Below are 72,089 nucleotides of genomic sequence, written 5' to 3' on the forward strand. Positions count from 1 at the left end.
GCCGTACATTATACTATTTTCTTATTCAATTTGCTTTAGATTTACCTTCAACTATATAGTAAAAGTGTCTGCATTCAAATTGAAAGTGTTTTGGTTTGACCTCATATTATATGGTTTTGGTAAATCTAAAAGAAAATTGTGCAAGAACATTGTATAAGGTACAGCCAGCCTTGCAGACATAAGGTAATAAAGCAGTACATAGTCAATAAAGGTTTACCGCAGTTATTTCTTCCTGGTGCATGTGTTTTCAATGATAGTGTTTGATTCACCACCATTGAATGTTTGAAAGTTACATTCACAGCTTTATAAATATCTCTCTTAGTGTACCCAAGGGCTGCAATTGGGAGTTGTTTGGCAGCAAAGTCCATCACTAGTGTAGTGATGAGGGAACCAGTTTCAAGGCCAGTTTCCAAACTTTTGTTAGAAAAAAAGGCATGGGCAGCTAGGAACTGTCATAGGAAACGTGTATAAGTGCAAATAAAAAAAACACAAATATTTAAAAAATACTGTTCAGGACAGGATCTTTTAAGGTGACTTCAAGGGCAACATTAAAAAGACACAAATCCTAGAAATCGAATAAATCGAATGGATACCTTAGCCGTTTTATTCTCACTGATGTATGTCATATGTCAGTAGCAGTGGGGGATTTAACATTTTTGGGGGGGCTTTAGTGACACATCAGGGGTGTCAACAAGCCCATGATTTGAGACATACTGTATGCTTCAGTGATGAATGAACACATGAGCAATTGTACCGATATCGCACTGTGTTTATTCAGGAAGGGGCTGGTAAACATGACATGTTTACCAGATCCACAAGCAACACAATCAACACCCCACCCCCCCCCCCCCCCATCTTCAACCTGTAACCTATCTCCAGCCCCAGCAGTAGCTGCAGCTGGCAGGAGGGGGAGGATCTGAAGTCGCCAACAGAGTTACAGGGAGGGGGCAGTGATGGGGGAAACAGTACAGGGGTGGTCAGAGCAGCAACAGGGGTCTATTATTAGAGTTTAATCCCTTTGTGAAGTTCCTGTAGAACCCAAAGCCAGTGCAAGAGGAGAGAAGGAGAAGTCGGCAGCTGCAGGGGAGTCACTGGGGATCAGTGCTTTGGGGGTGGGGGCATAAGAGCAGAGGGGGCATTTTGAAGGACAGATGAAGTAGCCAAAGCTCCTCCATGTGCCTGTGTGTGTTAAAGCACAGTGGACGCCACCCCCCTCAGGGCCTATGTGCACTGCACAAATTGCACACATGGATGATACGCCACTGTCATAATCTTCCATGTTAAATTATTTGGGATTTGGGCTTCAACTCAACAAGTGGCTGAAACTTCTGGAAAATGATCATGTGTCTGGCCAGCATTACTGCCAGGTCCAAAAGATGTATACCTGGTTTTCAGATTTTTTTCTTGCTTCTTTGATCTCTATGCCTTTTGTACTAATCCACCTAACCTTTCCATGTCCTTCTGAACACAAATGCTACCTCAAAATGTAAAAATATGTGTCAAATCTTCATATGGCTATTTTTTGTGGTTACTTCTTTTACATTCGTTTTTTTTCTCCTAAATAAAGAATTAAAAAAACAAAACAAAACAAAGAGGCCTGGAGGGCATTTTCCAACCAAAGACCAAAGACTTCATGACTAGACAAGACAACCCCAAAAGACCCTCTAGTCTTTTTGGGTCAGTTGAATTTTCTCCATTGAAACACATCTCAAAGCCTTTTCTTGTAATTTTTCTCAGAAATATAGAATTTTAAAAACAGAGAAGCCTAGAAGGCATTTCCCCATCCACAGCCAAAGACATCATGAGCATTGCCTCAATAGTCTCTAGTCTAGTCTTGTTGGGTCAATTGCCATATTTTCTACACTGCCACAACTTATTTATACAGCAACACATTCCAAACTCTTTACTTGTAATTTTTCTCAGAAATAAAGAATTTAAAAAACAGAGAGGACTGGAATGCATTACCCCTCTACGGCCAAAGACATCATGAGCAGTGCTCCAAAAGAGCCTCTAGTCTTCTTGGGTCAATGGCCGTATTTTATCCACTGCAATTATCACAACTTATTTACTCAATAATACATCCCAAACTCTTTCCTTGTAATTCTTCTCATAAATAAAGTAAAGAAAACAAAACCGAGAGGCCTGGAGGGCATTTTCCCCTTCCCAGACCAAAGACCGTATGAGGACTGCCCCAGCAGGGCCTCTGGTCTTCTTGAGTCAATGGCCATATTTTCTTGATTGCCATTATCAGTTTGTTTTATACAGTAATACATACCAAATTCTTTCCTTGTTTAAATATATATTTATGTATTTAGTACACAGTCCTCGTTCCTCTCTGTCTGCAGGGAAAAATATGAGTTAAAGTGCTTTTTGGAAAGAGAGGATGTGTTGCAGATTTACGTTTTCATGTTCCTTTTCCCAACTTTCCTTGAGGACAGTAGAGAGGACAATTGTCAAATCAAGTTCTTAGAGAAAATTACAGCCTTAATTGGCTTGTTTTTCTTTTAATTGCTGAGTTCTTGGGATAATGAAAGCTCAGGCAAATCTACAGCTGTGTTTTTAGCGTTCCATTGCCAGGAGAACACTTCTGAAAATGAAATAGCTTATCTCACCCATATTTAAATGCAGCTGATATATGATTTCCATAAAGAGAGGAAGCCCAAACAGCCTGGACACTAAGACTAAAATCCTTTCTTTTCTCTCAGCCAGTCACAAAAATACTAATAGTATTGTTCTTGTTCTGGTTAAATGATTGAGAGTGTACAGTATACTTCCTAACATAAATATGAACTCTGGGCAGCTCATTAATATATCATTAAATTTATTAAATTTATTAAGTACCTGAATTTGACCTGGTATCAGCCTCTTGCAGTCCTTACACAGCATGTACGTGGGGTGCAGTGTGGTGGGGCAGCAATAGCACACAAGTACAAGTGGGATGAAAGAACGCAAAAAATCTATGAATGCCCAGTTTGGTAGCCATGATGGTGCCAAATCCCGATTAGTAGATAGAAAGAAGATTTATGGAAGGGACTTTTGGAAAGGCACCACTATGACAAATATATTTAAAAAATACAGATATAGTTTTATTAAATACAGTCTTAAGACAGTAATAAAATACATGCAACAGTGAATACAAATTTATCACAGAATAGGACTTTCTAAATAACAGGAAATAGCTCTAGATCCCCAAAATAATAGTGGGTATCCCTACGTGTTTCCAATCAAGCGTCTTCGCCTGGGGGTTCTCAAGAGCAACAGATTGGACAACTGTCTAAAAATATAAACAGTAATAAGTGTCAAAAACACACAAATGCACATAAGATATATATAGGAAAACATATCAAGTAAGGCAACTTACTACATATTAGACATGGGCATTTGTTATCGTCCAAATGCATTTCATCAAATTTCGGGGATTTCCGTGTTTGTTTTAAAGAGGAAGTAAACCCTGATGAGTTTACTTCCTCTTTCATTCCCTGCAAAGGTAAAGCATAATGGACTACTATGCATCGCATAGTACTCCATTATGTGTCACTTACCTGACACAGGAGCCAGCGAAGTCACCGCTGTCCCCTGTAGTCCGGCGCATCCATCTTCTCGGTGGGGTCTTGCAGCTCCACCGCTGTCATTCGGCGAAGCCGCAATGATGTCACTCCTGCGCATGCGCACGGGAGCCGAGACACGCGGCATCTTCGTCATCGCCGATGCCGCGCTCAGTGCGCAATATTATTCAACATAGAGAAAAAAAATTATAGAGACAATAGTAAAAGAGCTGTTAGTGGTTGCTGCTGGAATGGGTGGGGGAAGTAAAATGATGATGATGAATATTATTGGCTGATCAGAAATATATATAATACAGTTCAACATGAAGATTGGACGAAGCAGCTAAAAACATAGGATCGCCGCAAGCAGACATTTACGGTCAAATGCTCCGCCCACAAGCTATAGAAGAATTCTAATGTTGTTTGACTAGTAATAATAATTAATAATTATAATTATTACTAGTCAAACAACATTAGAATTCTACAATAGCTTGTGGGCCAAGCATTATGATCGGAAATGTACAGTTTAGCATCTTCTTAGAACATCCGACATACACCATAGGCCTTCAATTGACAGATTCGACATTAATTAATTCGGATTTTCATATAAATGCATTTTTTAACGAAACAAAATAAATAAAAAACGGAGTAACTAAATAAATGTATTTTTCGGATTAAACCGAAATTCCGAAATGAAATATTTCAGTGTGCACATGTCTACTACATATGGCACAGAACGCATGCATGCAAGAGCACCAGGACCCCTCCAAAACCTCCACAAATAGAAAACAATGCAAAAGACATAAACTTGAAGGAATAATAAGGGCTCAATGAACAAATAGCATTGTATAGACTGGAGGTACTGTGCATCCAATGCATATGAGCACAAACATAGCAAATCAAGCTGAAGGTACTTACTTAGATTTCAAATTAGTGTGTCTGTGGTCATGTGGATAATGTAATTTACCACCATTGTGCAGCATAGAGTAGTGAGACGAATCAACAGCACATGGCCACGGGAGAAACCCCTCACAACATCCCTGGTTGTTGATGCTTATCACAGATCTAGTATTGTATCAACTTGCGGAATAGCCAAAAATTACACTCTAGGGAACGTCTATAGTACCTGTATTAATAACCCAAAATAAGGGCAAATGAGTAGCAAAACCTATAAGCATAAATACATTGGAGTATCAAATAAAAAATGAATAAATGGCTTACTAAGAGTAGAAAACCAACAATCTCCTGGACTGCAAGCATGGCGAAGGGTTCAGAAATCTGTCTCTAACTGACCTGAACATTTTAAAGTGGAATTCCACCCAAAAATGGAACTTCTGCTGATTGGGTTCCTCCCTCCCTCCGGTGTCACACTTGGCACCTTTCAGGGGGGAGGGGGGAGCATATACTTGCATAATCTAGGTATTTGCTCCAACTTTCGAGCATAGATCACCGCAGGCTCCGGTGATCTATGCCATGTCCGTCCCCCCCCATGTTCCTCTGTTTTCTGGGAGACACACAGGTCCCAGAAGACAGCAGGGAGCAGTGAGGACGCACAGCGCGACTCACGCATGCGCAGTAGGGAACCAGGCTGTGAAGCCGCAAGGCTTCACTTCCTGATTCCCTTACCGAAGATGGCGGCGCCTCCACCCGAGAGCCAAGGGACAGATGGGCTTCAGGTGAGGACATCACGGGTGCCCTGGACAGGTAAGTGTCCATATTTGAAAAAATTATTATTTTTTTTTTAAAGTTAGCAGCTACAAATTATGCAGCTGCTGACTTTAAAAAAAAAAATTCTGCGGAATTCCATAAGGCATGGTGAAAAGGGCCGAGCGGTATCAGGCACCAATGAGAAGTCACCCACCCAATTGCATACTGCACAAACAAGGTGGTGAACAAACTAATTGGACTACTGCAGCACTCAAAGCAGGAACAGATCCTGCCAGTCTCGGCATGTTGCATATAATAAAGCTGCCATGGTGTCCCCCACCTCACGCTATGAAAATAACATAATTCCCAGTCAATGGTTACAATAGAGCCGTCAATACCAGTGGTGGCGAATCCACGGCGAGTGCATCAAAAGATGCGGAGGTGACAGCACATATTGCGCAGACTCAGAACCCAGGAGGTGCTTCACTGGAGGTCCCAGGCTGCACAACATCTCCGCGGCAATACCAAAAGCCAGGGTGGATAGTCTACCAGATGAAACGGCTAGAGGATAAGGAGAAAGCCTCCATTCCAGAGGAGTACAGGGTGAAAGAACTTGTATTGAAATAATGTAAAGACAGTTCACAATAAACCTGGTGGGAAGACAGCCCAACCAAGAACACTCACAGATCAAGCAGGTTTCAGCCAAATTGACAGCGCCTGTTAAGAGGGGCAGAGTGCGGTCTAGCCGTCTCGTGCCCAAATGGGTATATGTCCCTGGGCTTTCCTACACTTTCCTTGTCAGGAACTTTTCCCTGCCCCTAGTCCTGTCCTTCCTACTACTTTTGTCAGTAGGTGGCACTGTCGCCTTTGGCATTACTATGATGAGCTACCGTGAATTCAGGTTTTAAACATCCATACTTTTCTCAGCCAATCAACTCCCCCAATGGCAATTCTAAAAAGAGATAGTTAATTGGACTAAGACAGCCTTCACCTGGTTAGGGCGAATCAACATTGTAAAAATGAATATCTTCCAACCATACTGTTTTACTTGCAGATTATTTCCTGTGTCCTTGCCTAGAGGTATTTTAACCCAAACGTCCAGCATGCTATCGAGCTTTGTCTGGAATAATCGGAGGCTGAAAGTTGCGCTTAGAGTGCTGAGCCACCCAAGAGTAGCAGGAGGTCTAGGCCTACCAGACATCCAGAAGTATTATAGGGCTAGTGTCCTTCAGAGGATACTTGACTGGCACTAGACATGTGTGGTTAGTTTCGTAAGAATCGAAAATTCGTACCAATTTCCGAAAATTCGTACATTCAGAACTCTGATATACAAATTTCTATGCTTCCGAATTGTATACGAAATAGGAAATTTTGGATCCAAATTCCATTACAATGGAAATGTGACTGGTGTTTTGTTGACCAATCAGAGGTTTTCTTCTGCTGCTGAGTGAGGGTTGGGAAAATTACCTTTTTTAATATGGGAGTGGGAGACTGGTACTGGTAGTCGATGGGAGATTCAGAATCGGACAAAATAAGAATGTTCGTTAATATCGTTTTATTGTCATAATAATTACGATTATTCGTTATGATGAAGTTAAAAACCCAGGAAATCAGCACAGCACAGGAATGGTGGGAGTCCCCATAATGAGCACAGCACAGGGATGGTGGGGGCCCCTCATAATGAGCACAGCAGGGGTACACCCCATATTGAGAAAGGTATCTTTTGCTTTTTAAATTCATCATAACAAAAGTTCGTAATTGTTATGAAAAGTTAACGAACCTAACGAAAATTCGTATTTCATACGAATCCAAATTGAATTTCGGGCGCGAATTACGAAATACGAATTAACGGCTAATATGAAATGGAACGGAATGAAACAAAACAAATTTATTGATGGCACACATGTCTAACTGGCGCTTCCACACTCAATCCAAACTCTGGATCTCCCTAGTAAGTACATGGTGGGCAGAAATCTTAAATCTTACACCCCGTGGCTGGCTCAGGAATACAGGGGGTTGTCGGACTTTACACCCCCTTTGATGACCCAGGCTTTAGCAGCCTGGGATCGCCTCAACACTAAACTGGCCTTGGCACCCCATGTGTCCCCACTGGCCCCATTGGGGTGTTTCTGTCGTTCCCTCCTGGGGAACAGGTAGCATTTTTTCAGCCGTGGGGTGGATGATGCCAATGCCAGCTGTGGTAAACTTCTGCAGGGTGGTAAATTATTGCCCCTAGAGACCCTACGGGACCAGCACTGGAGTTTCCCATTGGACTTTTGGCGGTAAAGGCAACTTCACCATTTTTTTGAGACTCATAGACACTCCATACGAGATATCTCTACCCTTACGCTCCTTGAACACCTCTTTATAGCAGAAGAACCAATCCCACATATGGCTGCCGAACTCTACCGTCTGATTGGCTCTGCCGCTTCCACAGTTAAGCCCACATACATCAGGTCCTGGGAACGAGATTGGGAGCTAGTTTTTACCCCAACCCAATTGTCCTACCTTTACCAATTTACCCAGTCAAGCTCTATTGACTCCAAAACCCAGGAAACAAACTATAAGATTCTGTCCCGTCGGTACCGTGTACCAGCGGACTTAGCACAAATTTATCCATCCACTTCGGCTGCTCCCCATATACTGGAAATTAACACAAATCCCTGGCCGGGAGGAATGGAGGAGAAAAGTGAGTGAAATAAGGGAAGCAGAGGACTGGATCGCCACCTGCAGGGGTGCCTGTGACCGCTTTCTCCAGCACTTGGTCAGCTTGGATAACATATGTCTCCGACCCAGCACAGGTGACCTCTAGCTTGGAAGTGGCTATACTGGAACTGGCAGAGCCATCCCTTAAGCGAAGCCCTCAGACCCCACAATTGAGATAAGAGACCTAATCTAGCCGCCTGAGGTGGGGGAGAAATAATCTTTCTCTTTTAGTTACTCATCATATTTTACTGTGGCATCAGAGGCGTGAGAGGTTATCCTGTCTTGCTTTTCCTGCTCACTATACTTTTTCTACGTTTTACCTCTACTTACTCTGGTCCCTTGACCAATGGTTGCTTATTTGTTCATATATCTGATGGTAAGTGGTGCGTGGACATGCCAGCTGGACCGGCAAGCTGGAGAGCTTGTTACCACAGTCCAGCTCGCCCAGGGGTTGGCATCCTTTTACCACCATGGTAGCACCCTCTACCTCAGGGTGGCCCTGGTATGGGTGGTGTGAGGGCTGAGGTCAGTTGGAGGCCCATAGATGCTCCCCTCCCCTTGCGCTCCGCCCAGGAGACCCAGCCCTTAATCTTCTTAACAAAACACAAACTACTTGTTGTTTGGAAAGCTGACTTGTCCACTCCATCACTACAACTCCTCTTAAGGGGACATGTAAATGTAGAAAATGGGGCGGCTGGAGTTCCCCTCACTCCCTGTAAGGCAGGGTGCCCTGCTGCCACCCTGTTACATGATTGCTAAGCCTTTCAGACTTCTAGTGATACTACCTATTCTAATTATGTCGTTAATGTTTTACATGTTTTATACTTTGAAATATATGACTTGTGCAAAATTTGCTGCTCATGCCAATGGCACTGCTTACTGAGATGTAACGCCTTGTCTTTCACAAATAAAGATTTTACAAAAAAGAAGCATTACACTTTGGCGGAAACACATCTGCTGTATTGGAAAGTTCACAATTTAAAGACTTCCATAGCTGAAAGCTTGTGACTCCCTAGGCAAGTAAGGATCAGACATCTCTGCAGCCTACAGTCTACGTATGTCCCAATTGGAGAGATTTACGTTGACTTCGAGAGGAAGCGAGAGGAAATCTTATCACTGGGAACACAGACAGCAATTAAAAACAGTGGTCCTCTCTTCTATCCAAAACCTGTACACTTTATGTATGTTTCTTATTTCAGTATAGAAAATATAAAGGGTCCCTTACCATGAGATTAAGCTCATGGTCGTCTGAGACTCATTACAGTGCATCCGTAAAGTATTCACAGCGCTTCACTTTTTCCACATTTTATTATGTTACAGCCTTATTCCAAAATGGATTAAAATTCATTATTTTCCTTAAAATTCTACAAACAATACCCCATAATGACAACGTGAAAGAAGTTTGTTTGAAATCTTTGCAAATTTATAAAAAATTTTAATAAAAAATCACATGTGCATAAGTATTCACAGCTCTTTGCCATGACATTCAAAATTGAGCTCAGGTGCATCCTGTATCCACTGATCATCCTTGAGATGTTTCTACAACTTGATTGGAGTCCATCTGTGGTAAATTCAGTTGATTGAACATGATTTGGAAAGGCACACACCTGTCTCTATAACATCCCACAGTTAACAGAGCATATCAGATCACAAGTCCAAGGAATTGTCTGTAGACAGGATTGTATCAAGGCACAGATCTGGGGAAGAGTACAGAAAAAATTCTGCAGCATTGAAGGTCCTAATAAGCACAGTGGCCCCCATCACCTGTAAATGGAACAGGTTTTGAACCACCAGGACTCTTCCTAGAGCCGGCCACCTGGTCAAACTGAGCGGGAAGAATGGGCTTAGTCAGGGAGGTGACCAAGAACCCAATGGTAACTCTGACAGAACTCCAACGTTTCTCTGTGGAGAGAGGAGAAACTTCCAGAAGAAGAACAACCATCTCTGCAGCACTCCACCAATCAGGCCTGTATGGGAGCCACGCCTCAGAAAAAGGCACATGACAGCCCACCTGGAGTTTGCCAAAAGGCACCTGAAGGACTCTCGGACCTTGAGAAACAAAATTCTCTGGTCTGATGAAAGAAAGATTGAACTCTTTGGCCTGAATGGCAAGCGTCATGTCTGGTGGAAACCAGGCACCACTCATCATCTGCCCAATACCATTCCTACAGTGAAGCATGGTTGTGACAGCATCATGTTGTGGGGATGTTTTTCAGTGACAGGAACTCGTAGACTAGTCAGAATTGAGGGAAAAATGAATGCATGTACAGAGACATCCTTGATGAAAACCTTCTCCAGAGCGCTCAGGACATCAGACTGAGCGCCAGGACATCAGACTGAGCTCCAGACTGGGGCATCAGCCCCAGTCTGATGTCCTGAGCGCTCTGGAGAAGGTTTTCATCAAGGATGTCTCTGTACATGCATTCATTTTTCCCTCAATTCTGACTAGTCTACGAGTTCCTGTCACTGAAAAACATCCCCACAACATGATGCTGTCACAACCATGCTTCACTGTAGGAATGGTATTGGGCAGATGATGAGTGGTGCCTGGTTTCCACCAGACATGACGCTTGCCACCTGGTCAAACTGAGCGGGAAGAATGGGCCCCAGTCTGATGTCCTGAGCGCTCTGGAGAAGGTTTTCATCAAGGATGTCTCTGTACATGCATTCATTTTTCCCTCAATTCTGACTAGTCTACGAGTTCCTGTCACTGAAAAACATCCCCACAACATGATGCTGTCACAACCATGCTTCACTGTAGGAATGGTATTGGGCAGATGATGAGTGGTGCCTGGTTTCCACCAGACATGACGCTTGCCACCTGGTCAAACTGAGCGGGAAGAATGGGCTTAGTCAGGGAGGTGACCAAGAACCCAATGGTAACTCTGACAGAACTCCAACGTTTCTCTGTGGAGAGAGGAGAAACTTCCAGAAGAAGAACAACCATCTCTGCAGCACTCCACCAATCAGGCCTGTATGGGAGCCACGCCTCAGAAAAAGGCACATGACAGCCCACCTGGAGTTTGCCAAAAGGCACCTGAAGGACTCTCGGACCTTGAGAAACAAAATTCTCTGGTCTGATGAAAGAAAGATTGAACTCTTTGGCCTGAATGGCAAGCGTCATGTCTGGTGGAAACCAGGCACCACTCATCATCTGCCCAATACCATTCCTACAGTGAAGCATGGTTGTGACAGCATCATGTTGTGGGGATGTTTTTCAGTGACAGGAACTCGTAGACTAGTCAGGATTGAGGGAAAAATGAATGCATGTACAGAGACATCCTTGATGAAAACCTTCTCCAGAGCGCTCAGGACATCAGACTGGGGCGAAAGTTCATCTTCCAGCAGGACAATGACCCTAAGCACACAGCCAAGCGAAAAAATAGTTGTGTCATAAGTCATTGCTTTATGGTTTCTTCTCAGCTCTCCTCACTGAGTTCCACAGAGTGCAACTTCAGCATCCCGTCTCCTGCTTTCTGAAATCTCAGACAACCTTTATAAATTATGATTTTTGAATGGGTGTACAGAAGAGAAGACTGCAGATAAAACCTTGGATTGCGAGTAACTTGGTCTGCGAGTGTTTTACAAGACAAGTAAAATGTGTTAAATAAACTTGATGAACAAGCGATGTCTTGCCATACAAGTAGCAAATAAGTAGAAGCCTGCGGTCACAACAGGTATGAGTTAAAATAGTGTGATGTAAAGCCCGACTTCAACCACTACTTCAGAGCTATTTTTGTGAGATTTGTAATGATTTGCTATGACTTCAGTGCTACTTCAGTGAGAGGGGATGTTCATGTCACAGGGAGAAATAGTGATGTTATGAACAAAAGTTTAACTAGCAAAGGGTTAATATTTAACTTCTTTCAGGCTTAAAGCAAAGTTCCAGCCTGTATTAAAACAAATGTAAAGTTAGCAGTTACAAATACTGTAGCTGCTGAATTTTTAATGTAAGAACACTTACCACCCGTGCAGGGAGCCCGCAATGTCGGCACCCAAAGCCAACCCATCCATCGGCTGCAGGCACAGGTCGTGCTGTACTTTCTGAATGGTCCTGCTGTCTTCTGGGACCTGTATGCATCTCCCAGAAGGCAGCCCGGGGACGTAGGTCGCTGCGGCGCCCTTTCACGGAAGTGAGAGCGAGTACCTGTTTTTGACAGGTAACCGCCCCCCCCCCCCCCGAAAGGTGCAAAATGTGTCACCGAAGGGGGGAGGAAGTAGATAAACCGAGCTTCCATTTTTTGGGTGGAACTCCGCTTTAAGTAAGAGAGGCACCTCTAAGTGTAGCAATATGGTTACATTTATTAAAGGCACAACATTTAGCAACTCATGTGGTTCATGATTAAAAGAGGCACATCTAAGTATGCAGGCATTCGGGGTAAAACTGTCCACATAGATCGTCCTCCGCACTTCCGGCTCTCACCGCTGTCACTCTGCAATCATGACCTGGAAGACTGCCTCGCAATAGAGAGATCTGAAAGCGAGGCTTGAAGCGCTTGTGGGGCGCAGCATGGAAGGGATGACGTCAATGGTGATGGCGGTGCGGAGGACAGTCTATGTGGACAGCTTTACCCTGGATACCTGCATACATAGATGTGCCTCTTTTAATCATCAACCATGTGAGTTGCTAAATGTTATACCTTCATTAAATGTAACCATATTGCTACACTTAGAGGGGCCTGCTGGATTCTGCTTTATGCATTCCCTAGTGTCACTTTTTTTTTCTGTGGTTGTGGAACGAATCATCTGAGTTTTAATTTTCTTTTGGATTACAAGTACGTTACTGGGAACGAATTATGCTCGCAATCCAAGGTTTTTCTGTACATTGTGAAATGATTAACCCTCTAATGGCTCCTTGAGGTTGGTGGCACCTGCTGAAAAGTGATGCACGGTGGATTGCTTTCATAGAGGGTGGCCCAGCAGTGGCTGTCAGATGTTAAGGAGACGATCCTGCCGCCTCCTGTTTTTTTTTAATCCCAAGGGGGATTTTATATTAAAATACTGCATTGCAACTGTGAGCCTGCTCTGATATAAGTTGTGAACTTTGAGAGCTTGTTAACACCAGCAGTCGCATTATACTGAAGCTGGTGGTGTGTGCTGTGAAGGGAGCAGTGCTGACGTGTTGTAAGTGACGTATCACACTGTTTACCATTTTTTTTTTCAATCATTATATATACTGTATATAGACCCTAATTGTTTCAACTTCTATTTTAAAGTACTTGAAAAGCCAGATGGTGTCTTTTCTTATGCTGCGCCCTGACGTGCTTTCTCAGCCCATTGCTGCTTGGCCTCTTGAGACAAATCATCAATCCTGTTACAAACGGGGAATTAAGAACCGGGGTTGAGGGAGTGACCTGCGTGCTTCTTGTTATAGTTTCCACATCCCTGCAGCATCTTGCGATCAATAACCTCTTTCTTTACAAGAGGATAACAACTTCCAGTGAACACACAGCGGCCCACTGCCAATTATCTTGGGGCAACCCTTGTGATGGCGAATGATTAACCCTGAACCACAGAAAGCTTTGTAAACAGGACTTTAATAGACTCCAACGATAAGCTACTTTTCCCACTTATTTGTATGTAAATAGCAGTATTTAAAGGCGCACCCCAGACTTGACAATTTGCTATTTATATACACTCAGGGGACCCTACCTAAGTGGGTCTGATATTCATCATAGCATCCATCTTCTTCAGACAGCTTGTTAAATACCTGTGCTTGTCAATATCCTCCTTATTTTCTGATTTGCCTTCAGCATGCAGAAATGGAGTGTCTTACTTGCTTCTCAACACTGCTCTCTATAGTTTTGGTGTAAGTTAAGAATCATATGACAAGAGGATTAAGCTTCACCCTGGAGCACAATGAAAAACCTGCTGAATTTGGATGCCAATGATTATATAAAACTCGAATGCCCCGTACACACGATTGGAAATTCTGCCAGCAAAAGTCCGATGTGAGCTTTTGGTCGGAAATTCCGACCGTGTGTATGCTCCATCTGACTTTTGCTGGTTCACAATTTTTCGGTCGGAAAAATTTCCGATCGGAAATTCCAATCGTCCGTACCAATTCCGACGTGCAAAATTCCTACGCATGCGCAGAAACAATTTGACGCATGCTCTGAAGCATTGAACTTCATTTTCTCAGCTCGTTGTAGTGTTGTACGTCACAGCGTTCTTGACGGTCGAAAGTTCAGACGACTTTTGTGTGACCTTGTGTATGCAAGCCAAGCTTGAGCGGAATCCCGTTGGAAAAACCATCCAAGATTTTTCCAACGGAAATTCCACTCGTGTGTACGGGGCATAAGGTTGGATTCACACATGTGCGGTGCGAATTCCAGCGCTGTTTTCTCTGCAAAGAGAAAAAGCAGCTGTTCAGTGATTCCTCTCTGTTTTACCTGCAGGTCAGCTGAGCAGGGAGAAGAGGGGGAGAGAATTCTTGTTCACAACAGAATGCATCTGCGGATCAGATGCGTTCCCATCGAAGATTATGTGCCTGCAATTCACCCCGCAATGCCCAGAAAACACACACGGTTTTTGGGCAATGCGGAGTGCGAAGCCAACGCAATCAGCCTCGTTCAAATGAACAGATTTTAAAATGTCCTGCGAATTGGATGTGGTTAATTTGCATAGGTGTGAACTCAGCCTTATACAAAGAGGGAAATGTATTGTCCTACTTGATTTCCTGCATATTAGTCAAACAGAAACAAGTTGACTCACATATTCTTTCATCTTTGAACCATATATTTCTGTCCTTTTAGAGTTGTCATCAAGGCTCCTAGCAAAATTCACTCTTGGTTAGCCCACCCTATCATCCAAACTGGAGGGCGATATGGTACAACAGTATACCCATAGCAGAATCCCTTTCAGCGAGCATTATTGTGAAAGCTTGCTCATAATTGGCTGGCCTTGGTTGCATGGGATAAATAGAGCCAAAAGGCCTGTTTTGTAACACATTTTGTGTGCTTCCAGTTCTCTTATTGACTGATCCCATTCTTTATTATTTTGCTCTGACAGATGTTTTACTCCTTTCTATAAATAAAGAATTTGAAAAAAAGAAGTGGATATGTAGGTATTATTTTTGGAAAATAGGAAAAGTGTTAAAGCGAAGGTTCGCCCACTGCTGCAAAAATTAAAAGCCAGCAGCTGCATATACTACAGCTGCTGCCTTTTAATAATCAGACACTTACCTGTCCTGGAGTCCAGCAATGTCGGCACCGCAGCTTATGTTTCCATCAGCTGTCGGGTGCTGCCACCTCCATTGCGAGTAAGGGAACCCGGCAGTGTAGCCTTACGTCTTCACAACGGGAAACCTACTGCGCATGCACGAGGCTCTACTGCTCTCTCCTACTTGCCCAGCGGCCAGGGAAGGAGCCCAAGAAGTGATGCAAATATCCGCAACTGAGGCTCCCGGTAGTGGGGGAAAGACAGTTATCCTGTCCCCCCTCCCCCCGAAAGGTGCCAAACATGGCACCGGAGGAGTACAATGAGTAGAAGTATCACTTTTGGGTGGAACTCTGCTTTAAGTTTCACTTTGGATGTCATATTAATGAAAACAGAGAAATCATTGCTTGTGACACACTCATTGAAAAAGTTATGATTATCAGAATGTTAAAGTACAGTCTATGAGTTTATAGCTGCCTAGCGTTCTTTGTTGCTAGGATACAGGCAGTTACCCCTGCCTACTATCCTTCATTGCTAGGATGCAGGCAGTTACTGACAACTAGCTGACTTTGTTGCTGGGATCTAGAGGGCTATTGCTGCCTAGTGTTCTCTGTTGCTAGGACGCAGGCACCTCTTTTACTCCAGTGGAGTATATTAGCACTGTATGCATGTGAACATTAGCACAGACACACATACAAAATAAAATACAGTCTATATGCAGGACCATGTTGCTTTTTTTATTTTTTTTGCTGATCTTTACATACCTGTGTGCATGAGCCCATAGAAAACAATACATCTACATTCAGATTCATACAAAAAAAGTTTATTGATAAAAACACGGGCTTGCCGGTCAGATCCACCTATCAGTTTTTCAGATGGACCTGATCGGAAACAAGGATGATCGGAAGATCAGAAGCATTGGATTGCAAGTCTATGAGTCTTGCATCCAGTTACATCAGCCTACCTCTGAGTCTATCTAGGTCCCGGAAAAAAATAGAAAAATAATTCATCATTTTCCATTTTTCCAGGCCTAAACTTGACAGATCAGAGGTAGCGTAAAACATCAACAAACGTAAGGACTTTTACATCTGGCCGTCCATAGAGCCATCATAAGGCGTCCAACATCCACTGTAAAGATGTGGACAAAACAATGGGTATAAATGTCACAAAAGTTACATCCGTCCCATTCAGCTTTGATTCAGCATGGGATCTGCTCACAGACGTGTGAAAGGACCCTTAACTTGAAATTATTCGTGGATTTTACAGTCTATTAGTGGAAGTACAGTCTGTGAGTCTATGGCCCACTGATTTTGACATGAAAAAAAGAAACGTACCAAGTGCCACACACCCTGCAAAGCCCAGTGACATCCATGAATAAGCTCTGTGGGAAGGGCGAAACGCATTTGTCTGGAACATGACCTGGATGGAGTCCAGCCTGAGGCTGCTGCCTTTTACCATAGATATCACTGGACTTTGCGGGATGTGCGGCACTTGGGATGTTTATGCTCTTCATGCTTGTATACACTGAGCTGAGACAAGCTCTCTCCCAGCCTGTACTCTTCAGTGAGCCACCGGATCTGGATAGACAGAATCCTGGAGCAGCATCCCATTATTTGGTGTTGGTTCCCACGGATTTTGACTGTGATGAAAACTTGCCAGAGACACAATTGCTAAGACCCAACTTACCTTCTCCTATGGCAGCATTCTCTTGCTTTCGGGACCAGCAAGGTGTCATTTTTGCCCCAACTGAGATCCTCCAAGGATCTAGCCCAAAAGGACTTCCATTAAACTAGCCTCTGCATTTTAGTAGTAGACTCACCTTTGTAACATAGCCCTAAGTGATTCGATAAAGTAAAGGAAGGATGTAAGGTGGAAGACGTTAAGAGCAGATTTTTTATTTTCAGGTGTCCCTCAGTCACTGATGCCCTAACTGAGGTCCTCCAATGTTCTGCCCCATAAGGAGGGGACTTCCATTAGTGTAGCCTCTGCATTTAAGCGGTAGAACCATCTTTGTAACATAGCCCTAGGCAGTTCAGTAAAGTATAGGAAGGATATAGGGAAGAGGAGGTTAAGAACAGATTTTTTTATTTTAAGGTGTCCCTCAGTCACTGCTGCCCCAGCTGAGATCCTCCAAAGTGTTGGCCTATAAGGAAGCTGCTTCCATTAGAGTAGCCTCTGCATTTTAAAAGTAGAACCACCTTTGTAACATAGCCCTAGATGATTCTATAAAGTATAGGAAGGATATAGGGTAGAAGAAGTTAAGAACAAATTTTTTATTTTCAGGTGTCCCTCAGTCACTGCTGCCCCAACTGAGATCCTCCAACGTTCTGGCCCATAAGGAAACAACTTCCACTAGAGTAGCCTCTGGTAGAGCTACCTTTATAAGAGCCCTAGGTGATTTGATAAAGTGTAGAAAGAATATAGGGAAGAAGAGGTTAAGAACTGACTTTTTATTAACTGGGGAAGTTTTACTTTAGTTTTTGAAATCTCTTCCTCTTCTCCAAAAGCCAGCACACAGGACAGGCAATAGTGAAATCACTGGAGTTGTGTATGGTACAGTAAACAAGTAAACTGAAAACACTCTTGCTCCAGTAAACGCACCTGTCTTGTTAAAATATGAATTTCAGGTCAGCAAATGGATACAAATTTGATTTCTCCTGGGGTTGTGTAAAGCTGGGAGGCATGCAGGATTTTCATAAATGCAGATCCCACAACACACCAATGGCCACTATTTCCCATCAAAGATAATTTTAACTCCTTCAGTAGAAGCTGAGAAAGTGGTCCATTCAGTTGCAGCATATGTCACAATGGCCTTCCTGGCAGCGAACAGGTAAAATACCTGATAGTTGCTGTCTTTTATCTGTCACATACACCATGTTACCTGCTGTGTCTCCCCTTCGAGCATCTCCTGTACCATCATACCCTGCTGCTACAATTTTATCGCTTCAGCACTCTGTAATTACACTCACAGTGCATCCCCCGGCTCACTTCCTAGCCAGGCCCAGCGATTTTCCTGAAACATCTTTGTGTATGTAAAGTCACAGTACACCTTTGTAACTAGGGATGAGCCCAATCATCAAGTCGAATGTAAGTTCGATTCGAACATCAGGTGTTCGCCCATTTGGCAAATACCGAACATTATGGGGCATTCGCAGGAAATTTGAGTGCCCGCGGAATGCACCATAAAGAACGGTGAGACCTTCATGGCATTGATCGCAGTGCATTGACAGCAGCTGATTGGCAGGGTGTCTTTGGCCAATCATGGGTCAGGGTGCTGAGTCCATGCCCCACACTATGTAAGGCTGCTTACACGACAGCCGTACATAGTTTTATAAATGAGAGCAGCAAAATGACATTTGTAAAGGACAAAACTGCTTGCGTCTGTAATGTATTGGCGGATCCCGCCAATATAGAAACAAATCATTGAAAAAAATGGCATGGGCCCCCCCCCCTTGTGCCCCCATTGTCCGGAAGAAGAAAACCAATTAAAGGCACAGTCACAACAGCCAATGGGAGAGACTGTACTGAACTGCAATGGATTCTGGAACATGCAGTTCCCACACAAAACGGCCTCATAGACTGGTATACAGGGATAAATATCCCAGCAGGTTTTGCTGACAGGAAAGAAAAAGAATCCATTTTGTGTCCTGAGGTAAAAGTCAGTCGATGAGGTAGTGATAGAGACACAGATGTGATCTGAGGGGCTGCTGTTACCCACGGAGGGGATCCATCCAACCACAGTTCCAGAAGTCGGTGTGTTGATCCTGCCACGATTCCAGGAGTTGGATAGTGACAGACATCCCACCTGAGAGGGATGCCGGCCATATATCCAGGTGTTTCTGAGGGCGTGGGCCGATCCGTGTACAAGTTGGCCAGTTAGGCCTTTCTGGGAACTTGTCACTTGATCCTTTGGTCGCAGCACAGGTGAGCGGGCATTTGCCCATCTTTAAAGACACAGTAGTCAGGCAACATTGCCTCACCTGTGCCTATTTGTAGGAACACTTGCACCCTGCTGAACAGTCACTAAATTCCACTTTGCCTATCAGGATACTGCTAGAATCCTACATCTCTTTTTTTGCCTACCAGTACCCCTTTGTTTATCCTGCTCAGCAGGACACCAAGTGCCCCAATGCCAGGCTAGCGTATCTCCATGAATATCTCCATTATGAGGACCCTTTCTGTTACTCCTTCAGTATCAGTAATTTAGTAATTTAGTGATCCCAGTGACTACCTTTCAAGGGGAACTCTCACGTTAAATGTCAAAGTGTTAAATTACATTTGTGGCCTATTGCCTTACATTTAATTGCCTGTGTCTGTGATTTCAGGATTTTTAGGGAAACAGACTGACCGTTGTTAAGTCAGATCAGTTTCCCTTTATGCCTGAGTGCATAGACCACGTTAGACCTATTTAAGTTGTTTAAGTCTGTTTTACTGTGTTTGCAAGGTGTACCAGAGGGGCTGAGACAATTATTTGTGGTTGAGAGGCAGAGTAACGGAATTAACAAACTTAAGCAGCTCCTTCGGGGGTATCGATACAGCTGGTTTTTGGGGAATTATACAAATCAAAATGCGTTGATGGGCTGGTGTCAGTGTTGAGGAATGAGTGATCCCAGGCAGATTGAATGGATATGCATATCACTGTAGGTAAGGCCCATGTGTGATGCTAAGCCTCCATGATTTAATGAGTGAGCCATCCAAATGGAAGCATGCAGTGCCCCGTTGAGGAGGGTTGTTAATGTTTTCAGAGATGAGGGGTCCAAGATCCCAGTTCCATAGCTCCAGCTCTCCACTCCTTGGTCTACGGGACATATTGGAAAGCACATGCTTCACTTCACCATTGTTTTAGCTCCAGTCTGCCCGGGACCGTGCCAAACACCCGGGCCCAAAAGTCACCAAGGTCAAGTGGTCTCACCAGAGAACCCATCCCACCACCACCAGGTTGACCAGTCAGCCTTCACCAGGCCACCACCTGTTCCCCGACCAGATGTCACATACCTTGGTTGGAGGCCGAAGTGACAAGAGGGCTTCCCTTGTGGCTAACGTCTAAGCAACCCTGGAGTTGTCTGCTGAAGTAGCTTCTGGTAGCACTTTACTGGTAGGTACTCTGACAAGATGACAGATACACAGGACCCCCAGGTAGAGGAGCAGGTGATATGCAGCAGCCAGTAGTGTAATATCACCAATGGCAGGAGCAGGATCAAGTGAGCATGGAGGTACTGGAAGCAGGTAAAAGAGGTCTAGGTTCAAGCCAAGGGCATACATGGAGAAAGAGCAGAAAGTAAGGTCAGGATCCAGAGCCAAGTCCCTGAACGGAAGTCAGGAGGACAAGGCAGAAGTGTGGACAGGAGGCAGGCCAAAGTCATACACAGGTGATCAGAGAAGTAGAGTCCTTTAAACAAGCCATGGTCACAAAAGGAAGTCAAGCAGAAGGTAAATCCAGATGCAGGCCAAATCTGTAACAGAAATCAGGAATCAAGCTAAAGCTTGCAGAGACAAGGAGCACACAGAAGCTGAAGAGTGACTCGTTTGAGTGACAGGGGCCATACCAAAGATGGAAAATCCTGCCTAACAAGGGGCTCCACTCTGCTACCAGTAGGAAAAACTCTAAAGTGCCAACACTTTATGGCGATACAAATGCTAGTTTTCTAGCTTCTTAAGTGCAATCTAAAAATAATACATATATACATATACAAGGAATTCTGGCAGGTGACAATAGTAGCCTGGCTGATAAGCCAAGCTTGTTCTGTTCCAGTAACTCTTTCGATAGCGGGATCTCTTCCCAAAAAGTTGTACACACTGAGTGCTAAAACTCCATGGAACTTACCCCAAAACAGGAAAATAATTCTTCCAGATTGTATTTTTCCATCATCGCCCCTTCTATAATTACCTGCAATCCATTTTATGGCAGATACAATCACAACACTGTGGCAGGCAAAGTCCTTGGCCTCCAAATTATAATAGTAAATAAAGAAAAATAAACATCTTTGAAAAACCGCCGATCCCGGGGAGCGCGGCCAAGCCGTCTGAGGCAAAATCAAATTACTGCATTGCCTGAATGTTAGCCGAGCAGCCGCCAGACTTTTACTTGAATCCTGGCATGTAGACGATAAATCAAAAAATATATTACGCTGCGAGTAGGTACAATTTATATGTGTCCTGAAGCTGCTACAGAGGGTGGAATAATGAGGGAAGGCTGAAAAAAAGATAATTAATTGGAATCTTGTAGCTTTGATCCTTATGCACAGAAATAATTGGCAAGCTTGTTAGGTGAATTGCAATTGGTCTGTCTGTCAAAATTGTCAGCATAACCCTTTCTAGGCCAAGTGAAGCGTAAAATGGATGGGATTAAGTGACCCTGTTATTTCAGGCAGTGGCACCCTGTAATAGAAAAGGATGAATTCTTACCTCTCTAGTCCATTCTTCACTCTTCCCCTCCTGGACCACATGGTTCCTTCCATTGCCTTATATGTCATACAGACTTATATTATATTATTATTATACAGGTTTTATATAGCGCCAACAATTTGCTCAGCGCTTTACAACATGAGGGCAGACATTACATTTTCATTACAATTTGGTACAAGAGGAATCAGAGGGCCCCCTGCTCGTTAGAGCTTACAATCTAAAAAACTTAGATAAAAAGAAAGGACCGCCTGGTGTCCAGAGAAATGCAACTTCTAAAATATAGTTCAAGGTTCTAGAAACCAGGATAACAGAATGCCAGCTTTAGTTGTATAGGCAGAAAATTTGTCATTGCGGTTTCTGAAACCTTAATTCAACATAACCACTCATGGGAATTGTTCCTACCAAATAGGATGCAGCAACAGCCCTGATGAAGGGGGAGTCTATTCCCCCCTGAAATGCATTGGTTTTATGTACATGTTGCTACTTTTTAATAAACATCTACAAACCATATTTTATGAATCACATTTCTCTGGATATTAGGTGCCTCTTTCTTTTTATCTACATGCTGAAACAACCTTAAGGTCGCACGGGAAAGACATCAGCCCAATCCCTGTCATCCATCACTGGGCACTATCCCCCAGAAGAAAAGAAAAAGGGGAGAAGGGTGAATGAAATATATCCAAATACTCTTTCAAAAGTCCAAAGTACCAGTTCACACTTACGCAAATTCTATGCGGATCCAATGTGATCCGAAAAGCATAGAGTTGCATGTCATCTAAAAAAGTATTATTTCCGATGAAGGCTTTTTACATTAATTTTGGTCCGGTTAAAAAAAGGGGCCCTGTGCGAGTTTAGTGAGGATGTGGTGCGAATTTAATCTCTAGCTATGCCCAGCCCCCTTAAAAATTGCATTAAATTTGCACCTGTCCCTATAGAAATCGCACAGTGAAATCTGGACTAAGTGCCGGTTCACACAAGGGTGACACGACTTGCAGCGCGTCTCACACACCAGACGCGACCTGCACACGACTTCAGCAGTGACTTGCAAAACGACTTCTGTATAGAAGTCAATGCAAGTTGCCTGAAGTCGCCCCAAAAATAGTACAGGAACCTTTTTCTAAGTCGGAGCGACTTGAGTTGCTCCTATTAGAATGGTTCCATAGTACAGAACGGAGCGCGACTTGTCAGGCGGCTAAGTCGTCCCTGTGTGAACCGGCACTAAGAGTATGTGAGTACCACAGGGGTCTGTCACAGATGGGTTAATTAGTTAAAAATGCATGGTCAAAGTCAGTCTGTGTCAGTTGGGCGACTGGAGGGCCTGCCAGCATATAATGAGAGATCGAAGGTGCCCATATTCTCAAAAGCTTAGACTACATAGATTTATGCAAGCTTTAAAGTAATTCTAAAGGTTGTAATTTTTATTTTATTTTTAATAAAATAACAAACATGTTATACTTACCTGCTCTGTGCAATGGTTTTGCACAGAGCAGCCCTGATACTCTTCTTTTTGGGTCTCACACTGACGGTCCTGGTCTCTTTCTATGGGGGCATGCTCCCATGCCCTTCATTGGATCGAGATGGGGCTCAGGTAAGTGGTAAGGTAAGGGGGCAGCTGCACCCAGAAGGTTTTTTACCTTAATGCATAGAATGCATTAAGTTTAAAAACCTTCTGTCTTTAGAACCACTTTTAGTTCTCCAAAGGGGGTAGTCTTTTTTTTTTTCGGGTACTTGTGTTGGTCTGTTTCACCGTTGTCAAATTAAAAGAAAGCCAATGAAATTCCATCATAGAACAATCGTCTTGTTTCAAACCTTAAAGCCTCTAGTGGGTGCTTTTCCATACAGTAGAAATAAGTTTATAGGTATGAGACCAGAAATGATGGCTTCTAGGACAATCCCACCAAATATGTCTAAATGTATAAGGTTCGGATCAGCCCCTGAAACAAGCAAAAAGATAGGAGCCATGCAAGATAGATGGCGAGCTACCAGATACTACTGCATGAGCACTTTGTAACTGGTTTCAGTAGCTAGAGCATTGATGGATTTTTTAGATGTAATGACCTGTAATCTTCCTGAGAAATATCAATTTCCAAGGTCAGAAACCGACTGACGTGCCGCTTCCTGCAGATGATCCATTGCAGAGCTTAGTTCGGCGACTTGAGATCCAAGAATCGCATCAGACCCAGGTGATGCGATTCCTTCAGGATTGGGCATCCCATTTTGAACAGGTTCAGGCCTCATTAGGACCCCCAGTTCAACAACCGCAACCGCTATCTGCTGCTGCACCTATCGCATCAGTCGCAGCCACACATTCATTACAACTACCAGCTCCGGTCCGTTTCTCTGGGGACTCCAAGGCTTGCAGGGGGTTCCTTAGCCAGTGCACTATTCATTTTGAACTTCAGCCCCAAAACTTCCTGTCCGATCGGGCAAAAGTCACATATATCATATCCCTCCTCTCCGGCGAGGCGTTAGCTTGGACCGCCCCTCTGTGGGAACTGAATGATCCAGTGGTTTCTAGCCTGTCTGATTTCTTGAAACTTTTTCGGAATATCTTCGAGGAACCAGGTCGTGTCTCCTCTACGTCTCCGTCAAGAGTCCGCGTCTGTGGGACAGTATGCTCTTCAGTTCCGTATCCTCACAGCTGAATTGAGCTGGAATAATGAGGCCCTAGTTGCAAACTTTTTACATGGCCTCTCTGATAGAGTGAAGGATGAATTAGCAGGAAGATCCCTTCCTGCTAATCTGGACAGTGTCATCACCTTGTGTAACCAGATCGATATTCGCTTTCAGGAGAGGGCCCTGGAAAAAAGACACCAGCACTCCCCGTTCTTTAGGCAGCCTGAGCCCCCAGTCCCTTCTCTTCGATCCGAGGAGCACCCCCTGCCTGCTGAGGAACCTATGCAGTTGGGCTGGACTAAGTTATCTCCCGAAGAACGTGCTAGGCGCAGAACTCTGGGCCTATGCCTCTATTGTGGGGCCAAAGGTCATTTCCGTGATACTTGTTCTCTTCGTCCGGAAAAATGCTCAGGGCTAATACATCTGGAAGGTGGACTATTAGACCCTGAAATATCACCTTCACCTTCTCGTCTTCTCCTTTCCGTGTTGCTTCATGTCGGTGCTTCCACCCGTTCGGTCTCAGCACATCTGGATTTCGGAGCCGCTGCCAATTTCATGGATTGGGAAACTGCATCCTCCATGAGACTTACCCTTTTGCCCCTTACAACGCCATTGGTGGTCTTGGCGATTGATGGCACTGTTCTCCCAGGGGGCCCTATCCGCTTCCAGACTCTTCCTGTTAAGATGTCAGTAGGGACACTCCACCAGGAATGGATATCCTTCCTTGTCTTACCTAAGGCTTCATCTCCTATCATATTAGGTCTTCCTTGGTTACGGCTCCATTCTCCACACGTCGACTGGCCTGCCGGTCAGATACTGGCTTGGGGTTCCTCCTGTTCCTCTTCCTGCCTACTCAAGGGTACCCCAAAGGAGAGATTTCCTGTTACCACCATCCCAGTATCTTCTGCTCTTCCCTCTGTATATAGCGATCTCTGGGATGCGTCCTGCAATAGTCGTACTGATGCGCTCTCTAGGTCATGTGGTACTCTGGATGAGGGGCCCACCTATGAACCTGAGTCGATCATTCACTCCAGTTCGCATAACCATTTACCTTTGCCTGTCCCTAATTTCCCTTGGACGCACAGCCAGACTAACTTGTCTGCAAGTTCCACAGTTGCTATGCCCTGTGATGCGATTGAGATGGTCGCTACACCTGACAATACTATTCAGTCGACCTCTGCACCAGTTATGCCAGTCCAGCCCATGCCCAATGAGCTTCCTGCTTCTTGTTTAGCACCTTCGGTGTCCTGGCCTCACCCTACTGCTACTATGTCCGTTCAAACCCGTCCATTCTTTGGATAGAATACCTCATTCAGCCAGGAGGGGTTTTCAATCTTTTTCTCAGGGTTCTCTGCATTCTGTTTGTGTTGCAGCTACCCAGCTTGACTCTTGTGACATTTCACTTTCTAACCAACATGACCTCAGGGATCCGCTGACCTCTGCCCAGTCTGGTGGTCCTGTCATGGATGCCCAGCTCATCTTTAAGGGTGTGGGGGTCCCTGCTCAGACTCCTGATCTTCTCATGCCCTTACCCATTCCTAAAAAGCCTTTAGGCCTCAAGTCCTCTCGTCCTCTCCCTACCTCTGTTTCGGTCTCTGAGGATAATCTAAAATACGAGGTTAGTCAAGTTTTGGATTCCCGGCTCCGTAAAGGCATTCTTCAATATCTCGTACTTTGGAAAGGGTTGGGTCCTGAGGAGAGGTCTTGGATCACTGCATCTGAGGTCTTTGCTCCCTGTCTGTTAAGGAGGTTCCACCTGGAGTTTCCCTTTAAGCCTGGACCCAGGCAGGGGAGAGGGAGGCCTCGTAAGAGGGAGGGTACTGTCATGGTTATGCAGTGATCTTCCTGTGTTTGCTTACCTCCCCTCATGTCTTCAAACTAAGAAGCCAGCCACTTCCACCTGGTGGTTTTTATAACCTCTCCTCTAAGCATGGCTCCACCCCAGGCCCTACCAGGGAGCCCTATATTAACCTGTGCACTGCAGGCCATCAGGGCTGATCAACCATTGTGTATTCCTTTGTGTGTTAGCTGCCTGTTTCCTGCCGTGTGCTCTGCTACTGGTTTCCGTTACCGACTTTGGCGTGTCTTGACTTTCCTTGTTTGCCTGTGATCCTGACCTTTTGGCGTGTACCCGACTATTCTTGTCTGCTTGTGGCCCCGACCTTGGCTTTGTCCCTCACCATCCCTCTCCTCCTGTTGCCTACTGTGGGTGTGAGCTGGGGAACCCTGGGGGTCGCGACCTGGAGCCAGTTGCAGCCAAGTCCATCCTCACCACTACTGGCTCTGGTGAACACCTGCTGGCTCTTAGACACCGCGCCCCAGGGAATCTTACGCTCTAACCTCAGTGGGATCTGTCCCCCATCTGCAGCAGTCAGCCGTAGGGTCCAAAACCTTGCGGTGCACTCCTGATCCTTCGGTGTGCACCTGACACCTCGCCTCTAGGTGACCTGACACCGACCTGATTTGGTGGTAAAGAAAAGCATGACATTAGCAGCAATGGGTAGATAGTAGAAATTATTCCCCGAGCATGAGGGTCGGTATTTTACGAAAGTGCTTGAATGCAGTAAGTTGTTAAGGGGCATAATGTTTGATTTTATTTCTTTGGGAGGAGTTTCAAAAGACTTAAGTTTAGAAGAACAAAGAAGAGCATATAGGCGAGTCAAATTTGTGCTCAACCACTGAGAAAAACTTTAGGGAGCGTTTCAATCAGGGGTGAAAAAGAGTTCATTTATATTGTTTTCAATCTCAAGCCCTGATGAAGGGGTGGTTTTGGACCCCCGAAATGCATGCTGTTTTGATTGTCCTCCTGACCTTTATTGGAATAAAGATGTATTTTTGGCAATGGTGAGGTGCCTAAATTAGCATTATGGTTACATTACACGTCAATGAGACTATGGATATCCTCTGGGGTGAAGACCCCAATACAAAAAAGGGCATCTATGAGGTGCTGGGGCGTAGATATGAGTTTAAACAAGGTAGTGAAAGGGCAAGAAACATTGAGCCCACTGACCCAGGTTAGGCTGCTCACAAAAGGCAAGGCTATCCTACTGTGGGTACTCCAGAAGGTTACCAGGATAAGACGCGCATATATGGAAAGAGTGCCAGACCAAAAGACAAGAGTCCAAATTCATTTATTGATATTGGGTTTGTAGTGCCCTCCTAGGTAGGTTCTAGAATGAGTGTAATATAGTTTTTGGTTTCTCTGCTTAGAGCTGTGATCGTTTATTGTAGGCTGCTCAGTGTGCCGTGGGGCTGCTCACACTGTCCTGAAGTTTCCCTGTATCCTAGCAACTATGGAAAGTTCTGGACAGTAGGCAGAGCCCATTCAGAGGGGAGCATGAATATTCATACAGCCCTGGCCAATTACAAGGGGAGATGCCCCTAGGCATTCTGGGTGCCTGTATTTATATTTGATGAGCACATGGACTCTGCGTTTTCCTCCAGAGAGGTTCAGTGGGGAGGGAGCTGGTGGCCTCTCCCCAGCCCATCCTGCCATGTGGCCTCAGTTGGGGGCGACCTGAGGGCCTGAACAGCGAATGCTGAAACCCATGGTTCTCCTGAGAGCTGACTGAGGCCGCGTACACACGGGCGGATTGTCTGTCCAACTTAGTCCGCTGAACAGTGTTTCAGCGGACAATCTGCTCGTGTGTGGGCTTCAGCGGACTTTTTCAGCGGACAGTCTGACGAACAAAGTCTTACAGAATTTCCGTAAGACAGTCCGTTCAAACTTGGTTATGTCCGTCCAAACTTGGTTTCAGCGGACAGTCCGCTCGTGTGTAGGCAAGTTGGACGGACTAAGTATGGCGCATGCTCAGAAAGGGTTTACACAGCCGAAGGTTGCATTGCAGTGTATAGGACGTCGTTTTTCTAGTCCCGTCGTACGTGCTGTACACGTCATCACGCACGCTTTCAGCGGACTGTCTGCTCATCGTGTGTGGTCAAGTCCGTTCATGCAAATTTTGAACGGACTGTCTGTCGGATTGTCTGCCGAACTTAGTTGGGCAGACAATCCGCCCGTGTGTACGCGGCCTGAGGAAGGATGTCCATGGATCTTGTCTGGTATCACTGAGGAAGATGACCTACAACCAGGGCCTTGTGAATACAGAGCCTCTAAAGGGATCCTAGAGACTGGTGCTGCTAAATCCCCCTCTGGATGCTAGAAGTCAGCAAACGGGGTGTAAGCTAAAGGGCACGCTGGCTGGTGTCCTGAAGAAACAGGGTCCACTTAATTCCTTCTAAAATGGGAATTTGCTCAATTCTGTACATTCTGCTACACAGTTCTTCCAAGAAAGCTGTCATCACATGTGAATAGTTCAATTTGGAAGTATCCCACTATATCCCTTCCCTATTCAATAAACCAACAAAATAAAACTAGACTGGTCATTGGAAACAATGAACTGAAGTGAGTGTGTGCACCTGGCTGTGCGAATCTACTTTGTAACTGGCTGCAGAGTAAAAGTGGGGAAGACCCAGGCAAAATACCAGCGGCTCCTGCGGGGTAGCGCTACATGTTAAAAGACAGCTAGCGTGTTTTGGCAGTTAAAGGAACTCCCCCTCAGTTAAAAATGAAAATCTTGAGTGGACTCAAAGTAAGGCTGTTGCTTGCCTGACTCAGATTGCATATTCCATTGGACGAGAGATGGGAGGGGTGTTAAAGTTTATCCTCCTAAGTGTGCAGGAACCTGCAAACATGGAGGACATTTTTACAACCTCAGAATGGTAATGAAGGAAGTATACAAATAAATCTGGTTGCTTATTATGAAGTAGCACAGATTCTTCTTAGTTCTCCACTTAGACATTTTGATAAATAAGGCCCATTTTTCATAGAAGCTGGAGCATGGAGGGTCCACCGATGAATATTGTCAAAGGAGAGAAAAATAAAATATTGTTTGAGAAATAGATATCAACTGCTGAATTTCTGGAGCATTTATCTTCATTGTGACACCTGGGACAGCACCACGCCACACCTGATCCATCCCTGCTATTAGACACTGGAAGCAATCCCTGGATGTAAGCCTCATAGCAAGCTCTATTGCTGCCACTTTTTATCATAATTTAAAACCTAACTCCACCTAAAATGATGAGAAAAAAATTTAGTTGTATTGCTACACCCATGAGGGCCGCTTAACCGCTTAAGCCCCAGACCATTTGGCTGGCCAAAGACCAGACCACTTTTTGCGATTTGGTACTGTGTCGCTTTAACTGACAATTGTGACGTGGCTCCCAAACAAAATTGACGTCCTTTTTTTCCCACAAACAGAACTTTCATTTAGTGGTATTTGATCACCTCTGCGGTTTTTATTTTTTGCGCTATAAACAAAAAAAGAACGTCAATTTTGAAAAAAATGCATTATTTTTAACTTTTTGCTATTATAAATATCCCCAAAAAAATATATAAAAAAACATTTTTTTTTCTCAGTTTAGGCTGATACATATTCTTCTACATATTTTTGGTTAAAAAAAATCGTAATAAGTGTATATTGATTGGTTTGAGCAAAAGTTATAGGGTCTACAAAATAGGGGAAAGTTTTATGGCATTTTTATTAATAATTTTTTTTTACTAGTAACGGTGGCGATCAGAGATTTTTTATTTATCATGACTGCGACATTATGGCAGACAAGTCAGACAATTTTGACACATTTTTAGGGCCATTGGAATTAATACAGTGATCAGTGCGATTAAAATTGCATTGATTACTGTAAAAATGTCACTGGCAGTGAAGGGGTTAACACTAGGGGGCAGTGAAGAGGTTAATATGTATCCTAGGGAGTGTTCTAACTGAAGGGGGGATGGGACTGTGCAGTGAAACTAACAGATCGCTGTTCATACTCTGTATGAACAGATGATCTGTCAGTTCACTGCTCAGAGAACCGGAAACTGTGTGTTTACACACACAGCTCCCGGTTCTACGTGTGCCCCGAACGATTGCAGGAGCCCGGCAGTGATCGAGACCGCCGGGCACTCGCATCAGCTCGGGGAGCGAGCTGGCGGCGTGCAAGCGCCCCCTAGTGCCCGTTTATGCTACCGAAGTAGCATAACGGCGATTCCTGCAGCCGAGCCATTCGGCGGCTGGTCGGCTAGCGGTTAAAGGTACTGTACCCCAGTGGTTGCCCTGACCTTGCAAGTCTCCTGACACCTCTGACACCCTTTAGTTCAGACATTTCAACAAGGAAATATGGATGCAGACACAGATTCGTTCAAAATAAACCTATATCAGCAGCAATTGGGTCAGATAAGAGAAATAAGGTTAGTGTTACACTCTTTATATGAATGTTCCGTGAGAAGCAATAAAACAGCAAGTAATAAAGGAGAAGTACAGCTAAAGCTTGTTTGGCTGTACTTCATCTGTGGATCACAGGAGTGCAGTTTGTTTTGCATCCCTGCGACCCGTTTTCAGCAGAGAGCGTGCTGAAGTCCGCTGTCTGCTGATGTCACAACAGTCGATCCAGGTTTGCGTCATCACGACCCTGGATCGACACATGGCTCAGCCTCTTAGTGAGCCGTTGAGAGCCAGTCACCAGCTCTCTGCTCGGGGAGTTGTAATTGGTAGTGTTGGATCGCTCAGTTCTCAGTGTTAGAGGCACAGATGCAGCATCAGACCGATGCTGCATCCACTTAAGTATGAATCTAAATTTAAAAACAAACATATTTCTGTTTTAACCAAATAAGGTCTATGGCTGCAGATCTGAAAAGCGTAGGAGATTGACCAAGGTGGAGTCAAACTACTCCCTTTCACAACCCGACGCCATAGCCCCTTTAACACAAACACTTTACACAGTTTACCAAGTTGTATCTAAAGTCTATGACCTGGGTTTCTAAATAAAGAGAGGGCTGGTATGGATTGCGGGGGACCTCACACTGTTTTTTTGCCAGCATTCTTTTGTTTACATTAAGCCCTTTGGATCTGGTATGGATTTTAAGGGGAACCCCATGCCAAAATGTATTTTAAAAATGGCGTGCCCCCCCCCCCCCAAATCCATGCCAAACCCTGATTTGAGCATGCAGCCCAGTAGGTCAGGAAAGGGGGGCAAGTTGTGTTAATGATGTCACAAGGGGGTGGGATCATCCGGCGATTTCATCAGGTGGTGCCACCCCTGTCTTTTTTTGTGGTGAATGAGTAGGAGGCGGGATCTGGGAACTAGCTTCCAGATTCTGAAAAGCCCCCTGTTTGCAGACCCCCACAACCACTGGTCAAGGTTGTGGGGAAGAGGCCCTTGTCCTCATTAAATGGGGATAAGGTGCTTTGGAGAGGGAGCCCCCCTTACCCCAAAGCACCCCTATGTTGAGGGCATGTGGCCTAGTATGGTTCAGGGGGGGGCTCTCACTAATCCCCCCCCCTTTCCTGACTTGCCAGGCTGCATGTTCGGATATATTGGCATGGATTCTCCTTAAAATCCATACCAGACCCAAAAGGCATAGTCTGGATAGGGGGGACCCCACGCTGATTTTTCCCCCTTTATTTTTTCCTGCCTTTTGTTTACATTCAGCTGTCAGTGGGGAAACCCACCCTCTTGGAGCCAGGGGTCGGCTCCAAGGGCTTAAATACTAAAGAGGCTGTAGACTCCCCCATTTGCACTGTATCTCTCCCCATGCTGCTCTGAGCTGTACTGTGCAGTTGCCCTCAGGTAAGTGAAATCTCAAAGCAGATATTATTTTTTCTTTAAAAAAAGAGGCTTAATTTTATACAGCAGTGACCTCCATATCAGATAAAATAAGAAAAAAAAGTGAGAGAAGACAAAAGGGCACAGCAAAGTAAAAAATACATAAATATCACAGAGAAAATATAGAAATTCTCAGCAAATATTGGGTGGATAAAAAAAAGTAAATTCGGTTTTCATTCTTAAATGAAAAGTACATCTTTTGCTCTTCTGGCCTCCAGTTAAATCTCTTTATTCAACACAAACCTACTGTAGATGAAATGTAATGGATAAACACACCGGTGCCTAGGCTAGCAGGGACTTTAATGGATTCTGTTTTTTATATATAATATACTGTATATGTAAGTAAAGATAAGAAATTGTGTTTGTGCATTAAACTGCACATTTCCCATCTGTATGGAAAGAAATTCATTCAATCTATATGGGAAGATAAATGAAAAAAGCATTTATATGTTCTCAAATTACCCATGTTATTAAAGCTCTTGGATGGGTACTATACAGTTTATCAGACTATCAAGTCAATAAAAGTAAAGGTTTTGTTGTCTTATTAAGGGTGCTGTCATCACCTAACTCCTGCTTGTTAAAGTGGAGGGCCACCATAAAAATAAAAATAGGATTAATATTCTTAAAAAAAAATGTAAAAAAAAAAATTGAAAAAAAAAATTTACTTACCAGAAATCCCTGTTGCTAGGCAGTCTTTCTAATCTGCCTCCTCCTATTCCGCGGCGTTTCCTCTTCTTCGGCAGGCAGCCCCATTGCCTTTTGGGACATGTGTGTGTCCCAGAACACAACGCGACCATTCACAAAGTGCCGTGAGACTCGCGCATGCGCAGTAGGAAATGGGCAGCGAAGCCACAAGGCTCTACTGTCTGTTTCCCTTAGTGAGGATGGTGGCGCTGGGGCACGATACGAGGGACGTACTGGCCTCGGGGGGGGGGGGGGGGCGACATCGCAGGCGCCCTGGACAGGTAAGTGTCCTTATTAAATGTCAGCAGCTACAGTGTTTGTAGCTGCTGACTTTTAAAAAAAATTTTAAGGCTGGAACACCCCTTTAAGGTTAGAGATTGTCCGCTCGCTTTTACATTGTTCCATCTTGGCACCCCAGGCATTTTATATTAACTACATTTCCCCTGATGCTCAACTACACTGCAGAGTGCATGAGCATCATGGGAAATGTAGTTCCAAAACATCTGGGGTGCCAAGGTTCACCATCACTGGCCTAAGCCATCAGGGAACTTGCTTTTATGTAGAATCCTTGTTATGTTCTGCTTCTTGAGTTTGGATGTTGGCGCCACCCTGTGACCAGCTGTTGGCAGTCACCTGATCAGTGACCCTATAAATCATCACTTCCCCTTCCTGTCTTCACCCTAGTATTGGTTTCTGTTCCATGTTATTGTGTTTCTGGTTGCTGACTTTGCTTGTTCCTGACTACGCTTCTTGGATTATCCCTTGGATTTACGTTGATTTTGTTGCCGACCCTGCCTGTTCTCGATGCTACCTTCTGGTTGACCCCCGTGTACTTCTGCCTTGGTCCGTTGACTGGGATAGTTTAGGATTGCCCTTTCTTCCACCTGGTTCCTGTCTTCGGCCTCTACTAACACTGAGTTTTTGCTGGTGGTTCCTTGTTAGGATGTTTGCATCTTTTATTGTGGTCTCCTAATTCTGGCTGCAGGATCCCAACCGTCCCTCCACCTGATACTGGGATAACAAGACTACTGGTCAGGAAACCAGAGTGACGGTTGGAATCTCCTGGCAGACCTTACACTCTCTGCCCCCCGACCTGCTCCACCCTGCCTTGGGGCTTAATCGTTGAGGTCCTCTATGATGAAGCCCTGGTGCCAGGTTGAAACACATCAGCGAGAGAGGGGCTGAGGCAGTTTCACTGTTATCATGCCGACTTATAGGAGTGCAGCCACCTTAGATTTCTTCATTCTATTGCTATTCTAGATGTGTATCCGAATGCCAGTACCCAATGGAGCTGAGGATCACTAGGGCAGTTTGCAAGCGCTTAGAGGGCTACTCCCAAGTTTCTTTATACAGGTCATTCCGGCAGCTGGGCTCCTGTCATCTTCATCCACTCAGTGATCAAAAGTCAACGCTGGAGTCCATACATAATCCATAGAGTTAATTTATTAAAAATCAAGTGGCCCAGTTTACAACATTTAATGTGCCTTAACCACCCTTGGCTGCCCACCTAAATTCCAACATTACAGCCAGATGGAGCTTTACACATACTGATGCTTTGCTTTGTGGCCACGGCAATTTTAACTTGGGACCTGGGTCTGAACCGCTGACCTCTGCTGTGTCTGACAATGTGCCTCTTTTTGCTGAGGCCACCAGAGATGCTGGACAGCACCCTGGATAATTCCTTGAATGATCTTGCCTTCAACTTTGTTTCTCTCAAACCTTGAACCCTTTGCTTCTCCCATTGATATGAACTAAAAAGGGGGAGTTTGGGACTTTAAATGAGACATATGGGTCACATGTCTCCATCCCTAAATCTGAGAAAAGAAGGGGGGGGGGGGGTTGGGACTTTAAATGAGGTGGGTACATATGGCTAGAAAATGAGTAGATATCAAAAACATGTTTTTATTGGTGAAACAAGGAACATGGCAAAATGACATGATACATGCAGCAATGAATACAATTGTCAATCACATATTACAGCCCATATATAGAAACAAACATTAGTAGCAACCAGCCAACCACTTTGTGGTATGGAACAAACCATGGATGTAGTGAATACACTTAAAATCACATGGTAGATGGAAAACTCAAGATAATGTATTGAGTAGGGGCATCTGCATGAGAATAAGTGCATCCAAATTAGGCTGACACGTTTCATGGATAATACCACTCTTCAAGGGCAGGTGCACGCAAATCTATAAAAAACAAAACATGAGTAGACTACTATGATCCAATGTTTTACCCCTCAACAGGGAGGATATGTACAAAAAGAAAGGGAGAGAGTTAGTCATCCCTATGAGTACTTACATCGTAATAAGTCTGGAAAATGGGGGACGAGGAGAGCAGATCAGAGATAAAATCTCTCACACCACTATCTGGATCTTTTTCCTTTGTTTTCTTGGGGATCATGTTTATGCACCCGGTTCCTCTTCTGCCTGTCCTTTCCACAGCTCCCGGTACAGATAATTTGGACAGCCTCTGATTCCACGTCCCCCATTTTCCATATATATGTATATATGTGTAACATAGAAAAAAAAAACGCGCTGGTCAAAAAAGGTAAATTAAAAGATAGCTGCAACACTACGTGAGATACACACAATAAACCTAAATATACAAAAAGGTTGCGCTGAAAGAAATGCTAAAAAATGAAAATAAACAATATAATGGTAAAAAAAACACCACCAAGAAGTGAATACAAAAATTGTTCAATGCCAAGAATAAATCCTGTGAAAGAAAGGCATCCTAAAATATTCCATGTTGCAAAACATCCATATATAAAGAATATATAAATATAAAGTGTCCAGAGACAATCCTGTGAAGAAAATCAATGAATTCCTGTGGTATACTATTCAAGTCCAAAGAGTATCCACAGCTCTTAATTGTTGAAAGGCCGATAATATCCACAGTAATAGTGACTTTAATAAGTGCGTCCCACCACCGGATGAGTGAAATAAGCGCTTACTAGATTACAACACTTTAATTCTTGTAGCTATCCCCAGTCTGGGTCTTTTCATCAGATGATGTGACGAACCATCCAGCCCTCGATCCGCAGAGATAGCCCACCAGTCTGTATGTATGTGTGTTTGTGGGTTCTAAGTAATTTTCTAGCAAAAAATGTGCACAAAAATGTGAACAAAAAGTGCCAGAAAAGGCCTGGGCTGGAAGTGGTTAAAGGGTTTGTGAACCCATTAGGTAAAAGTCTATGCCAGCCTCTGTATTAGACTCGCTGTCACTTTTCAGCTCTGAAAGGTGGCTTCTGCAGGAGGAGCCATCATCTCCCTCTGACGTCAGCCAGGGAGATCACGTGGACGCCCGGCTCCACCCGCAGAAGCTCTGTCTCAGCTGTAAAGCAGCCACCAGTCATGAGACCGGTCCATAGTCAGCTGAAAATGGGTATTTACAGCGCTCGTTTTTAGAAATGGTATGCCAGCCTCTAATAGAGGGACTGGCAGTGACAATTATAGTTTTTTTTTCCTCAATAGCGGTGGGGGGGGGGGGGGCGGGGACAGAGGGGGATTACGGACAGGAAGGAGGGGGGAGAGAGAGGAGAGCAGGGCTCCCTATCACAGAGGAAGGCACATTGACCACGGTGATCAGGGTGGAGCAGCCCTGGTTATCGTGGTCTGTTTAGAGAGGCCATAGAGGAAGTGGCATATTCGGGGGGGGGGTTACGGTTTAGAGGGGGGGCAGATTACACAGCACAAGCACTGTTTAATCTGATTTAGGGGTCCAAAATATATATATTTTTTGGGGGGTTAACAAACGTTTTAAACAATACATCAAAAGAGAGACCCAGAGAGATGTTAGAAGCTGAAGGGCCAATCATCTTGACTGCACCTATCTTGTAGTAATGTTTTTTTCTGTAGACTTTCCATTTTAAGTAGTTTGGGTGTTTTTTTTTAAAGGAAAACATTTATCACTTTCTTAGTATCAATGTACTGGACCCACCATTTCATGTTAAAAGAAAGAAAAGCCTATGGTAAAAGTATTTCTCTTGCCTACTTTACTATGTTAATGGCACGTGATTATTAAAACATGTCCTGAAACTAAACAGAGTATATTAATGCTTTAGAATCCTTTTAGCTTCCATTATCATGCTGTAAAATAAATTTGAAACATTTTACTTAAGGGAAAATGTAAAAACGCTTATTTTTTTTCTACTTTTTACATTCCATATGTGAGTATTAACTAGACAGATTTCTAAGTTTTAAATTATAAAATCTCTAAGCCTTCTTAGCCATCTGGAGAAAAAGTATGATACCGGACATCTATATTTTTGTAAATTCACTAATTAGCTAGTATTAGGTCATTAAAATTCATATACATGCTCATTTTTGTCTAGTAGATGTAAACCCTAAATAAAGTAACCAATATTTCTTTCTCTCCACATCTGTGTCTCAAGCTAGAGATTTCCCCTAACTTCCCACCCTTCAACAGGATGTAAGAAGATATGTTTTTTTCAATATGATGGATATCCCTATAAAGACAGTTTTCATGGGAAGACTATATTCTTGTTCTGGTGGCAACTCAAAATTTAGGATTCCCCATCACTTTCATCCTGGCAGGGGTGTACCTAGACTATTTGGCACCTGGGGCGGATCCTATATCTGGCACCTCCCCCCCCCCCCCCCCCGAGGTAGGCAGTCGGCACACCGCACATTGACATAAAATTACTTCATGTGTAGCGCCTCCATGCTCTGTGGCCTGTGCTGCTGCCAGTGGCATTACTAGGGCTGGTGTCACCTGGTGCAGTAAAACATGGTGTCACCCCCCAAAAAAATATATATTTTCCTGTTTTCTGAAAATGCGCCAAAGATGCAAACTTTTGGTGCATTTTCAGAAAATGCAGAAAAAAATATGCAACCTCAGAAATCTACAGCACTGCATCCATAACTGCTGGTAAAATGTAGGAAGACCCCCTATACATTACATAGCCCGTACCTCTGGACCCCTTCACATTACACAGCCCCCACACCTCTGGACCCCTTTAGGCCCCTTTCACACTGGGTGGAGGGTGCGTCGGCAGTAAAATGCCGCTATTTTTAGCGGCGCTTTTCGGCCACTAGCGGGGTGCTTTTACCCCCCACTAGCAGCCGAGAAAGGGTTAAAACCACTGCAAAACGCTGCTACAACTATGCCCAATTGATTTTAATGGGCAGGAGTGGTGTATACATCACTCCAAAGATGCTGCTAGCAGGACTGCCCTGCCAGCGCACCGTTCCAGTGTGAAAGCCCTCGGGACTTTCACATTGGAGACGCAGAAGTGGCTCTTTCAGTGCGAAAGGGGTCTTACATTGCATAGCCCCGATTGACACCAATGCTGTGGGGGTAATTATAACATCCACTGACATCATTGCTTGGGGTTATTAACAAATGGGCTTATTTTACTCCTGCTCTGCCTTGCTGCAAAAAAAAAAAAATTACATTTACAGCCTATTATGCATCTGTAGAACAGAAATAAAATAAAATTATGGGCGCAATGGAACTACTAAAATAAATACTGTTAAAATTTATGAGTGATATCTGATTTGAAATATTTAAAGGGGTTTTAAACCTTTGCGGTTTTTCACCTTAATGCATCCTATGCATTAAGGTGAAAAAAAACCAACACACCTGTCAGTCACCGGCCCCCCAATCCCCCTTTTACTTACCTGAGCCCCTTCATCTCCTCGGCGGGGACGCGCTGTCCTCCTCTCCACGGAGTCCGGCTTTGATTGGATAGATTGATAGCAGCACAGCCATTGTCTCCCGCTGCTGTCAATCAAATCCAATGATGTGGGTGCTGGGGAGTGGGGACAAGTCATAAACTTGGCGTATGTGGATGCCAAATGAATGAATCAGGAGTGAGTCAGTAAAATAACCCCCACGTGAGAGCGCTTCTCCTAGGGCGTTATCTAATTCGGGGAGGAGCCACGAGAGCCACTGAGGGACTCCAGAAGGCGATGTTCAGGGTCACTCTGAACAACAAACCTTTAGTACCACTTTAAGAGCTCATTTATACCAGAAGGTGGTGCAGGAAATCCATGTTCTATATGTGTTTCCCACACTGCGTTCAAAACGCACTGGGTACGTGATCTCCTGCAGGTGTATATATATTTTTCTAAGGACACCTTTAACACAGATCACAATGGCAGTGCTTTTGCCCGCTCCAGATTTCATGGTACCATAGTATCATGCAATTTGGTGCAGTACGCTTTTGAAAAAGTAGTGTGTGCATTACATTTTTGTGCGATTCAATGTGATTTCATCCCAGTTAAATGAATGAGTTGCAAATTGCACCGCATGGAGTTGCACAGGAATCCAGAAGGCATTTCTAAAGCCGCATTGGAAAAACAACAAGCAAAATATGGAACAGCATGCAAGTAAAGTCCAATCAAAAAATGACACTCAGGTAAAATTTTATTGAAAATGATTGCACTCCAATCATTGAATCACCCTTTAAACTAAAAGCAGTGAGTTATCACATTAGTCAGTGGTGGACACAGCAGCCTCCCCCCTTCCCCCTTATTAGACCAAGTCAGGGAGGCAGAAACAAACACCCCACCCTCTTCTCACAGCACACCAGCTGAGGGCAGAGACCACCATGCCAACCCACACCCCCTTATCACAAGCTCACCTCGGAGGACACTGGCAGGGAGGGCAGCTGGCTCAGCTTCAAGTACACCAGGGCAGCAGCTAGCACGGTCTGGAAAACAGTGTGCGGTAGCAGCTGCACCGCTCGGGCGGAGAATAGTAACAGGCTTGGCTCGGAAGTGCAGCAGTAGTGGGAGGAGCAAGGGGGAAAGCAAAGAGTAAGGCCAGACCATTGCTGCCGTCGCACGGGGGTGATCTGCCTGAAAAAAAAAACGGCCATAGAGAGCTGCCAGGGCTCTCCCCACCCTCTGTAAGTGGTGTCACCCGACCCGGGTGTGGACTGCACCCCCATTAGATACGCCACTGACACCCCCCCCAATGTGTGTCACCTGGGGCGGACCGCACCCCCCGCCCCACCGTTGGTACGCCCCTGCATCCTGGAGACATTGGCGTTGAGGACAATTAGAGAGAGTGGATCAACCTCACCACTCTATCCAAAACCGAAAAAAAAAAAAAAATGCGTTTTACTTTAAAACATAATTATTATTTTTTTATACCATTAGCAATCTTCCTCAAGAAGAAACTAAACCTAATAAGTTAGAGTTCAACTTCTCTTCAAACTTTGAAAATAAATAATTGACTTGGTGTTGAAATGAAGCAAATAAAAGACCAAGATGAAGCCTATACATCCCCTTTGTTGACATGGTAGGAGCAGCTGGCTAAGCTTGAGCTGGTTGACTCCTGGGCCACTTGGCAGATTCTACCACCTGTCTGCAAGTCAATAATTCCAACATTTCCCAGCCGCCTCAACTACGATGGTCAACCCTGATAGGCCCGGAGCAATGTAGTTAAACAGGCACGTAATGATTTATTTTCAACATAATTTTATTGACAAGGCTTACATGTCAGATTCAACTTTTCAGACAAGAGCAGCTGGAAACAATATAAAAACTCAGATATGACAGGGGTAATAGAACTCACTTCGGCTTGATCAGGCATGACATAATGGACACTATGAAGACTCCAGAACCACCGATCGACAAATACTAAAGGTTTGTATTTTTTGAATCAGCAGGATGATGGTAAACAGTTTTATACTTTAATAAGCTAAATTGTTATCGAGCTATTAGAATATTGTTTCATTTATAGTAACATAAATATAACCCAATCTTACTATTAAAGCAAATCTATAATGGGTTTTAGGTCTTTTTTTTTATTGAACTCATGTTTTATGTCTGTGTAAAATGTATTTTAAAAAGAAAAAAGTTTTGTTTAAAACAGAAAATGCTATATAAGGATTCAAGTAAGTATTCCAGGAATTCATCTACTTTGTAGACATGTGCAGGATGAAAAGATTTGTTTCGTTTCGTTATTTAACACAATTTGTTTACATTCGATTGAGATTCGTTTTGTTTCGTATTCGAAAAATTTAGACCGAATTCGAAAAACCTTGCTCAAATTTGAAAAAAAAAAAATGACCGCATTTGAAAAAGTAAACTATATATAACCATTTTCCGAAATTCGAACTTTGTATAGAATTAAATCTAATTCAAATAGAAAAGATTAGAATAGAAAAAAGAAAATAGCATATAAAAACTATAGAACAGAATAGAAAAAAATATAATATAGTATATTTTATTCTATTCTGTTCTATTTTTCTATTCTATTTTCTATTCTAATCTTTTCTATTCAAATTCGATTTCATTCTATCTGAAATTAGAATTTAGGAAAATGGTTATATAGTTAACTTTTTTTTTTTTATTGGAATAGGAAACAAATCTGTTCTAATCTTTTCTATTCTAATTAGATTTCATTCTATACGAAATCCGAATTTTGGAAAATATGTGTATGTGTATGTGTATGTGTGTGTGTATATATATATATGCTAACTAATCCACTTTAGTTTCTTTTTGGAATGAACACATTTGCCCATAAAATAACTCAGGAGACAGTCTTGGTCAGATATTCTTGGGTGCTTGCTTTGGTTCTTTGCAGCTCAGTGGGGTTCAGAGCCTAAGGAACAAGCAAAACAACCGAAAACACATGTGACAGACGCCAGCTCGCACCTTGAACCGTTTGCTCCAGCAGTGTCCTGAATCAAGTTATGTCTATTTTGGCTTAGGAAGGAAAAAAATGGCTGTATTAGCTGGAACAGCAAGGTCTGCGATGGAGTCAGCTACCTGTAACCAATCTGTACAAGAGGAATACATTTGGCTTTGGGTGACTGGTCATCCCTCCGAGGGAACATATGACTGGGCTATGACCTAGCAGATGTGCTGCTAGGACCTGGGACACCCTGTGCTATATCATCATCCCTGTCAGTGGAGGCTGCTGCAGAGGTAATGACTCGGTATAGCAGGGAAAGACTGAGGTGGGTAAGGAGGGACAAATTTGTGCCCCTTTTGTGTGGCTTTTAGGTGCTCTTGCCAACGGGCTGAGTGGTTGGATGTTAAATGCCTTGTTAAGCATGTGGTACCCAAATGGCTGGTGTTTTTGCCATGTTTGATGTGCCTGAGACACAGTTTGCAGATAGCAACAGTGCAAACTGCTGCAGATGTGCTGAAAAAGGCACAGACAGCTGAGCTTTGGGGAGTGGGCCGGGAGATGGAATAGGGTGGCTGTTCTCTACTCTTTCTTGATGTTGGCCTCCTTGGGGTTGTGCCACCTCACCTTCACTTTCCTCCTCTGCTTTACCTGGCACCCAAGTCGCATTAGTGACCTCATCATCATCTCCATCTCCTCCATCTTCATCATCAACATTACCACTGGAGACAACTTGGCAATACGCTGTGGCTGGGGGAACATGAATCCCAGTTTGTCTACCAGTAAGGATGAGCCGAAAACCCCCCGGTTCGGTTCGCACCAGAACCTGCAAACAGACCTAAACTTCGTGTGAACTTTAGAACCCTATTAAATTCTATGGGACTCGAACGTTCAAAATAAAAAGTGATAATTTTAAAGGCTCATATGCAAGTTATTGTCATAAAACGTGTTTGGGGACCTGGGTCCTGCCCCAGGGGACATGTATCAATGCAAAAAAAGTTTTAAAAATGGCAGTTTTTTTGGGAGCAGTGATTTTATTAATGCTTAAAGTGAAACAATTAAAGTGTAATATATTCCTTTAAATTTCATACCTGGGAGGTGTGTATAGTATGCCTGTAAAGGGGCGCATGTTTCCCGTGCTTAGAACTGTCCCTGCACAAAGTGTCATTTCTGCAGGAAAAAAAGTCATTTAAAAGCACTCGCGGCTATAATGAATTGTCAGCTCCCCGTAATACAGACAACAGTCATTGAAAGTCATTGATAAAAAAAAAATAAAAAGTGCGTGGGGGTTCCCCCAAATTCAATTACCAGGCCCTTCAGGTCTGGTATGGATTTTAAGGGGAACTCCACGCCAAATAAAAAAAAAATGGTGTGGAGTTCCCCCCAAAAATCCATACCAGACCCTTTATCCGAGCACGCAACCTGGCAAGCCGCAGGAAAAGAGGGGGGACGAGAGAGCGCCCCCTGAACCGTACCAGGCCACATGCCCTCAACATTGGGAGGATGCTTTGGGGTCCCCCCAAAGCACCTTGTCCCCATGTTGATGAGGACAAGGGCCTCATCCCCACAACCCTGACCGTTGGTTGTGGGGGTCTGCGGGCGGGGGGCTTATCAGAATCTGGACGCCCCCTTTAACAAGGGGATCCCCAGATCCAGCCCCCCCATTTTAAATGGTAAGGGGATACAAAAGTATCCCTACCATTTCACAAAGAAAGTGTAAAAAAATGTTAAAAAACACTCACACACTGTTGGGAAAAGTCCTTTATTAAAAAAGGTGATCTGATCCAGCGATGGGTGATCTCTCCCTCCAGTGCAGCGCATCCATCCTGTCTCCACTGGAGACACTGCGGGAATCCCGGCATCCTGACACTTCTTAGCTGAGGAGGGACGGGCCACCCATCACCTGGCCCCATCTGACGCAAGGGGAAAGCCGGGCTTCCCCAGTGACGTACGGGTAACTCCGCCCCCCTCTGATGTAATGGAAACCTGCGTTAAATCAGAGGGGGCAGGATCACCCGTACATCACTGGGGAAGCCTGGGTTTCCCATTGCGTCAGAGGGGGCGGGGTCAGGTGACAGGTGGCCCCGCCCTCCTCAGCTAAGAAGTGTCAGGCTGCCGGGATTCCCGCAGTGTCTCCGGTGGAGACAGGATGGATGCGCTGCGCTGGAGGGAGAGATCACCCATCGCTGGATCAGATCACCCATCACTGGACTTCGGAGAGATGATCATCCATCGCTGGATAGCAAGAGTGGATTACCACCGCTGGAATCTTTTTTTTATTTTGTTGTTTTTTAATAAAGGTCTTTTCCCAACGGTGCATGTGTGTTTTTAAACATTTTTTTACACATTCTTTGTGAAATGGCAGGGGTACTTTAGTTACCCCTTACCATTTCAAATGGAGGGGCCGGGATCTGGGGGTCCCCTTGTTAAAGGGGGCTTCCAGATTCTGATAAGCCCCCCGCCCGCAGACCCCCACAACCAACGGCCAGGGTTGTGGGGATGAGGCCCTTGTCCTCATCAACATGGGGACAAGGTGCTTTGGGGGGGACCCCAAAGCATCCTCCCAATGTTAAGGGTATGTGGTCTGGTACGGTTTAGGAGGGGGGGCGCTCTCTCGTCCCCCCCTCTTTTCCTGCAGCCTGCCAGGTTGCATGCTCGGATAAAACGTCTGGTATGGATTTTTGGGGGGAACTCCACGCCATTTTCTTTTAAAATTTGGCGTGGAGTTCCCCTTAAAATCCATACCAGACCTTAGGTCTGGTATGGATATTTGGGGGGAACCTCACATAATTTTTTTTTTTAATTTGACACGGGGTTCCCATTAATATCCATACCGGACCTGAAGGGCCTGGTAATTGAATTAGGGGGAACCCCACGCTTTTTTTTATAATTTTTTATCAATGACTTTTACTGACCGTTCTTTGTATTACGGCGAGCCGACAATTTATTATAGCCGCGAGTGCTTTTAAATTACTTTTTTTCCTGCAGATATGACACTTTGTGCAGGGACAGTTCTAAGCACGGGAAACATGCGCCCCTTTACAGGCATACTATACACACCCCCCAGGTACAAAATTTAAAGGAATATTACACTTTTATTGTTTCACTTTAAGCATTATTAAAATCACTGCTCCCGAAAAAACTGCAGTTTTTAAAACTTTTTTTTGCATTGATACATGTCCCCTGGGGCAGGACCCAGGTCCCCAAACACTTTTTATGACAATAATTTGCATATAAGCCTTTAAAATTAGCACTTTAGATTTCTCCCATAGACTTGTACAGGGTGTTCCGCGGCTTTTCGAATTTGCCGCGAACACCCCAAATTGTTCGCTGTTCAGTGAACAGGCGAACAGGCAATGTTCGAGTCGAACATGAGTTCGACTTGAACTCTAAGCTCATCCCTATCTACCATTGTTCCCCTCTCTCTAGGCTCATGTTCCTGTCATCCTCAACCTCAGGACCAACATCTGAATCCAGTAATGGCCGGGCATCAAGGTGCAAGTGGCTAACGCTGTGGTCAAATACCTCAGCTGATTCCTCCATGGCTGATGTTGGGGCTATGGCAGGAATAGATGTAGACAAAAAGGCAGGTTTATACACTCTGGCTACTGCAGGGGACTGCACACTTGTCTCTGCTTGCAGAGAGGATGAGGAGGATAAGGAAGGTTTAGTAAGCCAGTCCACCATCTCCTCTGCATGCTGTGGCTGGATAGCACAGGCAAGCTCACTAAACAGAGGAAATGATGCCCTGCCTGAGGACTGACCAACACTTCCACCTTTGCCTGTGGACACATTTGTTGCTGGCCCCCTTACAGTGTCAATGGAACGTCTGCCTCTCCTTGTTGTCCTCCCAGACATTATTGGGAGGGAAGGAGCGGTGCAATGAAATTGTGTTTCAGTTCCCTGCTCTAAAGGAACTGTAGAGTTCCACAGAACCCTGGTTGAGAAAGGCTGGTATAGATTAATACTATCAACCATCCAATTTGTCTGGCATAAACTGCCTGCCATAATTTTTTACCTTTTTGAGTTATGTCTGGGCATCATGAAAATCCATTTCTTAGATAATTATCTTGGTGATCGTGGATGTTGGTGCCCCCTAGGGATGAGCCGAACACCCCCCGGTTCGGTTCGCACCAGAACTTGCGAACGACCCCCGCGTTCGGTACGAACGTTAGAACCCCATTGAAGTCTATGGGACTCGAACGTTCGAATTGGAAAGTGCTAATTTTAACGGCTAATATGCAAGATAGTGTCCTAAAAAGGGTTTGGGGACCTGCCTCCTGCCTCAGGGGACATGGGTCACTGCAAAAAAAAGTTTTAAAAACTGCCGTTTTGGCGGGAGCACTGATTTTAATGACGATTAAAGTGAAAAAAAAAAGTGAAATATTCCTTTAAATATGGTGCCTGGGGGGTGTCTGTAGTATGCCTGTGAAGTGCCACGTGTTTCCCGTGTTTAGAACAGTCCCTGCACAAAATGACATTAAACGGAAATAACACCATTTAAAACTGCTTGCGGTTTTAATGTTATATCTGGTTCCTGCAATATGGCTGAAAATCATTGAGAAACATGGCATGGGTAGCCCTCCCTGCCCATTACCAGCCTATTTGGGTCTTGTACGCATATTAAGGGGAACCCCGTACCCATATTTAAAAAAGGAAATGCGTGTGGCCCCCAGGCCCTATATACTCAGAACAGCAGTATACAGGCGGTGCAAACAAGACAGGGACTGTGTAGGTTTGTTGTGTTAAGTTGAATCTGTTTGTCATTTTCAACCGGTACATTTTTAAAGTGTAGCTCCAGTCAAAAAAACTATCTTTAAGCTTTTTGGAAAACATAGGGAAGGGTTATCACCCCTGTATAATTTGTTTTGTCGTCCATCTTTTTTCATCTCACTTGCTGCTGTCTCCTTGCGTTTGCAAGTAGGAGATGTTTGTAAGTTGGATGTTTGAAAGTAGGGGCCTGCCTTATTATAGCGGTATGTACTGGGTACAGAGCACGCAGACAGCACGCACTAGCTCCTAACACTACTGACTGCAAGCTCTATTATTAACCACTTGTTAGCCCAATGTTTGCATAAAGTGAAAGATGAAGTTATTCTGAGTAAATAGATATCAAACATGTCACTCTTCAAAATTGCACATGCCCGTGGAATGGCGCCAAACGTCGCTACTTAAAAAATCCCCATAGGCGACGCTTTAATTTTTTTTTTACTGGTTACATGTTTTGAGTTGCAGAGGAGGTCTAGGACTAGAATTATTGCTCTCGCTCTAACATTCTCGGCGATACCTCACATGTGTGGCACATGCAAGCACATGGGGACATGGGCGCTTTAATTTTTATTTTATTTTTTTATTGTTCATTTTACTTTATTTATTTTAGTTTGACATTTTTTTCCCCAAAAATATATTTTTGATCACTTTTATTCCTATTACAAGAAATGTAAACATCCCTTGTAATAGGAATATGGGGGTGACAGGTCCTCTTTACAGTGAAATCTGGGGGGTCAATATGACCCCACATCTCACCTCTAGGCTGGGAAGCCTGAAATAAAAAATAAAAAAAAGATTCTGGCTTTGATCGTACTGGCGAGTTGGTAGAAGCACCGGAGGGCGGTGAGGGGTGGGGGGCGTCTATGGCTGGGTATTTCAGGGTATCACCGAGTATGGCTGGGTATCTCTGAGTATGGCTGGGTATGGCAATTTATGGCAGGGTATTACAGAGTATTGGCGGGGTACTACAGAGTAATAGCAGGGTACTGCAGAGTATTGGGGGGTACTACAGAGTAATGGCAGGGTACTGCAGAGTATTGGGGGTACTGCAGAGTAATGGCGGGTACTGCAGAGTAATGGCGGGTACTGCAGAGTATTGGGGGGTACTGCAGAGTAATGGGGGTTACTGCAGAGTAATGGCGGGTACTGCAGAGTAATGGCGGGTACTGCAGAGTATTGGGGGGTACTGCAGAGTAATGGGGGGTACTGCAGAGTAATGGCAGGGTACTGCACTGCAGAGTAATGGCAGGGTACTGCACTGCAGAGTAATGGCGGGGTACTGCAGAGTAATGGCAGGGTACTGCAGAGTATGCACTGGTATTGCAGAGTATTGGCAGGGAATTGAGGGGTTAAATTCGGTGAGCAGCGATGTGGGCACTGCAGATGCAGCCCACATCGCTGCTGACACCGATCTCTTTCCCCTCCGCTGTACCGATCGGTACAGAGAGGGGAGGGAGGAACAGGCGTCATAACATGACGCCGGTTTGTTTCCAAGTGATCACTCCGTCATTTGACGGAGCAATCACGTGGTAAACGGCCGCTATGAGCGGCCGTTTACCGTGATCCGTGATGCGACCCGGCGGTCACGGATGCTCTCGAGTGCGCACACCTCGGGGCACACGAGAGCAGAATTCTGGGAGGCCGTTAATTAACGGCCTCTCAGAGTTAAACAACCCCCCTGAAGCCGTTAATCGGCAATGGGCAGTTGTTAAGTGGTTAAAGCTAGATCACTAGCTATATAGGTGAGGTGAATATAGTGGTGTATACTGCAGTCAGGGCACAGACAACAACCACTACACAGCAGCAAGATAGGAAATCAGCCAAAAACGATTGGTGTGTACTGTGTTGAAGGTACACAGAACACCCACTGCTTCAGATGCTAAGTAACACACTACACGAAGCCGCCTCAAAGGTGGCCTTATATAGTGTGGGGCGTGCACTACACAGCCTGAGCTATGATTGGCCACAGGCATGATGCCTGTGGCCAATCATGGCTCTCCTCGCTGCCGGCGCTGCGATTGGCCAAGCATGCGGGGTCACAGTGCATGCTTGGCCAATCATGGGGCAGCAATGCACTGCGCCACCGCAGTGCATTGTGGTCCGCGCGCGCGTCACTCGAATTTTGACGCGAACGGCCCAAACGTTCGGAATTCGCCGAACGCCCGAACAGCCAATGTTCGAGTCGAACGTACGTTCGACTCGAACACGAAGCTCATCCCTAGTGCCCCCTATTAGCCCCCTTAACTCAACACTTTTGATTATGACAAATATAAAGTATGTGTTATCCCGATTTGGTTACAAAAGTGAATAAAACACTTTAAGCAAAAATGAAAATTTTTTAACTTTTTTTTGCAGACCTGGCAGAGACCTTAAACACATCTGCGCACACATGGGGTTTCTCACGTGTGCGCACACAGTGGTGGTATGTGGGGCCTCCAAATCTGTGGCATCTGCACGCATGCATGGGAGACCCCCCGCATGTACAGATGTAACCCATTGCTCGCTCCTGGGATATGCAGTGGATGTAGCATCACATTGTTGCCAGGTTTCCGAAGACCTGCGGCACATCTGGGTTTGGGCAGGTGCAGTCTTCCCTCCAGGGTGTAGGCAGGTGGCAGTTGACCAAAATGGCGCTGTTGCTAGAGAGGAAGTCAGGAGGAACAAGGTTCCTTTATGGTCTCCTGGGTCACTGGGGAGAATTATTGCCTCTGCAACATGCTGCACCCCACCTACATGCACATCCCACAGCACACGTAGGCCAATAAGTAAGACTATTCGCTAAAAAAGTCTGCTAACTAATCCACTTTAGTTTCTCTTTGGAATGAACACATTTGCCCATATAATAACTCAGGAGACAGTCTTGGTCAGATATTCTTGGGTGCTTGCTTTTGTTATTTGCGGCTCAGCAGGGTCCAAAGCCTAAGGAACAAGCAAACAACCAAAAACACATGTGACAGACGCCAGCACGCACCTTGAACTGTTTGCTCCAGCAGTGTCCTGAAGCAAGTTATGTCTATTTGGCTTAGGAAGGAAATAAATGGCTGTACTAGCTGGAACAGCAAGGACAACAGTCTGCGATGGAGTCAGCTACCTGTGACCAATCTGTAGAAGAGGAATACATCTGGCTTTGGGTGGCTGGTCATCCCTCCGAGGGAACATATGACTGGGCTCTGACCTTTCTGTGCCGCTGCTTGGGGCATAAATGCTGTTCCTCATGTGAGTTTGTATTTACAGAGTAACTCACTCACTGCCAAAAGCCTAAATACCTCCAATGAAAGGCCATCTCTGTTTATAGATCATCGGGTTAAAATTTTAAGTAGAACTAAAAGACAAAACATTTTATTTTGGAGAGCGTAAGGAAGGGTGATATCCCTCCTCAGTTTTTGGGGTTCTTTGGCCATCAGTATCCCATTCAGAGACCTTCCTTTACTTCTCCAGTAGCCAAAACAGGAAGTGAAAGGAAATCCTTCCAAAGTGAGGAAATCCCTGGTTGTCACCAGAACTAGTGTCCCAATTGGAAGATTCCCCCTCTCTTCCTGTTCTGGTGACAACCCAAAGTTTTGCATTTTCTTTCACCTTTGGTGATAACAGTAAACAGGACAAACGGAAGGGCAGATAGTAATGAAGACCTGACAGGTGTTTTAGTCACTCCACTCTGTACACAACAAAAAAAAATAGTTTCCCCTATAGTTATACTTTAACAGCTTAGTGACCACCCCACGCAGATATACTGCGTCAGGACGGCCACTCTGTGCCAGATCACGTACCTGATCTGACACTTCCGGGTCTGGGGCGTGTGTATGCGCTGCCCACGACCCTCTCCCACTGTGATTGGACACAGCTGGGGGCAATCAGTGGGTCCAGCAGACGCAATGTGTGCTGGGGCCCACGGATTTTTCAGGAGAAAGGCAGAACGGCGGTCTGCCTATGTAAACAAGGCAGACCGCTGTTCTGTGAGAGGGTAATGTGCTGATCCTGCATTTCTGCTAAGCAGGAACACAGCTCTTTACATTCCCCCAGTCAAAGCACCCCTCCCCCTCACATTTAGTAATCACTCCTGGGAACACATTTAACCCCTTGATCACCCTGATGTTAACCCCTTCCCTGCCAGTTTCTTTCGTACAGTGACCGTGCATATTTTTTAGCACTGATCACTGTATTAATGTCACTGGTCCCCAAAAAATGTCAAAAGTGTCCGATTTTGTCTATCGCAACATCGGTCCCACTATAAGACGCTGATCGCCACCATTACTAATACAAATGAAAAAAAAAATATCCCATAGTTTGTCGACGCTATAACTTTTGCGCAAATCAATCAATATACACGTATTGGGATTTCTTTTACCAAAAAAATATAGCAGAATATATATTGGTCTAAATTGATGAAGAAATTTGATTCTTTTCTTTTTTTTTTTTTTTTTACTTTTATTGAGAATGTTTTATAGCAGAAAGTGAAGAATATTGTTTTTTGTTTTTTTTTTCAAAATTGGCAGTCTTCTTTTTTTTTGTATAAGGTGACTAAATACCACAAAAAGAAAGGTCTTTCTCTCTTTTCTCGCTCCCTTTGTCACCACAGTAACTCAATTTAAATGTCATTTTTCTTGGAGAATAGGTGCAGGACCTCCCCCTGTCTGAGTCACCCCTTGCCCCCTACCCACCTCTGACTACTGTATTTTGATTCCACCCCCCTACCCACCTACCAGTGATGACACTTTTAGAGAATAACAGAACCAAGTATAATTTTATGGTGCTAAATCATTTGTATGGAACATGTTAATGACAAAAACAGATTTCCCAGCAACCAGCATCAATAGATGCTCCAGCAGCCAGTAAAAATAGACCTCTCCCTCAACAGTTGATCCCTTCCAGCAAAATAAGACCCCCCCCCCCCCAGCAACAATAGATTCCCCATCAGCAGCAATAGACCCTCACACAAAATCAGACCCCCACCAGTGACAATAGATCCCCCAGCAGCCAACATCAATAGACCCTCCAGCACACCCCATGCTATTACATACATTCAGTGCTGGAGGTGCTGGGACTGCGTTCCCGCTGAGAAAAAGCCCTGATTGTAACACCCCCCACAAGAAATAATACACTCCACTTACAATAGGCGGTGTCACCATTTCTAAAATGTGACGGGAAACTTGATGTTGAGTATTGAAGTACTTCAGGAAATATAGAACAATATGGTAACCGGGGTAATTGGCGCTACCTACAAATAAAACTCCTTACATGTATGTATATAAATATATAATCCCGAATATATCATGTATTCATCCTAAAGAATATATATATAATAAAAGGAGGTATAACCCCAAAAAACTGCTATTCTGCGATTTTTAATTTACAAGCTACTCAGATGTCCCAAAAAACAACAAAATTCCTACTGTAGATTAATTCCTGAGATTGACAAATAGTTCCAATAAACGAAAGGAAAAGGAAAGAACCAAAAACCAAACAACAACAAACAAGAAAACAAAAGATATGTATCTGTATCGCTAAAAAGCAATATTCCCTAAAATCGCATTATCGCCAAAATATGGTTAAGTAAGCAAATTCCCAGTAGGAGGCGTGTGTGAATGTGCTAGTGAAATTATAATCCCAAATATGCAAACTATAAGTGCAAAACGCTAATATAGACATATATATAAAATAATTTGTTGCCTAAAATCGCATTATCGCCAAGATATGCAAAAAACCCAGTAGGAGGTGTATATAAATGTGCTTAATGAAATTAAAATTCAAAATATACAACCTATAAATGCAAAATGCTAATATAAGCATATATATGAAAGACCAAAATATTAATAGTATATAAAAATTATATCAAAATTGTATCAAAAAAGTGCAAGTGAAAAAACAAAAAACAAAAAATATAAAAACAAAAAAGCAAAAAAATATATATAAAAAAGCAAAGAGTCAATTAACCCCCAAATTAAATAAACAATCCATAATAACCAGAAGTGCAAAAATAGTGTCCAAATTTCCAAAAAAAATCTTCAATGGTGCAATTACAGAAAGTTCAAATGTGACTATAGTGCTTCTTGTGCAATCTCCAACGTGACTTCTGTGTTCCCCCACAAGGTACCCCACTCACCAGAAGAATACACCCCTGCAGGGGTAATTCGCCTTGAAATCAAAGTCTGCCGATATCCAGCTCTTCATTCGCATCCAGAGAGAGTTTTCTCAATCCCTGCTGATGTCCAGCTCCTCAATCGCAACCAAGGGGAGATTTCATATATCCTCATAAGAAAAAAATTGTAGTCTCCATAGTGTGATTTGTATAAAAAATCAATTTATTGCCACAAAATTATAAACCAATAAAAACATAAAAAATGATAATGATGATGATGATAATGATTTTTGGAAATTTGGACACTATTTTTGCACTTCTGGTTATTATGGATTGTTTATTTAATTTGGGGGTTAATTGACTCTTTGCTTTTTTTATATATATTTTTTTGCTTTTTTGTTTTTATATTTTTTGTTTTTTGTTTTTTCACTTGCACTTTTTTGATACAATTTTGATATAATTTTTATATACTATTAATATTTTGGTCTTTCATATATATGCTTATATTAGCATTTTGCATTTATAGGTTGTATATTTTGAATTTTAATTTCATTAAGCACATTTATATACACCTCCTACTGGGTTTTTTGCATATCTTGGCGATAATGCGATTTTAGGCAACAAATTCTTTTATATATATGTCTATATTAGCGTTTTGCACTTATAGTTTGCATATTTGGGATTATAATTTCACTAGCACATTCACACACGCCTCCTACTGGGAATTTGCTTACTTAACCATATTTTGGCGATAATGCGATTTTAGGGAATATTGCTTTTTAGCGATACAGATACATATCTTTTGTTTTCTTGTTTGTTGTTGTTTGGTTTTTGGTTCTTTCCTTTTCCTTCGTTTATTGGAACTATTTGTCAATCTCAGGAATTAATCTACAGTAGGAATTTTGTTGTTTTTTGGGACATCTGAGTAGCTTGTAAATTAAAAATCGCAGAATAGCAGTTTTTTGGGGTTATACCTCCTTTTATTATATATATATTCTTTAGGATGAATACATGATATATTCGGGATTATATATTTATATACATACATGTAAGGAGTTTTATTTGTAGGTAGCGCCAATTACCCCGGTTACCATATTGTTCTATTTTTTGGAGGAAACACCTATTGGAGTTTCTTTCTTTGTGGGTGGCAGCAACCTAATGATATAACTAGTATTTGGCCGTAGCCACTGTTATTGCTATCCTTTCCTACTTCCCACCGTTGTCGAGCGCGGTTTTCCTTAATTTTATACTTCAGGAAATATACTTCAAATTGCTCAGGTGTGAAGGAGGTCTTATCTCCCAACAAATGAAGCACCACTGATGGGGGACAAGGCAATGGAGACCTCCAGAAAGGAAAGGATAAATGCTCTTCTATTGCAGGCTGTGCTTAGCTTACAAGTGGCCTGCAGTGGTGGTGAGAAGGACATTTTGAAGCCCGACTTCAGGCAAAAAAATAAGATTTTCCCATGCAGTGCTCGTTTTGTCCAGGGGAGAGGTGAAAGCTGTATACTCATCCAATCCTTTGCTCCACCGCCAAGCAGTGCTCCCCCACAATCTAATAGCGGACTGTTCCTGACGTCCTCAGGTCCAGAGCAGGTCTATGGGCATGATGGCGTCAGAACCAGTCCATCACAAAAGGCCGTGGGGTGGCAGGAGCCACAGGAACAGGTCTTGTATGGGAAGGATTAGGTAAGTATATATCTGTTCTTCAATCCCCCAGACAAAAACGAGCAATTGAGGATTGCAGTACAATTTATGTTTTTCAGATATAGGGTACGTTTTAAACAGGTACTCTCTCCTACTTCCATTACTCTCAGGAATGACATTGCTCGTCTTCTCCCCTCCACGTTCACAGCCTTCTGGGATGCTTCTTCAGGAGGCAGTGGCATCAGGGACCCTCTGCAGTGAGAAAAATGGGCTGCAGGAGGGCAGCGCTGGACTCCATGGGCTGGGAAGTACCTGGTTTTTAAAAGACAGCAGCTACAGTATTTGTACAAGGTAATATCTGGGTTTGCAAATGCATGTGGTGCACACAAAGTGGATCTATATCCTTTGTGGTTATTGAGGAATATATTTAAATTATTTTTTTTTGTGCTCGGAGTTAAGCTTTAAGTTGAGGTATGCTCACATTAAAAAGAAAAAGCCCTGACGTATTATAAATACAGAGCTGCATTATTTATATCTGCCTGGGGTTCTGCTTTAACTAGATTTCCTATGAGCAATTACTTTGAAATAACTCTCAGAACCTATTCTCTGTTTTGAATTATATTTATTGTTTCCTTTACAATGTGTTAGCTTTTTACTTTTTGGCTTTACAAATGAGAAAACCTTGAACTATACTGGGAACAAATGTTTACTGTTTTTTTTTGTTAGTTTGTTTTTTTTTTGTTGTTTTTTTTAATTATACTTCCATTCTCCTTTTGTCTTTGTATAGCTTTGCTGACATTTTGTAAAACCAGAACTTCAACCAAAAATAACATAAAAATGAATAGCCAACTCAAAGAGATTTGTCGGCAGTACTTTTTTTTTTCTGCCAGTAGATGTCTTCATGCTGACAGCCAGCATGGAAGCCGATGCTTCCAATAGGGTTCTAAAGTGTTAAAAGTTTTCTTCTACTCTGTTTATTCTTTGAGGTTAATTAGGTCAACTATTGTAAATTGTTACAATGTATCAATGTTGTATCGTGTCCTTAGGTTGACCTGCTGAGCTGTTGCCTGCTGAGCTGAGCTTTCCACTAGGCACATTAGGCATGTGCCTACGGGTGCCCTTTCTAGAGGGGTACCCATCAGTATGAGTTTTTTTTTTTTTTGTGGGGTGGTTTAACCCTTTCGCTGCCGGGTGCATATGTCACACACCTGACAGCGGGGCTTTCACACACAATCTACAGCCACAAGGGTTGTGTGTAAAACTGACAAGCTGACTCCTGCCTGTCAGGTGGAAGCATCCGGGCAGCCGCGATGCCACCCAATTTCCTCTACACACCCCCGATACCGGCACAGACGGCGGGTTGAGGGGAGAGCAGCAGATACATGCTGAGGGGCCATAGTGCTGGGGGGGATATCTGGGGTGTAGAGGGGTCAGAGTCCTGGGGGGGTATCTGGGGTGTAGAGGGGCCATAGTGCTGGGGAGATATCAATCTAGCAGATATATTATATGCACAGGACAGCTTTGTTACTTTATGTGTGTAGTATTTTTCCACAGTTTTTTTTTACAGGAACCTTTTTCAAAGTCCCTACGAGTGCGACATGAGTTCAGCAATTTGAACTGTTCCATTTTTGGCAATAGGGTGCAACTTGTCATGTATTTTTAAACTGAATCGCATGACAAATTGCACCAGTGTTAATGTGGGCTTAAACAGGAACAGGAACAGTGTAAAGGTCACTCTGTGCCCTAGCTACTGTAGGTTTTGCCCAATTTCTAAACAGTAAAAAAAGTGTACCAAAGCACTGATATGATAATAAATATCAGTGAAAAATAGAAAATAACAAAATAATTATGCTGCAACCATTCTCATAGTGTTCTGACACCCCAAAATCTCATCTCAACAAACAATAGTGCGCTATAATTAACTTTCTATTTAACCACTTGCTTACTGGGCACTTAAACCCCCCTCAGTCCCAGACCAATTTTCAGCTTTCAGCGCTGATGCACTTTGAGTGACAATTACGCGGTCATACAACACTGTACCCAAATGAATTTTTTATCATTTTTTTCCCACAAATAGAGCTTTCTTTTGGTGGTATTTAGTTACAGCTCGGAGTTTTATTTTTTGCTAAACAAACAAAAAAAGATGCAAAAAAAAAAAAAAAAAAAATCATGTTTTAATAGTTTGTTATAAAATTTAGCAAACGGGTCATTTTTCTCCTTCATTGAAGTGCGCTGATTAGGCGGCACTGATAGGCTGCATTGGTGGGCACTGATGGGCTGCATTGGTGGGCACTGATGGGCTGCATTGGTGGGCACTGATAGGCTGCACTGGTGGGCACTGATAGGCATAGTTAAGGTGGCACTAATAGGCACAGATAAGGCGGCACCGATGGGCACAGATAAGGCGGCACTGATGGGCAAAGATGGGCACAGATAAGATGGCACGGATGGGTGGCACGGATAAGTGGCACGGATGGGTGGCACGGATGGGCACTGATAGGTACCACAGATAGATGGGACTGATGGGCACTGATAGGTGGCACTGATAGGTGGCTCTGATAGGTGGCACTGCTGGGCACTGATGGGCGGCACTGCTGGGCACTGATGGGCGGCACTGCTGGGCACTGATGGGCGGCACTGGGGTGCAGCACCTGAGGCAGATTTTGGGTGGCACTGTGGGTGGCACTGCTGGGTGGCACTGTGGGTGGCACTGTGGGCACTGCTGGGTGGCACTATGGGCACTGCTGGGTGGCACTGACAGGGGGGCACTTACTTTATTTCAGGATGGCACTGCGGGTGGCAGGTGGGCACTGGCAGGGGGCAGGTGTCCTTTTACATTGCTGGCCGTGATCGGGACTGATGTCCCGAACACGGCCGCCGGCGATCGGCTTTTTTTTTTTCTCCTCGCGCTGTCAGCGCGAGGAGGAATACTAGCCGATTACCGGCTCCGTTTTATCACATGATCAGCTGTCATTGGCTGACAGCTGATCACGTGATAAGGGGTCGGGATCGACCCCTTACACGGATCGGTGATCAGGCGAGTCTCACGGACTCGCCGATCACAGAGCGCGCCGCGCGCGCCCCTCAGGGGGCGCGCAGGCCGCTCGTAACCGGGACTACGTCAATAGACGTAGTCCCGAAAATGTGGGTCCGCGCTATTGCCGTCATTTTGCAATAGCGCGGATCCCAAGTGGTTAAAGTGAACCGACTCCTTTAACACAATACTAAATGGTAGTGATAAAAGGTAAAATAAAGTGCAAAGTGCTATAAATAATCAAATAAATCAATAGCGTGCATACTTTCGTGACTATTCTGTGTAAGTATGTCTTTAGATTACCAGCAGTAAGGGGCATATGTACAGCTCTCTAAGTAAAGCGCACCCTTGACAAAGTCACGTGACATGTGACGCAACGCATTGGGAGGAGCCAGTGACGACATCTGAGTTGTCTCTTTGGAACACAGTGGATGTGGTGTGAGGATTTGAATTTGCTGTGAGCGTCCGATTGTTCTTAAGGGCTGGCATTGCGTAATTACATGTGAGTGGATCCACTTGTGATTGTAATGATAAGCCTACATGATGATCATTGCACAATGATTGTTTCCTTTTTTCTATAAAATCCATGTAAACTGTGAAGTCCATAGGAGGAGCAGGATGAAAGAACAGAGCAATATTCCTGTTGTGTAAACCCACTGACAATTTGGCACTGCGTTGCTTTAACTGACAATTGCGCAGTCATGCGATGCTATACCCAAACCAAATTTGCATCCTTTTATTTTCCACAAACTGAGCTTTGTTTTGGTGGTATTTGATCATCTCTGCGGTTTATTTTGAATAAAAAAACAATATTTTTTACATTTAGCTATAATAAATATCCCCAAAAATGTTTTTAAAAAACAAATTTCTTCATCAGTTTAGGCCAATATATATTTTTCTACATATTTTTGGTTAAAAAAAAAAAAACGTAATAAACGTATATTCATTGCTTTGCGCAAAAGTTATAGCATCTACAAACTATGGACAAAGATTTATGGCTTTTTTTTTTTTTTTTTTACTTGTAATGGCGGTGATCTGCAATTTTTGGCGGTACTGCAACATTGCGGAGGACAGATCAGACACTTTTGACACATTTTTGGGACCATTGACATTTATACAGCGATCAGTGCCATAAAAATGCACTCGTAGGAAAGGGGTTAACACGAGGGGGCAATCCAAGGGTTGAATGTGTGTTCCCTGGGTGTGTTCCAACTGTATGGGGGAGGAGACATATCACTATTCCTACTTACTAGGAACAAACGATATGTCTCCTCTCCTCTGATGGAACAGGAATGTGTGTGTTTACACACACAAATCCCCATGTTGGCTCTCATGCCCACGATTGCAGGTGGCCAGCAGGTAGCTCTTGAAGGGGAAAAAACTTATCAATACGTTGTTTCACCCAGCAGAGCCATTCTGCCGACGTATAACGACATGAGTCGGTCGGCAAGCAGTTAAAGCGGCACCCATATTTGTGAGCAACTATTTTTGGCGGCACCCATATTTGTGAGCAACTATTTTCAAGGATGAAGCACAAGATGGACACAATTAGAACCAAATTATCTGGTGAGCACCTTGAGAATCCATTGATAATCCATCAAACTACATCCATCGAACCAGATATTGATGCATAAATCAAAAACAGTGCCAAATACTGCACTAGTTTTACTTCGCCCTCTTTTACTTTTATGTAGCACATCCCACGTAGAAACCCCCCAACCTGCACAGCCAGGCACACCAAATCTTCAATGTATCCCAGAGTCAAGAAACAGTCCAGCGCTTGTTTTTATATTTTATTGAGGGGATAAAACTTGGCTAGGGTAGAGGGAAAATTACAGGATGCCCACTTGACTTTAGCAAACTCTTCAGGGACAACTTGGCTATTTACAGTATATCTATACTCTTTTTCATCCAGCACATTACTTACTTAGAAAATAACGCAGACCCAGCTGGAATACTGTTTGATGAATCTGGCAAGGCACCAGATTAAGTAAAGGCTCTTTACAGGCAGGGACTGTGGGCACCTTTGGTTGTGTAGAGAAAATGGCTACTTTATGGCTACTGATCCCAGCACCACCTCTACAGGCACTGCCAGCCTTGCTTGCTGCAGCTGCCTCTCTCACTAGCCCTTCTTCCCACAGTCCTCCTAGACTTCACACTCACCAGCCCACCCAGCTGACTTCTCCTGGAGACCTCCTGGACATGCTATCTGGCTCTTGCTGTTCTCACGCTTGCTCCTGTGCCTTTGGTCAGGGCCCCTCCATATGTGGTAAGAGGATCCCTCCAGCACCCACACCTAATCCTGAGGACACCCCCCTTCCCCCCAGACTAGGGAGTTACCCTCAAGGGCCACCAACTGCTTCCTCAGCACTCCATTCCCTTCTTCCACCAACTGTCCCTGCTTGCATGACTCAAGAGTATTAAAGAGGTTGCCTGCCCCCTGGCAGCCCACTTGCTGGGGATTGGCTGGGGCCCTCATCAATACCCCAGGCATCTCCTCCTAACCTCCCTGTCATTCTTCTGAAAGCTTCTCCAAGGTTCCAGCAAGTAGGGGTAGGTACCAGAGGTGCTGGCTGATGAGTCCTAGATTGTAAGCTCTAACGAGCAGGGCCCTCTGATTCCCCCTGTCTTGAATTGTATTGTATTGTAATGTCTACCCTAATGTTGTAAAGCGCTGCGTAAACTGTCGGCACTATATAAATCCAGTATAATAATAATAATAATAATAATGAGTCACCCAGCCTCCCTGAGTCACTCGCCCTGACCCAGATTCAACACAGGCTCGGCTGCCAGCCAAGCCAATTTACCTACACTAAATAAAAACTATTTACACTAGCACGCAATACTAGAGGGTGCTACATTTATAATAAAAAATATTACAAAAAATGAAGTTTTATTACTCAGGTACAGTACATTATCTATATCAGTGATTGTTAACCTGCAATCTGACCAACTTTTTCTGCACATCAGCTCTCCTTATTGTTTGTGTATTTTATGTGTGGTCCAAGACAATTCCTCTTCTTCCAATATGGCCCAGGAAGGCCAAAAGTTTGAACATTCCTGCCGTAGACCGTATATATTTTCTCACACTATCTTTATGTATAAAGCCTGTAAATTATGTTTTAAATAATTTTCTTGTATATGTATGAGGCCATTTTCACAAAAGTTAATTTGAAAGAAGAGTCTGTCAGTATTAAAATTGGCCTCTGAAACATAAACAACCTTCGTTATGCAAATGACACAATGCTCATCACCAGCAGCAAAGAAGAAGATATCTATCTATCTGTATCTACTGAGAAAAGTTAAAGCCAAAAGTCATAATATGGGATTAGAACTGAATATAAACAAGACGAAGATCATGACCACAGAAAAAGACGATTTTGAGCTTGACGGTGACAGAATAGAAGTTGTAAAGTATATTCTTCTCCTGAACTCTCTCATAAACATGGAAGCAACTAGCAGTGAGAAAATATTCTGCAGAATAGCATTTGGTAGACTCTCAAGGAAGTATTAAAGTGGTTGTAAACCCTTACAACCAACTTTGACCTACAGGTAAGCCTAGATTAAGGCTTACCTGTAGGTCCAAGAAATATCTCCTAAACCTACACGGTTTAGGAGACATTTGCCTAAAGACAGGCACCGCTGTCTACGGCGATATGCCGTGAGTGGCGGCTCCCGTGTGCATGCGCGGGAGTGACGCCATCGCGGCTTTGCTGAATGACAGCGGTGGAGCAGCGAGACCCACCAAGAAGATGGATGCTCCGGACTACAGGGGACAGCGGTGACTTTGCTGGCTCCTGTGTCAGGTAAGTGACACATAATGGACTACTATGCGATGCATAGTAGTCCATTATGCTTTACCTTTGCAGGGAATCAAAGAGGAAGTAAACTCATCAGGGTTTACTTCCTCTTTAAAATGCAAGGAACTTGCACTCAAAACGAAGATCAGATTTGTCTATGCACTCATTTACTTAGTTGTCAAATAGGGTTGTGAAAGTGTTGGACACAATGAAAATGGGACAGAATGAAGATCGACTCGTTTGAGTACTGGTGCTGGAGAAGGATTTTTTGCCGTCAACAGCACGTAGAACTAATAGACTGATTTTGGAAGAGATCGAACCAGTTATGTCATTAGAAACCCAAATGATATATTTACGAATGTCTTACTTTGGTCATACTGTCAGGAGAGATCGCTGGAGAGGGAAATAATGTCTGGGAATATCAAAGGAACCTTATATAGAGGGAGACCGACTTCTAGGTGGTTGGACATATTGACTACAGCGGTGGAGATGACACTGGAGTACCTCGCCAGGACTAGCACAAATCCGACTTTTCAGTGCTTTTATCCATCAAGTCCCTAGGACACAGACTCGAGTTGTTGGCATTTAATATATATTTATGTATGAAGTTTTATGGACAATGGATGTCCCTTTGTATTTAAAGTAAAACTAAAGAAAGTTTTTTTTTTTGGACACAGTGGAGGTGAGTTACTGTAGAACACCTATTAGGTTTTTATTGCTGTTTGTGACCCCAATTAGGGAGATTCACTCGCTATTTGTCCTTTATGGTTATCTCCAAAAGTCAAAGAAAATCACAAATTGTGGGTTGTCCCCCAAAAAGTAATAGAGGGGATACTAGTTCTGGTGATCTGGGGGTCCCCGGTGAATTCTCTAAATTTGTAGGGATTTCCTCTCACTTCCTGTTTTGGCTATGGGACAGGAAGTGAAGGGAAATCTCTTCAATGGGACACACATGGCAAAAAATAAAATAAACAAACCGATAGGGGTTATAACCCCCCCTCACTCTATCCAAAATAAAAAATAAAAAGTTTTGCCTATAGTTATAATTTAACTACTTCAATACCGGGCACTTACACCCCCTTCCTGCCCAAGCCATTTTTCAGTGTTCAGCGCTGTCACACTTTGACAATTGCGCGGTCATGCTACACTGTAACCATGTGACATTTTTATCATTTTCTTCACACAAATAGAGCTTTCTTTTGGTCATATTTAATCACGTCTGTTTTTTTTCCTAAAAAAAAAAAAAAAAAAGACAAAATTTAGAAAAAAATAAAAGGCTTTCTTAGTTTCTGTCAGTACATTTTATAAATAAGTAATTTTTCTCCTTCAGTGATGGGCGCTGATGAGGCGGCACTGATAGCCTGCACTGATGAGGCACGAATATGCCGTACTGATGGGTGGCACTGGTGGGCACAGATAGGCGACACGGATAGGCAGGACTGATGGGCGGCCCGCAGACCTCCTCTTAAAGGGCAACGTACATGTACGTGATTCTGCCTGTATGTGCCCTTCTGGCGCAGTATATCTGTGTGAGGTGGTCTGGAAGTGGTTAATGTCATTTTTAGGCAGGTGCGTTTATAGGCTTTTCTTTTAAGGCAAAAAAATGAGTTCAGACGCCGAAGATCCCAACATTTCAGACGCTAAATGCGGTAACTCGCGTTTAGCTGCGTTTTGTTTACTGGCCGCCCATTCAGAAATCGCCAGGGGGACTCGCCCATGCGCAGTAGGAAACGGGCAGTGAAGCCGCAAATGAGGATGGCGGCGCCGTGACCCGATATGAGGGACGGATCGGCCGACATCGCGGGCACTCTGGACAGGTAAGTGTCCTTATTAAAAGTCGGCAGCTACAGTGTTTGTAGCTGCTGACTTTAAAAAAAAAATTTAGGGCTGGAACACCTCTTTAATATTGTATTGCTTGTATTGGTCCCTAAAGTCCTATTTTTTGCCCTTTGGGATTCTGTCTTGTGTACATTTTGGAATGATACTTCTCGGGACATTAAAGTAGAACTATAGGCAAAACTTTTTTTTTTTTTTTTTTTTTTTTACTTTAGATAGAACGAAGGAGGTTGTAATCCCTGTCAGATTTTTTTATTTTCTTTTGCCATCTGTGTCCCATTGTGGAGATTTCCCTTCACTTCCTGCCCCATAGCCAAATAGGAATGCGGAAGAAATTCTTACAAATTAAGGATTTCCTTGGGGACCTCCGGGTTACAAGAAACGAGTGTCCCCATCGAAAGATTTCCCTTCTATTACTTTTCTGAGGACAACCCAAAATTTGGGATTTTCCTTTATTTTTACTTTCAATGATAACGGTAAACAGGACAAATCGAGAGGGTGAGTCTCCCTAATGGGGGCATAGCAATAAAAACTGACAGGTGTTCTAATCTCTCTCCACTATATCCAAAATGTAAAAAAAAAAAAAAAAAAGTTTAGCGTTTTACTTTAATTATTTTATTAAGCTGTTTATCTTGTACTCCACCATTATTTCTGATTTGCTTCCAAATTTTTCATAATGATCTTCCTTTTCCTGAAAAAATAATGTTTTATTCTTCTAACTGCCAGCTGTACTATATATTCACGGATCTGAACTGATATTCCTCTGTACGGTCAGTCCTCTGTGTATTAAGCTTAGTCCACAAAGCCCTGCTTTTCTGTTTCAGCCATAATTTTTTTTTTAATAACCTTACATCGCTCATATCTTTAAATGCTCAATTCACAGAGGTGCAGAACATGCTTTATTTAGACCGTTCTGTAAGTAGTGTTGTATTATAATGTACTGTCAGTACACTGTCAGTGTCATTTTAATGGTTGTTAAAATAAAACATGTCAAATACATAATAAAACATGTCAAATAATGTAATAAAATATAAAAGTCAATGAGCAAAGATTATTGCATAAGCTATCACTGCTTAAGGTGGAATGAAACCTAAAAAAATTTAAAAAAGCAGCTGACAGGCAGAATTTTTCTGACAGAAGTGACCCTATTGGTCCGTTCTGTCCTAACTTCTCCCCCTTACCTGTCAGCGTTTGTATACACTGAGCCATGCATGCGCAGCTCACTGTACATTTACAGTATGGCACAACTCTGTAATGTAAATATGTAACTCCCATGTGCATGCACGGGGTGACATGATCGCGACCAGGCCAATTAAGCAGCCCACAGGTCGGAACCCAGAAGAAAGATGGAAGAAGGTGGAAGCGCCCTTGACCAACTGGAGCGTTGACAATGCAGTGCTGGAATAGATATTTGAAAAATCTGGTCCCCAGCCAAAAATGTCAACAAAAAAGAGCGAGCAAGGGGACTATTGCGGTGCACATCCAACGTATAGGAACATTAAGAAAGACAAATATAAAAATATTATCTCAATTTATTTAAATATAAAAACACTTAACAGTACAAATGATCAAGGGCTAGTATAAGAGGTAAAGTATTTTGACTAGTTTCGCTTTTCAGCTTCTTCAGGAAATACGCTCGGGTAAGACCCTGAAAATGTTTATCCAAATTGTAATTTTTGCTCTTTTGTCCATTTTTGTTTTTTGATGATATCTTATTATGTTGTTTATCTAACTGTGTTTTGTGTATACACTTCTAGATGTATGTATTTCCTGAAGAAGCAGAAAAGCGAAACTAGTCGAAAAACTTTACCTCCTATACTAGCCCTTGATCATTTGTACTGTTAAGTGTTTTTATATTTAAATAAATTAAGATGATATTTTTATATTTGTCTTTCTTATTGTTCCTATACGTTGGATGTGCATTGCAATAGAACCCTTGCTCGCTCTTTTTTGTTGACATTTCTGGCTAGGGACCAGATTTTTTATATATCTATTCCATATTAACTCGGGATGATAGTGCACTATGCAAAGGATTTATTTGTAACCTAATTTATTATATTGTGAGGCCATCCACAATTTTCAATGCAGTACTGGAGTGGGTCACTTGGAAACTGCGGGGGGCCAATCAGCAGGTCCGGCAGAGCCGACGTCCGCCGGGACCCACTGATCGTTCCCGTCAGAGGTGGAATAGTGGTCTGCCTATGTAGACAAGGCAGATCGCCGTTTTGTTAGGCCTCGTGTACACTGCTGCTGGTAAACGGACGTTCAGAGGCAGTTGGATGTTTTTTTTCAGCTGCCCCTGAACTCATCCAATGTTATCTTATGTGTACATGTACACAGGTTCGGTTAACCGCTTATGCCCCGGACCATCTGGCTGGCAAAAGACCAGAGCACTTTTTGTGATTCGGCACTGCGTCGCTTTAACTGACAATTGCACGGTCGTGCGACGTGGCTCCCAAACAAAATTGATGTCCTTTTTTTCCCACAAATATAGCTTTCTTTTGGTGGTATTTGATCACCTCTGTGGTTTTTATTTTTTGTGCTATAAACAAAAAGAGTGACAATTAAAAAAAAAAAAACGCATTCTTTTTTACATTTTGCTATAATAAATATCCCCCAAAATATATATATAAAAAAAACATTTTTCCTGAGTTTAGGCCGATACGTATTCTTCTACATATTTTTGGTAAAATAAAATCGCAATAAGCGTCTATTGATTGGTTTGCTCAAAAGTTATATAGTTTACAAAATAGGGGATAGTTTTATGGCATTTTTTTTTTTTTTACTAGTAATGGCGGCGATCTGCGATTTTTTTTATCATGACTGCGACATTATGGCGGACACATCAGACAATTTTGACACATTTCTGGGACCATTGTCATTTATACAGCAATCACTGCTATACAAATGCACCAATTCCTGTGTAAATTACACTGGCAGTGAAGGGGTTAACCACTAGGGAGCAGTGTAGGGGTTAAGTGTGTCCTGGGGGGCGTGTTTCTAACTGTGGGGGGGCGTGGCTGTGTGTGACATGTCACTGATCTCTGCTCTCGATGACAGGGAGCAGAGATCAGTGACACTCTCACTAAGCAGAATGGGGATATGCTTGTTTACATTACCTGTGAGGCGATCGCGGGTACCCCCAGCAACGATCGAGTTTGTGGGACGCGCGACCCGCTCACACGATGGTATGGCGGTAAATTTAAAGGGACGTACAGGTACGCCCATTTGCTTGCCCGTGCCATTCTGTCGATGTACATCGGTGTGCGCTGGTCGGGAAGTGGTTAAAATAGAAACGAATGGCAAACATTCATGTATGTATATATAAAAAAAAAACATTATAAATACTTTATATATGTTCCCAGCTGCATAAGAAGCTCAGGGAGGTGGGTGTATAGAAACAGCAGGACAATGATCTTCCCAGTGAATAGCCAGGGGAAGGGGACGGGGTCAGCACAAGTCTGACCATTGGAGGACAGGCAGACTGTTCTCCCAGCACAGCCAAGAAACTTATAATGCTGAGAGATGTGACCTCATGCCTGGTGTGGTCAGTTTAAGATAGGATAGCAGGGGGACTGACAGGAACACCAGGGATTTCACACAAAGGAAGCAATACAAAGAGAACAGGATACTTTTTCCATACAAGTACATGGCACAGCAGGCACATATCAGAAACATGAATTGTTGGGTTTACATATTTTTTTATGGAATAAAATGTAAAATTTGATTCACAATGTTTACCACACAGGTTATCAATCCTTAAAGCTAAACTTTGGGTTCTGAGTTCACCAGACCCTCCCACAGTGGTATTTTATATTTTGAGTAATTTTTTTATTACCTTTTTCTGATGTTTTTGGGCTTGTCACATGACCGGCGGCACCCTGTTCTCATTTTGGTGTTCTCCTGGTGGTGGGCAGTTGGGGATATGACACCCTGCACTTATATTCTTTCCACAGTCTTGGGTTGGGCAGCACTGGGTGTCATTCAAGCAAGAAAACTGAGAATATCTTGTGATGGAAAGAAGTAGTGCAGGAGATATCTCTAGATTGAAGGTGAAAATTGCTGCAGAAGCCTGTTTTTTATATTTTATCTTTTGTAGCAGTCTCCCCAATTTCCAAGGGCCTGATAGTGGCCCTCAGAGCAAGGGAGAACAGCCATTCCTCCTCAGGGTGCAGGTTACTAGGCATAGTGGGTGTAGTGCAAGGTGAAAAGATTGGGCGCCGGTCACTTTTTATAAAAGAGAGGTTTTTTTTTCCTCATTACAGGAATGTTGGGGAGAGGTGGGTTTAGGGCACAGGACACCCTTAGGCAAATGCAATAGCAATTAAGGCAAATTCTGCAGACAAAAATAGAACTAGGCAGACAGCAATACAGAAAGAGGGCCTTTAAGCTGAATGCAACAATCTGTATCTTGTAGCAACCGCTGTATCCTATGGCAACAAATTCTCTCACAGTAACCCATTGTAGATCTTCCAGCTTAACCCACAGTATCCCACTGTAGATCCTTAAAATCCGCTCGCCTGCTGCACTCCCGAAACCACCCACTTCACCCACAGCTAACCGCTAAACTTTTATCTTTAAGCTTTACTTACAGCTACCCGCTGCCTTCCTGGATGAGTCTCCTCTGAAGCTTTTCCACTACTTCACTGTCATCCAGCTAGTAAAGCATCTGCTCTGGTACTCCTTCAGAACTTCATCCCTCTCAAATTTGCCTTTGGTAACAGGAGTGGTCGTCCCTTTGTGACAACTGCTTCTCCTTTACCTCTGACAACGATCAGGCTCCCTTCGAGCCGAGCCTCTAACACACACAGATCCGCCCTAGGCTTCAGGCTTAACCTTGGCTACACCTCCTCTGCAGAATCCCTGAACTCCTGGATAGGCCTTATGTGGACCTAACAGCCAGGATGGCTCCTGGATAGGCCTCTGGCTTCAGGCCTAGCAACCAGTAGCTCCTCAACACACACCCACCCAGGCGGAGGCCCCGGGCGGGAAGAACCCAGATCACCTGACTCCTCCCAAATAAATAGCTTATCTCAGCAAACACAGCAGCCTGTCACGTACCTGGTTGGAGAGCCCAAGCATGCAGGGAGCGGCGCCTCGTAAGCCCCGGCTCGAGAGCCCCTGGAGATGGGAACAGGGATTCAGGAGTCCGGAGGGCACAAGTGCCAGACTGGTCAGCTGGTAGAAGAGACCGGAGCAGATGGTGGACCGGAGCGGAAGGTGCAACCAGCGCAGGATGCTGGACAGGAACTGCTGGACGGCTGGCACAGGCGAACAGGCAGGAGCTGCGGAAGTAGTAGTCAGTGCAGGTCCGTAGGCAAACTGGCAGAAGTAGTCAGGGACGAGCTGGGTCGGCAACAATCGGGCAGCAGAGGTACAAGGCAGAAGGCAGAAGCGTGGTCAATCAGGCAAAGGGTCGGAGGCAGGCGGCAAACAGGCAAAGTCCAGGAACAGGCCGGGTACAGAATCAGGAACACACACACAGGAACAGATAGCAGGAGTCACAGGAACGCTGCAGACGGGACAGCACAGAGGAGCAGGAGCAGGTCCCTTAAGTAGGCAACTGGGCGCCAAGAACGGTCGCACGGTACGTCTACGTACCCCCGAGGGGGACCGTGCTCCCGTTCGTGACCCCGCGTACCCGCGTACGCCCGTTCGGCTCGTCGCGCACCCGCGTGCGCCCGCTCGTGTCAACGCGCACCCGCGTGCGCCTGTTGGGGACTATGTGCACTCGCGTGCGTTCGTTAGCGCCAACCCGCGTCCGAAGGCACCGACGATCCCCTCGTACAGGGAACCTGCGGGTAAGTCTTACTTGGGTGACCGGGATGGTGGAACGACCGTGACATTGCCCCCCCCCAAGGGGCAACCTCCGGATGCCCAACTGTGCCATCTTATCCGGGTGAGTTCTTTTGAAGGCATGGATTAGTCTTTCAGCATGCAGGTTGGACTCCGGTTCCCATGAATTCTCCTCAGGGCCATATCCCCTCCATTTAACCAGAAACTGGGTCTGGTTACGTCTCCTCCTGCAATCCAAGATAGCTTCAACCTCAAACTCCAATTCCCCATCAATCATCACGGGTTCTGGGGGGTTGGTACTCCGGTCGGCAAAGGGGTCCGGAACCGCAGGCTTGAGCAATGAAACATGAAAAACCGGGTGGATCCGGAATGACCCCGGGAGTTTCAGCTGAAAGGCTACTTCATTTAGTTTCCTCAGAATGGGGAATGGACCCACGAACTTCGGACCCAGCTTCCTGGAAGGGCAGGCCAACTTCAAGTTTAACGTAGACAGCCAGACCTGGTCCCCGACCTGGAGGTTAAGTTCGCCCCTTCTCTTCCTATCGAAGACTTCCTTATAGTGTTCCTGGGTTTTAGCCAGCGTTTCTTGAAGGATCCTGTTATTATTCCTGAAGAAGTTAAGGTCCTCCTGGACCGCCGGTACTGAACACTCAGGAAGATTACCGGGCAGAAAAAGTGGGTGGAAAACGAAGTTTGCAAAGAAGGGGGACTGCTTGGTGGCCGAATGGACGGAATTATTATATGCAAATTCTGCTAAAGGTAGAAGCGATACCCAATCGTCCTGGGAGAAGGAAGAGAAGCAACGCAGATACTGCTCCAGCGTTTGGTTGGTTCTCTCGGTCTGGCCGTTAGTTTGAGGGTGATAGGCCGAAGATAGGCGAAGCTCAATTTTCAGGGCCCCACAGAGAGCCTTCCAAAACCTGGACGTAAATTGAACTCCCCTGTCAGAGGTGATGTCAGCAGGAATGCCGTGGAGCCTTACTACTTCTTTAATAAAAGTCCTGGCCATCTCTGTGGCCGATGGAGTCCCCTTCATGGGTAAGAAGTGAGCCATTTTAGTAAATCTGTCCACCACCACCAGAATCGAGGAAAGGTCTTCAGAGGGGGGCAGTTCCACGATAAAATCCATGGATATCATCTTCCACGGCCTATCCGGGATGGGTAATGGCCTCAGCAAGCCCCAAACCTTCGACTTACTCCCCTTATTCCTAATGCAGGTGGTACACGCTTCTACATATTCCCTGCAGTGTTTCTTCATCTGGGGTCACCAAAACGTGCGTTGAAGTAAGTCTGAGGTTTTGAATGCCCCAAAGTGACCGGCCAATGGGTGGTCGTGGCAGGAGCTGAGGACCGCAGTACGTAACTCCTGGGGGACAAAGATTCTATCCTGGTGCCAGAGAAGACCGTCCTTGGAGGTTAAAGAGGTGTCAGAAGATAGAGCCGGATCACTGGAGGCCTGTTTAATTCGGGACAAGAGATCTTCTTGGAGCAGGAGAAAGTTTCCTGGGGGAAGAATGGTGTCTGGCGTAGGAGATAACACTGGCTCATTGTACATCCGGGAAAGAGCATCGGGCTTCACGTTCTTCGACCCGGGCCTGTACGTGATATGGAACACGAACCTGGAAAAGAAAAGTGCCCACCGGGCCTGTCTTGGCTTCAGTCGCTTGGCAGATTTAAGATACTCCAGGTTCTTGTGGTCCGTATAAACCAGGATCGGGTGGGAAGCACCTTCAAGGAGGTAGCGCCATTCCTCCAACGCCGCCTTGATTGCCAGTAATTCCCGGTCTCCGACGTCGTAGTTCCGCTCAGCTTCTGAGAGTTTACGGGAGAAAAAGGCCACCGGGTACAAAAGTGACTTAGGCCCCTGTCTCTGGGATAATACCGCCTACTTCCGAAGCATCTACCTCCAGGATATAGGGCAGCGTGGCGTCGGGGTGTCTCAGGATCGAAGCTGAAACAAATAGATTCTTCAGGGTTTCAAAGGCTTCTTGCGCCTTGGGAGTCCACAGGAATCTTTGACCCTGTTTGGTCAGCTCCGTGATGGGGGAGATAATGGATGAAAATCCTCTGATAAACTTTCTATAGAAATTGGCAAATCCCACGAACCGTTGGACCCCTTTCCGGTCCGAGGGAGCGGGCCAGTCTAGGATGGCTGAGACTTTCTGGGGATCCATTTCTATTCCATTTACCGAAATGATCAAGCCCAAGAATTGAATGCTCTGTTGCTCGAAGACGCACTTCTCCGGTTTGGCGTACAGGCCATGGAGACGGAGACGAGCCAGGACAATCTTCACATGCTCCCGGTGTTCGACTAAGGAGGAAGAAAAGATTAGTATATCGTCAAGGTATATAACAACAAACAGGTCTAAGTACTCTCTGAAGACATCATTGACGAAATGCTGGAATGTAGCAGGGGCATTACAGAGTCCAAAGGGCATGACGAGATACTCATAATGCCCGAAGCGGGTACGAAAGGCGGTCTTCCACTCATCGCCTTTGCGGATACGGACCAGGTTGTAGGCGCCCCGCAGATCCAGCTTGGAGAACACCCTAGCCGACCCCAGTCTCTGGAACAATTCAGGCACCAACGGTAGAGGGTAGCGGTTTTTCACAGTAACCTTATTGAGTGCCCGGTAGTCTACACATGGTCGTAGGGAGTGGTCCTTCTTCTGGACGAAGAAAATCCCTGCACCTGCCGGGGAAGTGGAAGGTTGGATAAAGCCCTTCTTTAAATTATCATCCAGGTAGGTCTTTAGAGCTCCCAGCTCGGTCTCAGATAGGGGAAAGATTCTCCCGAAGGGAATCTCCGCTCCCGGAAGCAAGTCTATCGGGCAATCATATAGTCTGTGGGGAGGTAGAGTCTCTGCGCCCTTCTTACTAAAAACATCCAAAAATTGGTGATAGACTTCGGGCACTGCCAGTCGGATCTCGGTGTCTGTCTCCAAGCAGAGCAGGGAAGGAGGGTCCGTCTTGATGGCTGGAAGGCAATACTGATGACAATAGGCAGATGGAAACTCGATCTTTCCAGTGAACCAGTTTATCAGGGGATTGTGGGCCTTCAACCAGGGTATGCCAAGAATTATGGGAAAGACAGGAGACTCGATAATGTCCAGACACAGGTGCTCCTGGTGGTCCCCCGTGATGGTGACAAGAAGGGGAGATGTTTCCTGGGTTACAGGTCCGGATCTCAGAGAGGAACCGTCGGCCAAATAGATTGGAAGTTCCTTGGCCCTGGGCCGAAGGGGAATGTTGTTTCTCAGGGCGAAGGATAGGTCCATAAAACCGCTACAGGCCCCAGAGTCAATGATCGCGTTGACGCTGATAGTCTTGCCGGAGAACTGTAAAAGAAGAGGCACAGCCAGGTGAGAGATGGTACTGGTACTAGGCGGAGTAGGAGGAGAGGCGGGAGGTATAAGCAGGCACTTACGCGACTTGGCGGGGCAAGTGCGAACATAATGTCCAGATCCTCCGCAGTAGAGGCACAGGTTACCAGATCTTCGGCGTTGGCGCTCTTCGGGGGTCAGAGGTGAACGTAGTAATCCCAGCTGCATGGGTTCCGATAAATCCGGAGAAGAAGGACCAGGAAGAACCGGTGGATTGGCACTTGGAACCCGTGGCATCATCCAGACTGGGCGAGAGGTGGAAGAAGAGCGCTCCAGACGACGCTCTCTTAACCGCCTATCGATCTGGACAGAGAGGTCGATGAGCGCTTCCAGGGTCTCAGGAGTTCCTACACGGGCCAGTTCGTCCTTCAAAGCCTCCGAGAGTCCCATGCGGAACTGGTAACGGAGAGCTGAGCTGTTCCACTCTGTGTCGGCGCTCCAGCGCCTGAACTCAGACACATAGTCCTCTACTGGCCTGCGACCTTGCTGGAGTGCATGCAAAGCCGCTTCTGCGGTGGCTGCGAGCTGGGGTCCTCATATAGACGAGACATGGCTTGGAAGAAGACATCTAAGGAGTCCAGAGAGGGGTCTTTTCGTTCAAGGAGGCGATGTGCCCAGGCCTGGGGTTCGTCGGTAAGCAAGGAGATAACGAACCCTACTTTCGTAGCCTCAAGAGAAAAGATCCGGGGCTGAAGGGCGAAGAAGAGC

This window comes from Lithobates pipiens, unplaced genomic scaffold (genome assembly GCF_037356315.1).
Source record: "Lithobates pipiens isolate NorthernLeopardFrog02 unplaced genomic scaffold, aLitPip1_a1.2 Scaffold_28, whole genome shotgun sequence".
Taxonomy (NCBI): domain Eukaryota; kingdom Metazoa; phylum Chordata; class Amphibia; order Anura; family Ranidae; genus Lithobates; species Lithobates pipiens.